General features: G+C 34.4%; 2 protein-coding genes across 2 annotated transcripts; one reads left to right on the top strand and one right to left on the bottom strand.

Moving 5' to 3' along the window:
• Positions 1–32,418: 32,418 nt before the first annotated feature.
• On the top strand, positions 32,419–47,445 carry LOC110740316. Its single transcript, XM_021920804.1, has 22 exons — positions 32,419–32,688; positions 34,265–34,810; positions 34,905–35,164; positions 35,281–35,373; positions 35,608–35,742; positions 35,830–35,951; positions 36,157–36,321; positions 37,757–37,862; positions 38,215–38,320; positions 38,419–38,529; positions 39,349–39,512; positions 40,348–40,465; positions 41,046–41,270; positions 43,203–43,393; positions 43,975–44,142; positions 44,289–44,394; positions 44,618–44,755; positions 44,884–45,042; positions 45,602–45,808; positions 46,374–46,568; positions 46,653–46,724; positions 46,881–47,445. Exons 1-22 carry the CDS (start codon positions 32,641–32,643, stop codon positions 47,037–47,039), a joined length of 3,594 nt encoding a protein of 1,197 aa, XP_021776496.1. The 5' UTR covers positions 32,419–32,640; the 3' UTR covers positions 47,040–47,445.
• An 8,472-nt stretch (positions 47,446–55,917) lies between these two features.
• LOC110740315 (flowering time control protein FPA-like) lies at positions 55,918–69,671 on the bottom strand. The gene is made up of 4 exons (XM_021920803.1): positions 69,116–69,671; positions 68,614–68,979; positions 57,578–58,791; positions 55,918–57,241 (listed from the first exon to the last, which is right to left on the bottom strand). Exons 1-4 carry the CDS (start codon positions 69,116–69,118, stop codon positions 56,131–56,133), a joined length of 2,694 nt encoding a protein of 897 aa, XP_021776495.1. The 5' UTR covers positions 69,119–69,671; the 3' UTR covers positions 55,918–56,130.
• Between the last annotated feature and the right edge of the window lie 2,418 nt (positions 69,672–72,089).

The following is a 72,089-nucleotide window of genomic DNA, read 5'->3' as shown; positions in this document are numbered from 1 at the left end:
AATAAAATAGATGCTAAAGCAAAAGATAAAAGAGAGCTAAAAAAGAGTAGAAACTCAAGCATAAATATAAAGATTCAAAAGCGAGGTTGCACACCTTGGGGGCTTATCTAGGGTCTTGAGCCTTTTTTATCCCCTTCTTCTTCACCTTTAGCCTAACCACGTTACAACCCTTAAAAAGACCTTTTTGAGGTATACACACACTTGTGCGAGGTTTGGCTAGATCTACGTTCGGCCTGATTCCTAACGGATACGTAGGCAACTTCACATCGAGGTGCGGCCGTAATTAAAATGCATTTACATTCACATTCACACACTCACACCATGATCATATCAAGGGATTCCCTATGATCATCCCTATTCACTTAGAGTTAGACTTGGGGGCTTGATCCCTACATCATTAGCTTACCTAGCCTAAGAGTCACCACCATTTGACACTTTTAAAATATATTTCTCCACACACTTAGCCCTTGCGGCCTAGCTTTAGTGTCACTATCACACACTGCACAGATACATGACCAAATATACTTCCCTTAGGAACCCTTTGTCATGAAATCTTAATACAATGCTGAAGCATGCCTTGTCATATCAACATCACTCATCATTGCATCACGAAGCATGAAGTACTTAGCCTCCGTGCCTAAGTTACTCAAATACTTTCATCATTGAGTCAACAGTTGAGATAGCCTAGGATGGGTTAATAATTGCACAACATTTGACTAAGCTCATTCGACATGCACCTTCAAAACTTCGATTCTGTTTCGCGTCTTTCTTTTTTGGGAGAAAGTCGGTACCCTCCACAAAAATTACGGAAATTTTTTGCTTTTTTGCATTTTTGGGTCACATTAAGTCAACACTATGCACACACGGGTCACGAATCACACGTGTCATTTTACTTCGAGTCGAGTCAACCTCGAGTCAATCAATCACAGAGAGTCAAGTTTATACCTTGAGTCGTGTCAAGTCAATGAGTCAAGCAACATTAAACCTTAGGTCAACCCTAAGATGATTAAAAAGAAATTGGCAAAGTTCTATAGTCAAAAATAAATACAGGTGCAGCAGAACAGGGAAGACCCTACTCCAATTCTTGGCGCCAGAAATATTTCAGCAGCGACAGAGCTCGAAGCCTCTCCAAAAGGTGATTTCGACTTCATATAACAATTTCGGGTTCCTTGGTACGCCAGTTAGCCCCTATAAGCAATTTGACATGATTAAGTAGTCAGTTTGATTACAGTCTAAGTGATCGACCTGACGAAAGATCGTCTCACTTAGCTTAAGCGCTTAAGTATTGGCTCATTACAAGCGCCAAAGCATCAGTTCAAAAGCAAGCACTTAAACGACAATGTTTCCAAATATGGATTGTCGCGCATTCTTATTAAACAACAAGGTTTTCCAAAAATTGGATTGTCATCCCCAACTGACAATAATTCCAAAAATGGATTGTCGTGCATCTTCTTCAAACGACAATTTTTCCAAGATTGGATTGTCATCTCTAGCAAGGTTTCCAAGCGTGGATTGTCGTGCTCCTTCTTTGTTGGCAAGTTTTTCCAAGTTCGGATTGTCATAAATTTGTCGGCTCGTAGGCAAGTTTTCCGAGATTGGATTGTCATACACCTAGTTCCCTATGGCAAAATTTCCCAAAGGATTGTCGTAGATCTTTACTCATCATAAATTTTAACAAAAGTTCCTCAACGTGGATTGTCTTCAGCAAATGGAAAATTTTCCCGAAGTGGATTGTCGGTCGACTCTTTTTTTGCAAATGTTCCAAAATGCGGATTGTCAATCGTGGCAATATTTTCCTAAGAGGATTGTTGCATAGCATTTGTCAAATTTCCAAGGTGGATTGCTTTCAAGAGTTATATTCCAAGATGTGGATTGTCGATCGTAGCAAAGTTCTTATGAAAGATTGTTACGAAGCATTGGCAACTTTTTCCAAAATCGGATTTTGGCAAATTTTCCGAGATACGGATTGTCGCTTCATCGTGGCAACATTTACAAGAATGGATTGTTACAAAGCATTGTCAACTTTCCCTAAATCGGATTGTCATACATCATACAAGAGTTGTGTTGGAAACTATTCCCAAAGAAAAGAGGATTGTCATCACAGCAAAAGCACCGACATACTGGTTCACAAACAACTAAGGATTGTTTCAAGAGAAGCAATCTTCGATAATATTCCCTTGGACGTGGAATATTATCAATGCGGATGAGGATTGTTTCGAGAGAAATAATCTTCGATGGTATTCCCTTGGACGTGGAATACTATCATAGCGGAGGAGGATCGTTTCAGGCAAAGCAATCTTCTATATTGGAAGCAGTTACGGGTGTAGCAGTTTTCAAGCAGGATGGCATTCTCTAGCTTGTAGGAGGTCATCAAAATAACAAGGATGCAACAACAATCGGTTACTTTCAGAGACGTGTGCTCGACGGTGAAAGATACGCGTTTCTTAACTCTCTTATCTGTTTAACTAACGCTAGTTTTGCAGGTATCGGCATTACTAGAGTGATTTAGGATCGCAAAACGTTCTGAATCATTCTCCGTCCCTATCGATACTTTGACTTTTGTTTTCAAAACTTGCGTTTCTCAAAACTCAGTCAAAGTAGGGGCTTCTGTAGACACCCATTTGTGTCTCCCCAAAACCAAACCCAGTGATGAGTACCTTTCACGTTGAATCATAATCGAATGAAGCGAAAGTGTGGAAAGGTCTAGTGTTGCGGAAAGTTTTTGTTTCTTTTCTCTTCTCTCTGTTTTTGAAAACTTATTTTAAGAAAACAACCAATCCAGTTTGGTTGGTCCATGATATGGGTCCAATAGTTGTGTAGTTGGATGGGGTTTGCAAAGACCTTTCCAACGATATATTATAAGCACAATTCCGATGAATATTGAGGAAGTTATGGCCAATTTACTAAACTGGGCCCGGTTTGAGCTTTATATACGGCCCAATGATCTAGGGGAGGGCCTAATATGATTTATCATTCCTAATGCAATTAGGAATGATTTTAGTCTTCTAGAAGGTTCTTTTCATTCCTAAATCAATTAGCATTGATAAATTGACTTTTGTTGACTTTTCAGAGTTTTAATCAAAATCGAATAGCATTTTTGAAGAAATTATATTATTTTATCCTCCAGTACGGTAAACTTATCGGATTTTCAAAAACGCGTTAAACTTGAGCTTGGCGTCTGACCCCAGGCCTTGGCGCCTAGAACCAGGCCTGGCGCTAGCCATTGGCGCCTGGCGCTAGTGCTGGTGCCTGGCGCCAGCTAGCCAGGGTTGGCGCCAGCTCTGTTTTCTGAGCGTCAGACTCTGTTTTGTTAAATTATCTTTTTGACTGATTTTCTCTATAAATATCGTATTTAAAACTCCGTCTTCATTCACCAATTGATTTCATTCATAACCGATCACCTATTCTCTCTAATCATTCACCAATTTTCATGATCTACAATCAGTTTTAATTAGCATTCATTCAATTCCTTCTTTCTTTGATTTTCATACAAAATTCCGCATTCGCAAGATCTAGAAACACCTAGCCATATTCGAAGTTGCCTTCGCCCTAGACGTGAAAGGTTTTAATTTCTGAGGGTTTGGTCCCAAATCTCTCTTTCAATTATTTAATTTAATTGTTTGATTTATTATTTTCCTTGAAGTTACTAACGTGTGCATTTTGTTATTAGAAAGAGGTACGAGGCATCAAATTAATTACTTTATTGACTATTGATATTATGATGTAGAAATCATGTTTACATTGTTCTTATGATATTCCTAGTATCATGTCTAGGGTAATTTTAATATTAAATATGGTTGTTACGATGCTTCCTATATTATTCCTAATATTTATGATTGTTAGTATCATGTTAGGGCTAGAGCTTTGATCTTTATTGCTTAGTGACATTCTAGGGTTTGTTATTAATCTTGTTAGTATCATGCCTAGGATCTTGCTATTATTATGCTTTAATATTAACATGAACATGATTATGATTATTATTATGATATGATTATTAATTATTATTATTCATAATTGATTTATTATGTTGCTTGATATTTATTGTTATTGCTTGATCACACCTTTTATGCATGTTTTAAAGGGAATTGGTACTTGTAATCACGCTTAATAAGATAATTAATAATCTTGTTAGGGTTAATGTGATTATAATTCAAGTGATCGCCAATAATAGATTTATTTGTGTATTAATATTCAACCAACATAGATTAAACAGGTTTAGGGGTAATCCTATTGATTGCATGTTAGTCAAGAAGCGCACATGAATAAGATCAGAATAAAGTAGAGGCCTATTATTAGGGCAGGTTCAATCTCTTTTAGGTTGGATTTGTACCTTCATCCCCGAACCCTTATTTGGTTCATGACCTTATGGAGTTGACGATCTCTTGGATCGTTAAGGGGTGTAAATTTCACCTCGTGAATGGTTTACAAGTTCCTAAAAAACTTGTTGGCGACTCTTTTGCTCTATTTTCTTCCCTTTTGGACGCCACCGTACTTTAGTGTATGATCACAGTGGGGTTCAAGCTAGTGGGATTTTAAAGGCTTGAAATTATTCCCTACAGGGAGTATAAGTGATGGTGCATGAGGTTTGGGAAGAATCTTACTACAGGGAGGAAGGTGATGGCAGAAGACAGTGACGTGGAAGAGCTTTTAAAAATTATAGACTAGGAATACACGGTAACTTTATATGTGGTGTTTGAAGTAGACACTTAGGATAAGTTAAATGTGGGGCCTCTAGAATCCAATTCAATATCGGTAGGTGGTAGAGAAAAAGCCAATATAAATGAAAAATCCTTGTCATCACCAGCCAAACAACCTTCTTCGAAAACCCTACTAAAAACCAATCACTCAACCTATCAATCAAAGAAGAAAAGGATTTAGCCTCAGCAAACCCTAAATTCAAGCGTCCTAGACATGATTTCAGGCCAAAATGTCAATTAGAAGAAAACTTATAACTGACTCCTCTAATTCTTTACCAAGTGTTCTAGTGCATATTTTGTATGAGGTGTTCAAGCATGTTGTATGACTAAATGTTTATTGATGAAAGCATGCAATATACGAAATATTATATGTGAGTTATCAAGATTGTATGATTGAACACCGAACTTAATTTTTTGCAAAAAAACTGTATTATATTGTTATGGGAAGGGTTTTCTATTGGTAGTCAAGCTTGTTTTCTTGTAGGATCCCTAAACCCATACATTGTGAGTTTCCATGATGAGAATTTTGAGGAATGTTAAGGATTTTGAGAGTTCAATTGCTTATGTTAGGATTGTTCGCTTTAATGTTCTTATTTGAGATGTATTTTGGAAGAAATATTAGGATGCACATCATCACATGGGTGTGAGTATTGTGTTTTGGTATAGTTGTTGTAACACCTTGTCTAGTTATTAAAAATGAGTACTTGGGTTTTGTGCACTTGTGTATGGAGACACAAAGGTATGAGAATTAAGAGATTGATACTAATGATTAAAGAGCTTGTAATTAGGAGAAATTGTGATTCTATACCCATTCGAGGAATATGTCTTGTCTTTGAACACGAGTTTGAATTGGAATCAAAATTGAACAAGAGCCCAAGAGTGGTGAGCATAGGAATTGATTAGAGATGAGTAATGATGAAAGTTATTATATAAGCCGAGGGATATTCAATTCAAATCAATTGAAGTTTGACATTGTAAGCTTAGTGCCTTATCATTTCTTCTGAATAAAGTTTTTATTATTTTGGGATGGAGAATTAAGCATATATATTTTAATATATGATCGGAGTCTTGAGAAATCATGATTTTGTTGAAATATTAAAGACTTTTGTTTTGTTGAACCTTGAGAACATTTTCCTATGTTCAACCTTGAGAATATTGACATATTATTTAGGAGTTATGAGTATTTATTCTTTAACCTTGGTAATGAGAATGACTATTTTACTTCAAAGAGTCATAGCAATGCTACCACTTTGGAGAGTTCTTCAATTTATTCACCTACTCTTTTAGAGTTGTTCAACAACCTTATGATTTCTATTGTATTTCCAAGAGCTACTTATTCCTTTCTCTCCTTTAATTTTTGAGTAGCAATTCATGGGGATATTTTTATTTTTGATTGTTTGTTTAATTATATGAACTATGGTTGTTTATCAATCATGATTTTATGCATTTGAATTATTGGGAATGAGGACAAAAATATTTTACCTCAAACCTTAATTCGAATTAAATAACAATTGTTTCTTGATTGAAGTTTATTGGTAGGTGTCAGTTGATTAGAATAATAGGAAGCTAAGTGTTTCAACCAAACCTATATAGCAACCAGTTTTATCATCAGGAAAGTATGGTGACAAGAAACAATTCCAGTGATGGAAATGATTTAAGCAAGGTAGTAAGGCAAACTTGATAGATTGCCAAGGATAATATAACCACCAATAATCTCGTAGTGGAAAAGGGTGTAGCAAGATAGTGTTAAAAAGTGAAAACCACCTAAACACCATAGGGAGATCAACTCCCACGGTTTATAAGGGTTGAGTTAAAGAGCTATGCAAGTTGTTTAAAGGAAAAATGTGTCTTGAGAATTTGAGAGTGAATGAAAGTTTGTATGGTAAGTACTAGAGAGAGTTGGTTTTATCATGTCAATGGGAACGAACAAGTTGTGAATACACCCATTCGTATTTGAGGGACATTTGAGATAGCAAACCCGAAATAAGTTATACCAGTCTTTCATGCAGAGAGAAGGACAATATCATGAAGTTTAAGTGGAAATTAAAATATTGCTTGTTTTAGAGTAGTGCTCCAAGTTGTTAAGATCTCTAGGTATTCAAGGAAATGATGTAGCTTTAAATTTGAAGGAATGAGTTAAAGGATGGCGAACTATGATTTTCAATGGTGGTTGTCAAGACATTAAGTTTTTGGGAGTTTAATTGAATCGTATTAAGAATAATCAATTCATGTATTCATTGAAAAGAAGGTGAGACTAAGGATAAAGATAAAGAGTCACAACAAGAAAGAAGGTAGGTGAAAGGCCAAGAAGATAGCTAAAGAAGCTTTAAAGGAATATTTTGGAAATGAGAAGAAGTATGAAGGTTGCTTGAGTAACTCTTGAAAATTAAGGAAATTTGAACTATGAAGACACGGTATACTTGAAAGTATCGAGAATATTGAACTATGGATATGAAAATGTCATAAAAGAGTAGAATTTATGACAAGATTTATGAATTTGATTGAGATGTGTTGATATAATTTGAGTAAGAATTGTTTATGAGGTGATTGAAGTTGAGAATATTTATGGGTCACGAGATTTATTCAAGGGATGCTAGAAAAAAGATTATGGATTTATTAGAGGAGAAATGTAAGTAAGAGAAGTATAAGCAAAGGATATAAATGTTAAGTGAAGTTGGAAGATACTATTAAAGTCATTGAAAGAAGGTTACATCGCCTTTGGGAGCGCATGTAATTGTTAAAGAGGAAGGAGGAAAGTGTCTGTAAAGTGCCTATGGGGGATTGATCAACATGACAATGAAGAATAATTATCTTTGATTTAATGCGACGATTCGTTTGATCAAATAAAAAGAGCAAATATAATTTCGAGGTTAGACTTGAGGATAGGAACTACGAAGAAAGAATATTCGAAAGAGGACATTTCAAAATTGGCATTTATGACGAGATTTGGATGATTTGAATTTTCATTTTTGCCTTTTGGGATAATGAATCACCTATAATTTCTATAGACTTATAGCATCCAGTGTTTATGGACTTATAGAACCCAATGTTTTCATAGAAGGTATTTTGGTGAATTCGAAATATGGAAGTAAAGGGCAATGAAAACACATGTAATGTAGTTTGCTAATGTTAGGATAGAAGCGAATGCACCCAAGATTTTCCTAAGAGTGAGTTGTGATTGAAGAAAGGACCATTTTGGGAGACCTTGTGGTAAAGTATAGAGGTAACTGTTGGTGTAGCAAATATAGAAGCGGTGAATTATGGACTATGTGATAAATAAATTGTTGTTTGAGGTTTTTTTAAGTTGGACAATAGTGTAGAAGATTTTTGATGGATTTGAAAGGATCATTGACAAGTGAATGCCCTGGCGGAGAATAATAGAAAGTTCATGGGGGAATAATAAGTGTGAAATAATTTTGTATTGAAACATGCATATTCGAGTGAAGTTTAAATTTTGAAGTAGACACTCACACATAAGGATTTGAATATGTAACAAGAAACGATTGGAGGTGATAAAGGACCATGGATGGGACATTCAGTATCATTGAAAGGAGAGTAGTGTATTGGATGGATACATTGGTAATAATGATAAAGTTAATGGGGAATAAGGAAATTAACCTCCTTGAAAGTGCTGGAAAAAAAGTAAAGAAAATGTTAGGGTAACTAGAGTATGAGACCAACAATATTCGAGGAAATGAATAAAAATCAAGAAGAGAATGTGAATTGGGTCGAATTCGTAAGAGGATGTGTTATTTTAATATTCATGGAGATAAAAGCTTGAATATACTTTGTAAAAGTAAGAAGTCTAAAGGAAATATAATGGAAGGAAAGTGAAATACACACTGGAAAGGATAAGTTGTAAAAGGATTTGATAAAGATGTATTGATGGTTTACAGTGATTGTTTCATTTAGATTTTGGTGGATAGATTGCCTAAGTCCACGATGTTTAAAACTGATGAAGGAAACTTGGGGGATGGAGCAACTTGCGAAGGCTAACATCAAATTCGCTGTGAGACTACATGGAGTTCCTAAGAATATCATATTAGATAGAGATTTCTAGTTTCTTTCAAGATCCTGGAAGGTATACATGAGAACTTTGGTAATACATTGAGGGCGATAACAACATCCACCAAGTAATAAATGGACAAACATAAGGAATATTTGACTTTGGAGGTCATGTAGAGAGCATGTGTATTCAATTTCAAAAAGGATGTAAAGATAGCATTAGAGTGAAAACAAACACAAGATCACCATACAAGCTACCATTGTCATGGAAAAATTTTAAGTTTTTGCATAGACATAGCCATGAAAGTTCACTATGTCAAGGAATATAAGTGAGATGATCGTTTAAAGAACTAAACATAAAGTGATGTAAGTGAAAAGTATTCACGAATGGATTTGAGTGGTGCTAGTTAAACAAGGGAAAAGTGTTATTGAAAGTATAACCCATAAAACAAAGGATAAACTTTGAAAATAATAAAGAGGATAGTCCAAAGTATATAATAATGCAAGTTTGCGTAAAATTGGTAAAGTGGCGAATAACTTAGCCTTATCATTGGACCTTGGTAAGGTATAAGACATTTTTCATAAGTCATTGTCAAAGAACATTAACTAAATGTATTAGTTGCAAAGGAAACTATGGAGTTGAAAGCTAGACATAATCAAGGTTTTGGATAGAAAAGTGCTTCATACTTTTACTAAAGGATTGGTAAAAGATAGTGTAATTATTATAGTATGATGAATTAAGGATTAACAATATTATTGGTACTCGCAATAAGGAATGATATTAAGAAATATTATGATTTTACCAAGGATGCAATGAGAAAAAGAACAAGATAACTCTAAGTTTGAATTAAGTGGAGTTACGGGGGCGTAACTCGTTTTCTTTAAGGGGGGTAGAGTGTGATATAATTACACGCTTTTCCCTTAATGTTGGCATTTTAAGTGCTTTTTCGATCAGTTTCACACTGATTTTGTTATTTAGTTGATTGTCTTACACACTAGGATATGTAAGTTTATTACCAAAGTTGATTCTTACACTAATGTTAGTGTGAGTTTGTTAGATAGTCTAATAGTTTACACATTATTTTGTGTAAGTTTGTTAGTAAAGTTATTATCTTACACACTAGTTTGTGAATAGATGAGGTAGAAAGTAAGTATCACAAAAGTACAACAACTAAAAATATTCAGGAAATTTTAAGAAATTACAAGCACTTATTTGTTTTCAAGCGAGCTTTTTCTTGTTTTCGTACCTAAGTTTCGGGGACAAAACTTCTTTTAAGGGGGTAGACTGTAATACCCCGTATTTTAATGTATTTTATATATTATTTATTTAATTATAAAATATATTTTGGGTCAAACTATTTTAATTATTGGATTATAAATAAAGCAAGTATTTATATTTGGGTCAATAAGTATTTAATCCAAATGCAGCTTTTTTTCTTAATAAACCAATTCATCCTACTTTTTTATTTGGGTTAACTATTTTATCATGTAAGTCCATGACTTTATAAAGCCTAAACCTACTCTAATTACTCTACACTATATATATCTACTAAATCCCTAAAATTCCCCACACAAAAAGTCAAATGGTCAAAGTGGACTCTTTTTTCTTTTCTTTCTTCTTCCCCTTTTCTAATTCTCACGTGGGATTGCACCATGGGTTCCAAATTCCAAGTGCTGCACTTCCACACCCCACGCTGCTGCAGCCGCCGGGAACGGCCGGTCGGCCACCTACCAGCGACCCCAGCCGGCCAGGGGCTTCCCCTCTCCTCTTCCTTCTCTTCTTTTTTTCTCTTTCCTCTTTATTTCTTGCGTGAGACCACTTCACATGGTGCTCGGGTCTGCGTGGCTGCTCTTCCACCCGTCGGAAATCGGCGCCGACACCCCTCACCACCGTCGTCATCATCATCATCACACCTTTCTGATCTCTCTCCTCGTTTGGTTTAATTTCTTTAATTTGTATAATTATATATTTTAGTAGTGGTTTTGGATTTTTATTATTGAAACTTATTTAATTAGTATCAAATCATGTTTTTAATGATTCAAAACTAATTTTTAGATTATAATTGGTTTTAAAATTTCAGATTTTGGGTTATGGTTCATACATTGGGGTTTTAATTCATCTAGGATGTGATTTTAGGGTTCTATGATAAATTGAATTGGGGTTTTTAATGTGTTTTATGTTTCCAATTATTATTGGGCATAAATTGTATAATGTAATGGAGTTTTAAAGAGGTTTTTGATTAGTTTTAGTGTTGGAAATCGAGCCTAGTGTTGGTTTTGATGATTTTATAAAAAAGGGTTTAATTACCCATTAAAAGAAAAGTTATTTAGGGAGTTTTAGATAATTTCAGATTATTATTAGTTGTTTAAAGTGAATTTTAGTTGCTGTGTATACAAGGAGAAGTAATATAGTGTTATTGTCTCTTAATGTAAGAGACTTGGTTTCAGAATTTATTGTAGTGTATTCGGCTTTTTTAAGGGCTTATTTGAGGTACGTACGCGTACTCATAAATTTATTAAGCGTGTAGAAACATGCTAGGATTTACTTAATTGATTCCAAGTTAGTGTCATGCTAGGAATTGATTGGAATGGTTGAATTGAAATGAGATTTGGTGATTTGAATTGGATTGATCGGATTGAGAATGGTTTTGGTGAATTGTTTGTGAAGCATGATTGTTTTAAATAAATTATTTATTGGAATGGGTGATATTGAAATATTGTCATTAAACCATATTTTTATTATTGGCACGTTTGAAGGTTTATTTAATTAAACAAAATGTTTAATTTGGTTTGGAATATTGAAAAGGAATTTTATTATGGTTTACATAATTTTTATTGATGCTATAAGCATGAGGAAAGATCTATTTAAGTGTCTTTGTACAAGAGGAATAAATTATATTTTGGTGCCTTAGTGCACTTAAGGTGTTACTAACACCGAGGGATAGGATTTGTGGCGCATTATGCGTTTAAGGTATCTTTGACACCGAGGTAGATTTAAAAAGGGTTCAACATTAAATATTATGTGGTTACTAATTATTCAAGAATTAAATTGGTATGTTTGATTGTTTGATTAATTATTATGAACGATTATGGTTTGAGAGTCGTCACCAAGTCTAACAATATGTAAATAACGTAAAGTGAAAGAGATTACGCACCAAAACTCTTGGAACGTATATACCTTGAGTATGAACATATGGGGGGATCGTAGTTATGGGGTTTTATATTTAATCATAACTTCTACTGGGGGTATAGGACGCTGTACTTTCCATTTTATTATGCGCAGGAATTTTGCCGCTTACGAATGGTTCTTTTATACTGGCACGTTTAGCTCCCGTGTTAGTACCCGCTTATTAGGGCAAGTTAGGGGGGAAACCCGTTCAATGCGTAATCAATCTAAATAAATAAATTAGTTATTTATTGGATGGCCATGTCGTATGTTGTGTGTTTGTAAACAGGTGCAACAAGGTAAGTTGTGTGATGATAAGGTGAAAGCATGTTAATGTGTTCTATTTACGCTTATGTACTTAGCATTGATGATTGTGTGTTTGTATGTTTGTTTGGTCTTGTCTTTACTTTGGCCCTACGACGACTCATTTCTAATGGTGAGTAGTGGGGACAAGACAAGAGGAATTTTTCAGGTGATGAATCATATTCATGATGGGCATGAGTGAAGAGCGAAGAGCGAAGCATGCTTAGTTTCCATAAGACTATGATGTGATTCATCTCTTTATTTATTATATTATATTATGCTTTTGAGACAAACACAAAAGTTTTAAGTTTTATTTGGTTTTACTAAGGGCCTACAATGGTTACAAGTTGTAGGTTGACTTCGTTTGACTTTGGTTTGACTTTACTTTCGTCGGGTTGACTTTCTAAGTTAACTTGTTTTGAATGTTTTTAAAGATAGTCTTCCGCTGTGTGTCTTTGATAATTGCTTTAGCCGTTTTCACGGTGGCGGTAATATCTTATATTTTCCTATTTTGAGTTTTAAAAAGAGCAAAACAGGTATTTTAAAGGAAAGGAATTTCTAGGTGTTACATAGAGTTCCTTGATAAAATCGATGTCTTATGGATGGACTTAAAGTTTTCCGCCATATCATGAGGGCTGCATGTCATTCACGAACAATATGGAGCGTGCTTTCTTCCGACGCACCTGCACAGAGTAAACACTTAGGGCCATTAGTTAGCCTACGCTTAAAACGATTTAGATTTCCCAAAATGTGATCATGGCAGGGCAAGCTAGCCATAAAAAGGCTCTAAAGCACTGCTAAACTGAAGTGTTCCAACTACCAAATCACCTCCCAACACTCTTCATCTAAATTATCGGTTTCATTCTTCATTATGCTCAACATTCTTCCAATAAACCAAGTCGCTAATGTTCGGATCAACACCCATCTCATAACTCTATATTTTCTTGAGCACTGTTTGATCCACGTAGGGAAAATATATTCCATCTCCAACCAAATCCCTCTTCCGACATTTTCTCAACGGTTACACTTGGAAGCTCCATAGGAAAGGGTTGTGTAGACATCTACTTTTGGTCACCTATCCCGACCGGAATTGTTGCGACGATAAATAATTCCATCTTTATGCCGGATTAGAGTAAGGAATGTCAATGCACTATTGATTGAAGCCTAAACACATGAAATGAACTAGCTTGACCCAAAACGAAATGAATCAAAACTCAATAAGACTAAGCCCGATCATAAATTAGGCCTAATCTAATTAAACCTAATTTCGAATGGATGTATGATGCCTAGGTTAAAATCTAGATCTGTCGCAGGAAATTACGCATGTAGTTCAAACCAACTCTCAACCATCCTCACCCATCTTGTAACCACCATCTCACCACCACCAAGATCTAAAACCGAATCCACCCAACTTGGATCCACATTGCAAAGCTACTTCGCACCCGCCACCGCTCCTTTTTCCTCCCATATTTCACCATTTTTGCTTTAGATCTAAGTTTTCCAAGCCCAATATCAAATTATCTTTTCTAGGGTTATAATTTCAAGGAGGGAGACAACATTAACAAGGCAAGAGAAGGTTGCGGCGTTTTGAACAAGAGGAAGGAGAAAATGTTGGCAGCTCAAACGAGGAGTAGGGCAACAACTCTAACGAAGAGGGACGGTGAATTTGATGAAAAGGAGAGACAACAAATTGCTTTGGACGGTGGTGGTATGGTAGTTGCAAGAAAAGAGGGAAGAGGGAGAAAAATGGTGGTGGCGAGAGGGAGGAGAGAGAAAATGTGGTGGTGGATGTGGTTGTGAGGGAGGAGAGAGATTGTGGGTTAGGACTGTAATAATGGATGAAATAATTAAGGTTAATTAGTTACATATTATTTAATTTGTGTAGTGATAACATATTTTTTAATTTGTGTAGTGAAGTTAATTTGTGTAATGAAGTTAATTAAGCAAGGGTATGTTGGTATTTTCATACAAAAAAATTTACTAAAAAAATAGTTATAGTTGTAGGTGTAACATCTGTTTTTGGAAAATGTTATGTTGCATAATCGGAAACGGAGGAAGTATACAAATTTAAAAAAAAATGATAAATATCTACTTGAATTTTTCAAAATAATTCAACTTTGACTCCATCCACTCTATATGAGAAACAAATATATTATTGGCTAAAAAAATAAAATAAAATAAAAATAAATAACTACAAGTATATTATGACTTAACCGGTTGTTTGTCGATAATATAGCTAAGCAAGCTAGGTATCAAAATGATTTTAATTTTTTTTTTAATCTTTTATTCACAATTTAAATAAGCTTCAAGTTTTTAAAAAAATGTAAATAACCTTCAAAATATGAAATATTATATATATATACTCCCTCCTTATTTGTAAGTGCCTCAATTTGAGAAACTTTGAACAATGATTATATGTTTGTAATCATCAACAAATGTAAATTACAAACATTCGATATTAGTAGGGTGGCTAACGCGCACGATACACGCGCCATGCTAGCAATATTCGAGAATTTCTTTCAATTTGGCCTTACGTCATAATTTAAGCTGTTGGCAACATTAATGAGAGATAATAAGTAAACAATATTTTTAGGGGTATACATATCCACACACTATTTTTCAGAATTTTGAAAAAAGATTTGATTGACATTGATGGGGGCAATTAAATAAACAAACATTTTAGAGGGTATAATTGTCCAAACACCATTTAAAAGAGTTATCTCATACTTTTTAAAAGGTATGGAAAAAATATATAGATTGAGATAATTTTATAAAGTACACTCAAGAGTGTGTTCAATTTCACAAATTCTTATATGTGGCTAGCCACATGGTGTGGCCATTTCACATAATCACATATAATAAGACAATTAATTAGGTAATAAGGGTCACGGTGATGAGCACATAAGGTTACCTTAAAGTATATGTAGGTCACTTAAAAAAGAAAAATGGATTACTCTGTTTAATAAGTGGAATTATTCTTTTATTTTTAAAACAAAAGAATAGGGGTTACTCAAATGAACAAAAAGGGTTACTTATTTCTAAATTACTTGATTTTACTAGTATAATAAATTTAGGTTACTTTTATGGAGAACATGGGGTTATTCTCATGAAAAAATAAGGTTACTGTAGGCGTCGTTCAAAGCGCGCCTACGTAAAAGCATGTGTGAATATGCTTGGAACTCATAGGAAGTGGGGATTGACATTACGATTAGGGACACGATTAGGGACAAGGAAAGTAGGGAGCCGCCAACAAGTTTTTGAGGAACTTGTAAACTGTTCACGAATCATTATAAGGAAACCACGAAAAGGGACAATGATAGGCAACAACAATTGACCCGTAAAGGTTACACCGCATTCATAATCCATGAGATTACTAACTCCTAATCCATGAGATTACTAACTCCATATGGTTCGGAACCACGAAAGGAGGATCGGGGAGGTACGAAATGAGTCATGGAGTCACATTCGCCCGTATTGGCCTCTACTCAATTCTTATTGTGAAAAGTATTCCTGTAATCTAAAAGGCATACAAACAAAATATTCAATTCGCTCCAAACTATTATTATGCTAAATTGGTTGAATATTAATGCAACACATAATTCTAAAATATTCGTGATCACTTGATTAAATAACAAGATCAAGGGAACCTAAACCGATTGTCCAAATTATCTTATTAGGCGTGATTTTCAATCACATATTCCCTTTAACATGCAATATGGTGATCATAAATAATAATAGAATAAACATTAATATTGGAAGCAATTCAACAATAATATCGTTAGTCAAATCAAATAATAATAAACCTAATCGTGATATTAGCAATATTAAAATAAAATAAGTAATTAAATTAATTAATTACTCACATTCCGCGTTTCCTTGAATTGCTACATCATGAATAAATTGTTAGTAACTTCAATAAATTATAAATTAAATGGAAATTAATTTAGATAAAAAGTAGAGTTGATTTGGTCCAAACCCTCAGTTATTTCTACCTTTCACGCCTTGGTTTAAGGACAAAACCTCGGGTCAAGTATGGACTCCTTGGAGTGCTTAAAGGAAGTATTATGGAAGAATATGGAAGTTAGCAATTAGGTTAAAGAGGGAGAAGAGAATGATTTTTTATGTAGGGAGAGAGAGAATGATTTTTTGGTACCCAGCAATGCGGAAAGGAGGGGAGTATTTATAGGGAAAATGAGAAGAGGGAACACACGAAACCCTAAAAAGATAAAACCTTAAATTTGGGGCGCCGTGACACGCAAGAAGTTGGCGCGACATGCCTGTATCTGGCATGACACGGGAAAATGTGGAGCGACGTGGGGAAATAACAATCCCTAAAATGATTAAACGCGTTTCAGCTTTTACGCGGAGAAAACCCAGGAAATTCTCGTGTCACTGCAGGTGCACCGTGACACGGCAAAATATGGAGTGACGCGGGACTTTTTTTGCGTCCAAGTTCATAAGTGCGTGAGAAAAAGAACGCGGAAAAAACACGGGAAAGCACCGTGACACGTGAAGCATACCGTGTTACAGTACCTGCATTGTGCCACGTCATCAGGCGCCGTGACACGCCAATTTAGCTTTATGCGCGGTAATTCCAGTTTTTAACACCTTTTTAAAACTACGATAACTTTTGATCCGTAACTCGGAATAAGACATATAATATATCATTAGAAATATTATCATGTCTAATTTCCAACACAATTAGAATTAGATCAAAATAATCTGTAGATTTTAAGATATGACCATTTTAGTGAAAGGGTGTCGGTTTTGGGTCGAGTTTAGTGTTTTGCTCATATCTTCTTCGTTTTAAATTGGAATTGGGCTTATGATATACCGTTGGAAATCTTATTGAAAGGCCTATCCAAAAAAATAATAATTGGATTAAAATTATAGGGCCACAAAATCAGGTTCTCTCAGTTTTGTGATGTGGATACGAAAAGAGGAGAATACGTTAGTGTGGGGAAATGGGCTAAGAATTGAGTTGGTTTATGAAATGTATTGGATAGAAATATGGATTTAAGCACTCCTAAGATTAAATACTCAACCCGACCAATAATGGTTGTGAAAGGTTGTTCATTATCGGGTTTGGTTTTAGGGAGACATTTTCGGGTGTCTACAGTTACTCATACATAGATAGAAATGAAGATTACTCTTACAAACTAATGTGGATACACTGTGTGGCTAGCCACATACAAGACTTATCCGTTTAATTTTATGTATAAAACTAAAACATTGATCCAAGTGTTGTTTAATTGTATAGGCAAAATCCAAATGTATTGGAGCACTTAAAATTATATTATAGAGCAATTGAGGGAATATAATTATAATTTTATTTTTTTTATAAGTGCATTACTTTGATTTTTGCAATATACATAAAGTGTAATAGCTTTGACTTATTGAGTATCATTGATAATGATAAATGTGATTTTTATTATGTAGAGGTTGGATTAGACGGTGTATGTTCTCATAATATTTATTTTATCTTTTTTTTTAAGTAATGAATGAACTTGAAAGATACTACTCCAATTGTCAAAGTATTGCATTGACTTATGTGGTGGTCAAAGTGATACACTCTTAAAAAAAATAGAGGGAGTATATGTTATTCAATATTATTGAAATTTTTAACTTTAAAAATAATTGTGCATAACACGGAACCTAAGCTAGTTATTGTATTATTTTATTACCACTCTAAGTGGGCGACTAATGACGTTACTCTTAAAATGGGAAACCAATATTAATGACTTTACTCTTATAATTAGGGGTAGCAATGGATCGAAGGTGGGTTGAGTGATGCTTCATTTGCCTCCATCTACCAGCGATCCATTTGTCACCCGATCCTTTTATCTCCTAATTTACCTCCATCTACGTTCGATCAACCCATTATCCATGGATGAATCTGGTGGATCAAGTGCTAAATCAGGTAAAATAAACTATTTAAATACAATCTTACACTTGCATAATTAAAATCAAGATTTAAAAAATCCTTAATATCCTAACATTGCAAATAACCATTAAATTATTTAATAATAATATACTTAGAGCATCTCCAATGGTTTACAGAAGGACCTGCTTGCAAATTTAGAAAGTATTAAAGCAGTAGATTAACCATTGGAGCAATAATTGTAAACCTGCTTTGTTGAGCAACACTGCTTGAAAAAAATTGAAGCAATTTTTTTTTAAAAAAGTAATAAAATTAGTTACAATCAATTGGATAATTACTATGTGTCTATGTGTGGGTGACGGTTTGGCATGCAAATGCAGGAAAATTGGAGTAGAAGATATATGCTGCTTTGTGGTCATCACTATCTTTCTTAACATTTTAATGTTTTTTTTTAAAATCAAATTCTTTTTTTTTATTAAATAAAAAAAAAAAAAAAAATTGTTTACTAAAGCGTAAAGAGCTTATTTTCATTCAAAAAAAAAATCACAATCTTGTATATATATTTAGCAAAATTATTATATTATCCAAACATTTTATCAGCCATCAAACATAATGAGAAATAATAATAAAAAAATAAACAAATGTTTGATATGACAAGTTACAAAGTGTTGTAGCCAACTAATGGAGAACTTTGTAGCTTAAAACCATTGTAGTTTAAAAATCTGATGTGGCAAAGCAAGCTATAATACCTTGTAGTTTGCCATTGGAGATACTCTTAACAAGTTGATGGGTGAGTTGGATGATAGATCAGATGACGGGTCGGATTTAGTGCACTTTCACTCATGGAGATAGTTTTGCCCATGAGGAGAATTACGTGGAAAAAAGGGTATTTTAGGTTCACATTCACGGGCAATAAAAAAATGACCATAATAAATTGGACAAATGCCCATAAAAATGGCAAATGGAAAAGCTACAATAATGGTGGTCAATCCATGTTAAATTAAACAAAGAGTACTCGCTGACAGGGACCGTCAGCGCGACCAGTTATGAGCTGCCACGTGTCCCTATCAGTCACCAAGGTTGATTACTAATAATTTTTTACCGTTTACAATTTTGCATGAGAATTTTGACTAATTTACCTAAATTAAAAAAAAATTGGGAACGGTTATATTTCTTTTTGCTCGATAAATAAACACAAATTTTCAGTCATTTTTTCCTAGTAAAAAAAACACATTACTCTATTAAATTTCGAATTATCGATATTTATTTCTTAAGTGATTAATAATATCCTTAGCAAATGGATCCTAATTTTCCTAGTTATTCACAATATTTAGGAAATTTTGTAGATTTAGATCCATCCTTCATTAATAACCATTCTTTTCAACAATTTTTACAAAAAATGAGAAGTACTTCTATTAAAAATCCTCCCTAAGAAATTTCTCCAATAACAAAACAATCTTTTGATAACTATGAACAATCTCCTCATGGTAACCAGGCAAGCAATTCTGAGTTTTGGTGAAGACGAAGAAAATATTCCGGAGATCCCGCAGTACCCTCCGGAACCGTTGACGCAACCGTTGCCGATGAATTAACAACAACAACCCTCTCGTATTTGGTATGTAGCAAAAGATGAAGCACTAATTGCTAGCTATTTGGAGAATTGCATCGATAAATTAATTGAATCAAACTAGAAAACATCATTTTGTGGCTAAAGGTTTCTAAATTGTATGATTTGGATCAAGCTCAAAAGCCACATATCCTGCCACCAACGGCCAAAATGTTGGAAAACTGTTGGAGATGAATTGCTCCAGATATTGGTTTGTGGGGAAGTTATTACGAAGAAGCTGGTAAACTTAGGAGTGAGCACAACGAGGATGACCGAATGCAAAATGCACATAAGATATTCTATAACTTTGTATGTCCCAAGCCTAGGAACTTCTTATGTGAGCATGGTTGGAGGATGGTCACCAATTAGAACCAAAGTGGAGGCCGAAACTTCAGTGGGCACTATATAAAGAAGAAAGGAAGACAATGAAATTTAAAGGATATGTAGATGATATTCAATAGGACAATAGTGGAAGTGGGAAGAGACCTAGAGTTAGAGCTGTCAAAATCTGACCCGACCCGAAAAACCGACCTGAACCGACAATGATTTGTATCCGACCCGTACCCGAAGAATAGGTGAAAACAGTGACATGGAACCTGAACCGAACAAACCCAAAATTAATTGATAATTGAATAGACCTGATACTGTATGACCTGAACCCGAACCTGTAATCAACTTGATATTAACCGAAAACCGATTTGACCCGACTTGAATATGATCTGAACCCGATTAGTACTCGACTTGCTTAGAACCTGAAATCGATTACAACTTGTCATAACTTTTTATCAACCCAAATGGATATTGACCGACAACCGATTTGACCCGACCTGACAACCCAACCTGACAACCCAACCTGACAATGATCTAAACCCAAAATAACACTCAACTTGATTAAGTTTTAAATAATAAACACCTAACATAATCTACTACTTACCTAAATCATAGTTACCTAGTGACCCCTAATTGATTAGATATTACAGTTTTGCTCTTAGATTGGAAGCGCTATTCAATCATCTTAAATCTTTAATTAAGGGAATAGTACATTAATAAATCATTTTAGTTCAATTTTAAATGAACGAAAACAAATAAAGAGTTTAATTTCTAATAATACAGTACGATTAAATAAAATTTGAACGATAATGCTCAAATTTAAAACATTATTATAAGTCAATGGATACTCATTTATTTTGTTGTTCTTATAAATGAAGTCATAACAATATATATGATAAATTTAAACGAAAAAGGAGAAAAGTATCAAGATAATTATGAATATCAACACGATGTTGGCAAAATATGGAATAACAACCCAAAAGACACCCTCTTATTAGAGGTACATCACCAATAAAAACATAGAAGTCCAAATAACGTCAAATGTTAAGCACGACATCCTCGATCAACATGCCATCACCCGTTCATCAGATCCTATTTATGAAAAAAATTTAAAGAAAAATAAGATGTAGAAAAAAAATTATTTAAAAAAATTAGCTAAAATAAATAGAAATCTTTACTTACCATAATTAGGAAGAAAATAAAGTTTCGACACTAACTTCATTACCTACAGCCTCTTCTTCTTCATCATAACCATCTAACCAATTTTTAGAAGTAATCAAAACCTCAACATGCGGTGCTAAAAGACAATTTCTCCACTTATTCAAGATTCGACCACCCATACTAAAAGATGATTCGGAAGCAACTGAGGTAATGGGAATGGCTAATATATCTCTTGCCATTCGGGCGAGGATAGGAAAGGAAACTGATTGTTCTTTCCAATAATTGAGTATATCAAAATCTTCATTTGGAACTCGAGGCCTTAGTGGCAAATTCATGTATAAATCAATTTCAGATGCATTACCGCCGATTCTATGCTTAGCGACATTTTCATCAAAATGCTATAAAAATGATAATTAAAATTAGTTTTTAAAGGAACGTAAAAATGTAATTTAAAATATAAAATATAAAAAAATACCTCATAAATATTGCTGATCTTAAATGGTGCACGAAATGCAAGAGGCTGAAGCGATGTTGATGTACTTTGTAAGGATGATGACGAACATGGAGTAGCAAATTTAGCATAGCAATTATACAATGCAACAAATTCCAAATAAATTGCTTGTGCCTTACTTCCAGACCCATCAATACCATCATCAACATATAATATACCATACAAGGTCTTCACAAAATCAAACTTGTGACGAGGGTCCAACATTACAGCAAAAGACAAAATCATGGAATAATCAGTCCAATACTTTTCAAATTTCTTGTGCATCTTCATTGTCATTTCCCTTATCTTAAGATTGTCATGAATATGTGCATAAACTAAAATCTTCTCAATACTAACAATATTGGCAAAATAATGGTTAGAAGTAGGGTAATCTGAACCAGAAAAGAGTTTAGTAATCTCATAAAACGGCTCAAGAAAGTCGCATATTGATTATGGACTGCCAATCACTTAATGAAATATCGAACTCGAAATTATGCTCTCTGGTAACAAACAAGCTCAAAGGGGTTTTAGCTAACAACACTCTTTGAAGCATTAAATAGGTAGAATTCCATCTGGTAGGTGTATCCGTTCTTAACTTCGACTTAAAAAAAGAATTAGATGCTACAACACATTGCTGAAATTTAATATTCCTTCATTCAGAGTATGAAATATACTTAACAAGCTCACGAAGTTTGATCACAGATTCATCAATAACACTCAAAACTTCTTTCACAATCAAATTCAAAATGTGTGCCGAACATCTAATATGAAAGTACTTACCATCCATTGGCAAAGAAGTAAGAGCACCTAAATCATTCCGAAGCTTATCAACCATAGCATTCATACTACTGGCATTATCGACTGTGATTGTAAAAATATTTTTGTCAATACCCCATTCTCTAAGAAAATATTGCACAAGCTCATAAATGTCATAGCCATTGTGAGGCGGAGGAAAATGGCAAAAATTTAGAACTTTTGATTGCAATTTCCAAGTATTATCCACGAAATGGGCAGTAAAAGTAAAATATGCATTTACCGTACATGCTTGCCACAAATCACAAGTTAAGCAAACTCTAGAGGTCAATGCTCCTAATGTGTCAGATAATTGTTTCTTTAAGCTACCATACTCTGACACGCAAATTTTGGTCATGGTGTTTCTAGAAACCGTCCTTAAATCAGGGTTTAGATAAGAAAGCAATTTTCTATGTCTTTCATGCTCAACCATACTCAATGCATATCCATGACCTAGTATAGCTTCAGCAAATAATTTACAAAAGACTTTATGATCATAAACTCGTTTGGCACGAACATCATTACTATTTTCTTTCAAGTAATTTTTATAAGATTCACAACAAAGGTAGTGCCTTTTAGCATTAGAGGTACCAACATGACTCTCATACTTATATGTTTGTATTTTGCAATACTTACATTGCACAAACAAACCTTCTTCCGTTTTAAAGAAGTTGTAATGATTCCAAACTGGTGAAGTACGCTTGCCCTCTTTATTAGATTCTGATTTCTTTCTTTTCAGGGAAGGTTGAGAGTTTTTGTTACCTTCTGCTTGATTGTTAATACAACGAGATGTTTCGTCTTCATTGTCGAGCTCTGCAAAAACAAATATTCATATTAAAAAGAAACAAAACACTTAATTAATATAATTTGAAATATAATTAACCATTATATCATTACCTCTCTCATTTTCATTATCAAGAATTTGCTCTTCATAGTCCATTATAGCATGAAATTAGAAGGGAAAAAAAAAGTTCAACCTACAAACAAAAATACAATACAACATTAGACGATTTTGTTCATTCCGGCATACCCAAAATTAAAGAACCACAATCTGGCGGTCACATCTATACTTAGTATTATATGAGTAAGACTATATGCATTAGCATAATTATTATTTTACATACTTATTCAATACGAGTAATACTTTTTAAATCTGTCTTACTAATTATCGATTGGTGTACTATCCTATGAATAACAACTTCAAAATGTTAATACTTTGCATAACAAAGAAAGAAACAAAAACAAACTAATGATAGTCCTAAACTAATGAACACGTTGATTCTATAAGATGTAAAATTAAGACACCTCATGGGATAACTAATGACAAAAAATTAACCATGTGTTCATACTATTTAATAATTGAATAAACTGCATGCACCAAAAAGAAAACTCTAATAGTAAGCAACGCTAGTTAACTCAAATTTATTCAACCAACAAAAACTACCCATGTTGGCAGGAAAGGGAATTTTGCTGCTCATACTTTAACCTCAATTAAGTAAAAATTACGTAGAATAGCATGTGTGGCTTGAAGAAGCACCCAACCACCCACTGATGTAAACGCTGCTCTTGCAGCTGATATTGCTTTGGCTCAATAATATTTCAAGCTTTTTTCGTCAAAAAATAAAAAACAAAACAAAAACAAAATACCCAAATACTCTGTAAACTTTCAATACTCTGTATTTCTTAGATCTATCAATTTTTTTTATTAATTTTTTATTTTTATGTCAATTTTTTTTTACTTTTTTTTTGGTAATTACAACCCCACTTTTGCTAATATAGTAATATCGATGAACATTGCATATGAATAAATTGATGATCAATCCCTTAACTTACCCAACTCACTTGATACATGCAAAATTCATATGGACTACTGATTTAGTGCAATTTGACATATTGATAATTCATCAAACACATACTCAGATTCACAATTAAATTAAGAAATTTAACAAAAAAAAAAAAAAACTAAATTTAACAAGCACGATAAGCACAAATAGATAAATTAGAGAAGAAACAATGAAACTCTTACCAAGAATTGGAAGAACCACGACTTGAAGCTTGAAGGGGCGCTTAATTGGAGTGGAGCTTGAAGTACAGTAGAAATCCAATGAAAAAATTGACATTAGTTTTAGGTTTTACTGGGAGACTGGATTTAATATTTTTGCGGTGCTTTTAGGAGTAATTAGTATTGATTTGGCGCCAAGCCCAATTCCCCTCAAGGCCTCAAGTCTAACCAATTAATTAAGCGCCAAACTAAATTATTTTATGCTTAATTTATTTCACTTTTTTTCTCTTAAATTTAATTAATCATAAAGCTCTTTTTTGCTTATAGATTTTCTTACATATGAAAATCAGATAATATATACTTGTAATAATGAATGAAAAATATATATTCTCTATCTTAAAAAATAATTGCAACAATTTGATCTCAACCAAATTTTGTCATGCATTATGTTGTTTAATTAGTTACCGTGTAAAATATTAATATTTTATAACTTATACATTTAAAAAATTAAAGACATTACTGCCTTCGTCAAACTGTACATCATTTCTAGTCGTCAAAATATTGCAATAGACATATCAAAAACTTAATTTATATATAAAATGTTAAACTTAATGTACAACATTACAATATGTTGTCTTCTTATAATAGAAAATTTTGAATCAAACTTTGACTCAATCGAATTGTGATATGATCCGATTCAAAATTAATTGGCCTTGAATCATTTTAACCTAAACAAGACTTGAACCAAGAATTGACTTAGTATGATCTAATTGTGGTTAATTTATCAAAATTTGTTCACATTCGTGATTTAGTTTATCAAACCTTGGTTTGACCCGATCTAGCTTAAGGTGTTATCGTTTTGTTATTGCGTTCCAGCCAACCAAACTTGACTCATATTTCACACGAGGCTATAGATGTCAAAACCTAACCCGACTGAGCCGATCTGAAATTGACCCGAAAAAATTATCCTATTCATATTGTGACTCGCATGGACCTAATAATTTAGCATGACTCAAGTTTGAAATTAAACCCGACTTAACTTTACCCAACCTGACTAAAATTTGACCCGAGTTGAAGAATGACCCGACCTGAATTTCATCCGACCGAAATTTACCTGCTGCAAACTTGTTTGTAACTCGACTTGACACAAACCGAACCCAAAACATTACCCGACCCAAAATTGACTCGAATCGAATCGAAGTGCAACTGAAAAGATATAAAGCCTGTCATAATCCGAATCGAACTTGACCCAACCCGACCTGAACTCGACTTGTAAGTAAAAATAACCAACATGATCCGACTTGAATTTGACCTGAAACCTGACATGACCTGACCTGACCTGAACCCGACTTGAATACCCGATTTGACAGTTCTACCTAGAGTAGATGGAGATAACCCGATCGACTCATCTGGTGGTGGATATTTCTCTGGAGGACTCCCTCGACCTGATGATGTTAAGACAACTAAGGCAAAGGAGTTGCAATGGAGGGGGAAATTCTTAGTTTTACCAAGGAAATGCATGCAAAAAACGAGGTTAGAGTTCATGAGGCCAGTATGCACCAACAAAGATTAGAGATGGAAAGGGCAAAGGAACAAAGGAGGCAAAGACAAATGGAATTAACTGGGCAACAATTGCAATTTGAACAAATGAAGATGAAGTTTGATATGCTACAAACTTTAATGTCCAAGACAACACTTACGAATGGTGAAGAAACATTTAGGGACAAATTGATGCAAGAACTGTATGGTGTTAAGTAAAGTTTAGTTCAATCTTGATTATGTATTTTTATGCTTTATCCCCTGGGATGTGTTTTGTTACTAGCTTTTTTTAATCATGTACTTTTGTTTTTAATCAACTATTATTTATGTGATATTTTAATCATGTAGTTTTGTTTTTTGAATCATATATATTTTATGTTTTATCCCCTAGGATGTGTAATTCTTATCCTATGTAATTTTAATCAATAGTCATTTTTGTGTAGTATTAATGTAACTTATTATTGTCTTTGTATGTCATTTAATTATCATTGTATGTAAATTTAATTATTGTCTTTGTATGTAATTTTAATTATTGTCTTTGTATGTCATTTAATTATCACTCAATTCTCTATAAAGTTTGTTGTCTTACACAATTCTTTTGCAGTAAGTTTTATAGCTAGTGTAATTTCCTACACATCTTTTAGAAGATAGTTTTTAACATGCATAGCTTGTCATTGTCTAAGCGATCGAATTCTCAAAATCATCACATGAATGGCAATACTACCACTGCCATAAAAATAGTCTATATAAAGAACTCCGAAACCCTTGATGAAAACCATTCACAAATTAAACCACATCCATTGACCAACAAATGTATTTTAGCAAAAGCTCTAGCTCAAGTTCTTCTAATGAATATGGTGATCATTATGAAGAACGTGATAATATAGTACTCCCTTCGTCCCATACTACATGACACGGTCAAACATTGCACACATGCCAATGCATTATTTTGACTATATTTTTACATAATTAAATATTAATGAAAATTATTTTTAAAATTATATTATTAAACTTTATATTAAAACCTATCTAACAACATATTTTATAACACTAACGTCTCATGTATTATGGGACGGAGGGAGTAGATGAATTTACGGGAAATTTTTTACTGCTATATAACACTACAACCCTTAAATTAAAATGTAAATGACGGTGTCAAGGAAGCTGTTAGGGGAGATAAAAAGAGGGAGGAGGGCCATAATCTATTGTACAACGATTACTTCGCATTGAATTGTGTTTACAATGACAAACAATTTCGTTGAAGGTTTCGAATGAATAGACCGTTGTTCAATCACATTATGAACACGGTGGTTGAAACCGATGAGTTTTTCAAGAAGCAAAGAGATGCCACGGGAAGACTTGGATTATCACCTTTACAGAAATGCACAGCTACAATAAGAATGTTGACATATGGTTTGGCACAAGATGTTGTCGATGAATACGTACGCATGGGTCAAACTACCGCATGCCGATTATTGCACCATTTTTGTGAAGGGATAAAAATTAAGAATTTTTAGGGTGAGTATCTCAAAATTCCAATGGATGATGACCTAAGAAGGATCTTTCACCAAAATGAAAGCAGGAGATTTCCAAGAATGATTGGCAGCATCGATTGGATGCATTAGGTGTGGAGGAACTGTCTTATGGCATGGAAAGCCCAGTATTCTGGACGAAATAAGAAGGCAACCCTAGTTTTGGAAGCCGTTGCAGATCAAGACTTACAAATATGGCATGCTTTCTTTGGAATTCCCGGCTCATGTAATGATCTTAATATTTTGTATAGATCTCCTGTATTTGATGATGTTTTGCAGGGTCAGGCACCGCCAATAAAATTTTTCGGTGAACGGTCACGAATAAAACTAAAGGGAACTATTTAACATATGGTATCTACCCAAATCGGGCTACATTCATCCAAGGATTTATCCATCCACAAATACAGAAACATAAGTTGTTTGCTGATAAACAAGCAGCAGCTCGAAAGGATGTTAGTTGAACGTGCATTCGGAGTTTTGCAAGCAAGATTTGCAATACTACGACAACTTCACTTGCTTACAATGAAGATATTTTGTCTGAAATTATGAAAGCTTGCATCATAATACACAACATGATAGTCGAGGATGAACGACATAACAGAGATGAGGTTTTGAGAAAATTCTATGAAGAAGATCGACCACAACGTAGAAGCACCGGAGCTAGAACAAGCAAAAGTGCACCGTCGAACAACAATGAAGAAACTTTTTCTGTTCAATACTGGACAGCTAGAAAACATTGATATTGACACTTATTTGGGAAGAAGGAATGCTTTACGTGATAAGGGCACGCATGAATTGCTTAAATATAACCTTATCGAGCATATTTGGCAAAAATTTGGTCCCGACAATCAATAAGCTTGTGTTTAATTATCAGAAGAAAGAAAAAAAAAATGATATTTATTAAAAAAAAATTAAAAAAAAAATATGTAATTGTAGGCACCTAAAAATGTCTCCCCAAAATCAAACCCGATGATGAAGAACCTTTCACCACCATTATTGGTCGGTTGAGTATGTAATTTTTGGAGTGCTTAAATACATGTTCATTACCAATACATTTCATAAACCAATCCAATTCCTAGCCCATTTTCCCAAACCATAACTTATTTTCCTCTTTTCGTGCCTTTAAAACCCAAAATAATTCATTTCGTGTCCTTTAAATCATTCATTTAGTGTCCTTTTTATAAAAAAGTTTATACCAGTTTATTTTGGTCCATAATCTGGGTCAAATTATTGAATATTTGGATGGGTTTTGAAAAGATCGTTCCAACGATATACTATAATCCCAAATCCGAGTTATAACGAATAAGTTATGGTCAAAATACTAAACTAAGTCTAAACCGAACCTAAGCCCACCTTACCTACGAGGCTACAACCCAATGATCATGTGGAGGGTCCAAAGGATTTAATCCCATTCCTAAACCAATTAGGATTAATTAGAAGATTCTATAAGTTTCTAAAATCTCTTAATTATCCTTTTTGAAAAGATAAGATTAAAGAGTTTAAAATTGAATAAAACTTTTCTTTTTGAAAGTCCAAATTCTATTCGAATTGAAAGACGTTCAAAGATAGTCAGATATTATTTTCGTGCTTCGTATTTTTTATCTTAATCTTATATGGTTGGGTATCCCTTGAAATTATCTTTCCAATGATATATTATGATATTAATTCCGAGCTATAACGAAAAAGATATAAAAGAAACACGAAACTCTATCCAAAACTGACACCGTCCCACTATTTCGGCTATATATTTTATTCTATAAAATATTTTAATCTGATTCCAATTGGATTAGAAATAAGACTTCAAGAGCTTTCCAACGATATATTATTTATCTTATTCCAATTTCTGGATCAAAAGATATGATAAAAAAAAACCGCAAAATCTGTTGTCTACGAGTTTTATTCCGATTTAATTCGGATCTTTTCTTGATTCTTCGACCCTTCTTTTTTCCCTATAAATAGATGTCATATCTCCCCTTTTTCAATCATCAACAAGCTTGATCACCAAATCATTCTCTCTTCCTCTCTTTTACACTAAAAATCATTTCTCTTCTCTTTCTCTCATATTCTAAGCCTTAAACCTATATTTCTAATTGCATCAATTCTTCCCTTAAGCACTCCAAGGAGTCCATACTTAACCCGAGGTTCTGTCCTTAAACCAAGGCGTGAAAGGTATAATTAACCGAGGGTTTGGACCAAATAAACTCTACTTTTTATCTAAATTAATTTCCATTTAATTTATTTTTATTGAAGTTACTATACAGTTTATTCATCAACGCGTGAATTGTGAGTAATTAATTAATTTAATAACTTATTATATTTTATATTTCTAGTATCATGATGATAATTATTATTTGATTTGACTAACGCTATTATGGATAAATTGCTTCCAATATTAATGTATATTCTATTATATTTATTGATCACCATATTGCATGTTTAAAGGGAATATGTAATTGAATATCACGCATAATAAGATAATTTGGACAACCGGTTTAGTTCCTATTCAATCTTGCTATTTAATCAAGTGATCACGATATAATTAGAATTATATGTTGCATTAATATTCAACAAATTTAGCATAATAATAGTTTGGAGCAAATTGAATTTTTGTTGGCATGCCTTTGAGATCGCAGGAATACTTTTCACAATAAGAATCGAGTAGAGGCCAATACGGGCGAATGTGACTCCATGACTCACTTCGTACCATCATCCCCGATCCTCCTTTCGTGGTTCCGAACCATATGGAGTTAGTAATCTCATGGATTATGAATGGGGTGTAACCTTCACGGGTCAATCGTTGTTGCCTATCGTTGTCCCTTTTCGTGGCTGCCTTATAATAATCCGTGAACGATTACAAGTTCCTTAAGAACTTGTTGGGGGCACCCTACTTTCCTTGTCCCTAATCGTTGTCCCTATCGTATATGTCAATTCCCACTTCCTATGAGTGGCAAGCATATTCACACATGCTTAACGTAGGCGCGCTTCGAACGATGCCTACAGTATTGTTAATGCTTTATTGTTTGATATGAAAAAATTGATTAATTGAATTAGATAATTAACGTCATTTGCATACACAATGTACAATTTATTGTTAGCATTCATAGTCATATAAATAGTTAGATGATGATGATAATGGGTAGGAGAGAGAAAAGATAGAGAAAGAGTACGCGGTGATGGGTTTTATATTAGCCCATGAATGTGTAAAAAGTTACTTTACCTGTCCCTATTTGTTTACTCCACTTTTCTTTTTAAGGTGTCCCCAAAAGATTTCCCCATACTACTTTTGGTATGTTTTCCCACTTGCACTCTCTTTATCTCTCTTCTCATTGATATTTGTGTTAACCCCATGTGCACCATTTTTTACCCAAAAGCCTTAATAAAGTGAATTTATGATTTAGGACAAACAATTGAGGATAGAGGGAGTATAAAAATAAGCGTAATGATATATGTAGCCCTTAGGTATATATATAAGCAATATACTTTCTAAATGGAATTAGGGATTTCATGACAAAATCATGCCTAGATCGGTGTAATAAATGTTAATTTATTCTTAATTTTTTTTTAACTTCTTATACATAGCTCTAAGGACCATGTTTATCATTTTCCTAAAAATAAAATGCCCATGAGGAAAAGTGAGAAAGAATAGTGAGAAAGTGGGTAGAAAGATAATGACATTCATTTCCACCCCTTGAATATGAGTGGTCTTAGAGCACTCTCACTCATGGACATATTTTTTCCCATGAGGAGAATTTTATGAAAAAATGGAATTTTGGCTTTCCACTCATGAGCATTAAAAAAAATGTCCATGAGGAAATCCTCAAATGGCCATAGCAATGGCAAAAATTAATTGGTATAGTAGTGTGGGCCATAGAACCAAATCAACATTAAAAAAAAAAGCGACATATATTAAAAAATAATACTTGTATGATGATGGTAATGTTTAGGAGAGAGATGATGTGTGGTTTTTATTTTAGCCCATGAGTGTATGAGAAGTTGTAAAAAAAAATGCCCATGAAAAAAATGAAAAAGAGGAGTGAGAAAGTGGGTAGAGAGAGAATTTTTTTTATTTGCCTATGAGTGAGAGTGATCCTAACACCACTAGAATCCGATCTGATTTGTCACCCGTTTAAATTCGAGTTTTTATTCATATTTTAGATTCAAATAAATGACTTTTTTTTATATAAGACAAATGAATGGTTATTTGTTGAGTTCGGATGATATTGTCATCTCTAATCATAATGACATACGACCTTGAGTCGTAACTAGACCTGTCAATCCTGATCTAGACTCGTTGACCCGACCCAAATGAACCGAAATTGACCCAAAATTTTTGATCCAAAAATGACCCGAAATCCGAAATTGACCCGACCCGACACATACCTGACCCAAAAATGAAGTTGATCCGATCCTAACCCAACACCTGAACTGACCCGACCTGAAGTTGACCCGACCCGAAATTGACCCAAAGTGTTTAACCCGAATAGACTGATACCCAAAATTGACCCGAACAAACCCGATATTGACCCGAACAGACCAATACCAAAATTGCCTTAAACTAAAATTATCTTATAATTGAACAAAAAATGTCTTGTGCCAAAAATAACTCAAACTGTTCATTTTCAATCGTAGCTAAGCTCATAAACTGTAATATACTCTCTAAAAAATTATTGATTTGAGTTTGATCCACAAATAAAACAACCCGAACATGACCCGAATATACTTGACCCAAAATTGACCCGACTCGAACATACTCGACCCGAAAGTTGACCTGACCCGGACTCGACCCGATACCCAATCCCATACCCAACTCGACCCAAATATTAACTGACCCAAAATGACCAGATTTGAAAGTGACCAACGACACATTTGCCCGGTCTAGTCGTTACTAACACTTGAGTCCAAGGTCAAATTGTCAATGCATAGAGGTTCGCGGAGAAAGATTAACGACCCCCATATTTTTTAATTGGAAAAACAAATTCAAGATTGAAGAAATAAATACACCCACAAATTTTCTTTAAACTAGCCGTTACCCTCAAGCGCTCCTCTCCATCATTCTACTGGTTTGTTCTTTCAACCAGCAATTCCACGAAACTAGTCAAATTCATTTTCTCTGAACTCAAATCTCTGAAATTCAAAATGTTTGCTCAAGGTTTGGATCAAACTGCTATCAATTGGATTAAACAGGTAAACTTTCACTCATTTTCACCTCTTGTTTTTGGGTGTTTTCTTGTAGTTGCTTTGGTTTGGATCAAACTGTTTTCTTGTAATTGCTTTGATTTTTATAGAAATTTAAATGTCAAAATTTATCATAAATAATTGTTAATTTTTTTTAAGGAAAAAGGGTAATAAATGCTTAATTTCAGTACCAAAATTCTAACAATTTAGTTTTTTTTTTTGTTTTGTTTTGTTTTTTCCTCTTCGATTTTAATTTATAGTTTATTTCAGAATTTTGGGATTTTTAATTGTAATTTGAAGGAGAACGCAAATTTATTCAATGAATGATTAAAAAAATGAACAACTTCATTTACTGACGGTAGTGATTAAGGGTCGTCGGAAAAACGCCGAAGAAAATTGCCCAGATGAATATAGTTGCATATTGATTAAACAAGAACACAACAAGAAATGGTGGGAAAAGAAATGATTTTGAGTAAAAAAATAAATTAATTTCATGTTAAATTTATTCAAAGTATAATCTGGGAATGAATTGGGAGTATAAAAAATTAATTAACTAATATTTTAAAAGACCCAGAAAATTTAGAGAGAGTAAGTGAAAGGTTTGGAAAGTGGAAAGGAGGAAGATCAAGAAAATTAGCTAGGGAGAAAACTAGGGTTTTCACTTTCTAGACAGAAAAAATCATATTTGATTTGATTGTTAATGATCTAATTTGGTATTATAATCAGTTTTTGTGATTAGAAACTGACTATATCATTTGAAAATGGCCTAAATCTCTTGACTGTTATGTGAATCCAGAAATTAAATAGAGATAAGTGGAAAACGAGAGTTAAAGTCCGGTTTTGTTTGTTCACCTCGTTTTAGGAAAAATAAGCTCAGTTAAGTTCAAAATATAAAAGTCCAAGATACAATAATTTCAAATAGGTTACGATTAAGGTAAGGGCTAAGCGCTACCAAGTATAAAATATTCTAATTTGGTCTAATAGATTTACATGAGTTAGTACGGATAATTTCAGATAACTAAAAATTAAATGAATAGTACACACAACTACACAAGGTTTTGAGTACTAGAAAATTTGGATTTGTTTTGATTGTATTATGATTTGATTTAATTTATAAATGTGGTTGGAAATTATTACAGCTTTTGAATGTTAAGCTAAAAAAATTCGAATTTCATGGCAAGATATAAGGAGGAAGAAATTTGGTGAGATGTTTCATTGGAAATTTGATTTGTTTTTCCCATCAACTTGGTTCATTTAATTAACCACTAGCGTGCCCACAAAAAAAAAAAAAAAAAAAAAAAAAAAAAAAAAAAAAGCCACTTGCGTAATTTAGTCATCTTTGGGGTTTTAGCATGAATGCAAGATTTCTATAATTATTGAGCTACCGAAACAACCTGTCATTCAAACTATATTGTAAAATAGGCCATGCATGTGTGATTACAGAAATTACTGAGTAGCTGGAACTAGCATCATTCAAATTATACTTTAGTTGGAAACTTGCATCTGTGGTGGCTATTTTTGTTGGAGTATTTATTAATGCTGCATTTGTTGATATGATCAAATCTGTAATTTTGTAAAATACTAGGGCAAAGAGGATGTGATGGAGGCTGGACCTTCCTCAGTGGATAATTTTGAGTATGGGACAGTTTTTAAATCATCTCCACTTCTTCGCAGTGGAAGCAATTATATGTCACCCAAAACATTACCCCCTTTGAAGTTCCATTCTGGTTTGCTTGGCAAACATAGTACGTCAACTTTTGATCTATGTGAATCCGACGAACAGACTGTCAGTAATGACAGCGATGAAGAAAGTGTTGCATCAGCCCCATATGATATGGATGGTTATTTTTCTGAGAATTTCGACCAAGAGTTTTCGAGTTGCAACGGTATCAAAGATTTTGAGAAGCCCATTCTTCATGACAATGATGAAGAGACCACTGATTTACAAGCTAGCACAAATTTGAGAAGCAAACAGCCAGTGCCTTTGATTAATAGAGGATCATCTAACATTGATCTTAGAGTTGAGTTGCCAAAGACTACCAAGAGATTCAGTGATATGGTGCTTGAAAAACAGGAGGAGCACTACATGACTCCAGATAGTTGTCATCATCCTCGCAATAATGTTTACCCGGTAAGTGTACAGGTCAGATGAAATCTGAAGTTTTATGGAGCTCTTGGTAACACAAATTTTGACAAATTTTTTTTTGCCGATTTTCTCATTGTAGGATACGTCCTTTAATTTTAATAGACATAATGATGTAGGAGACTTGGGTACCCCGAGTGCTCCTCCGGTCAATGCTGTTGGAGAGGAGGTACATGAGCCTAAAGATGAAAAGAAATACATGACTGTAATGGATGGTACAATGGATGGATTTACCAGCAATGGACTATACATGCCTGGAGTTGGAGACTGTTATGATGAGTCTAAGCCAATTATATCAGAAGTAACATCAGAAACTTTGGAATACAATGGTTTAACAGAAAAGTATGCTAAAAGCTAAAGTATTGGTTCTTTGACTAACTGCCTTGTTTAATACTAATGTGGTTTATTGGTCACATCTATTTAGTTTGGTAAATAAATTTCTGTTTTGATCTCTACAGAGTGAATCATTCAACCACTTCTGTGAAAGAAGAAATGCTCACACCCCACTTTCTGCCAGAGATTATGGATCCACCTCCTTGTTATGATACTAGGTGCCTTGTCTTTTCTTTTTGCTAACTCATATATAATTCCAATTTTCCATATTTAAGCTAGCATGTATTATCAATTGGTGATTGAGAAATTAATTACTGTACTCTTATGTATTTTCAGTTGGTTATTTAGAAGTTCATTCTGCAGTTTCTATCTTAACATTATAAGCAGCAAAGCGGAATTATTTTCTGATATTTAATCATTTGTTATCTTGTCTAACTTGCAAAATGCTGCAGTGGCCAACATGCCTTCCAAACCCTTGTAGCATATGATGCCTGCATTCGACTATGCTTGCACGCATGGGCAAAAGGCTGTCCAGATGCACCCGAGTTTCTACGTGATGAATGCCTTATCCTTCGGACAGCTTTTGGGTATGCCACCTTTTGGATGTTTGAATTGTGAAGTGTAGAATAAGTGGTTGTCACGTTAAACTCTTTAATTCATGTGGGTAATTGTAGGCTGAACAAGATCCTGCTACATCCTCTTGGTATGCAGACAGAAAAAGGTGGAGACTGTAAGACTGCAGAAGAAACATGCAGTAGGAAGCCAAATAAAGTACTCCGCAAGATTAGAGTGGAAGGTAGGTTCATGCTTCACTTACATTTATTTCTGTTTTTGCAAGTGTGATCTATTTGAATCTCTTTACTTTAAAATAAATAGCTCCACCTCTGATATTCTGCTATGAAATATTGTGAGTGAGGTTGGAGTCTGCTTATGTCTTCACAATGTCCTAATTTCATTCTGAAAATTTTTGAATGGTCATGTGACTCTTGTTAATGTGGCAGTGAAAAAGCTACGCATTATACCAAGAAAAAAACTTAAGAGCACATTCTCTCAGCGAGGTGCATTATACATGCAAACGGGAACAGAATATGTGCGGCATGTTTCATCACTTGTGAAAACCAGCATCAACTCAGTTATGAACTCGTCATTATCACTTACACGTGAAGGTCTGTATTTTTTGACAATTGACAGCTTATTTTTCATGCATACATTTTAGGTTAGAAGAAATTTGACATAATTTGCTCTCAAAAAATAAATATAAGATTGACATAATTTTACTGCTTAGGAGACATTCACCCTGAATTTCATACAAAATTATTGAGACGATGATAAGTCCTTTTAATGTAGCTCAACTATTGATTCTAAAGATGTGTCATATGTATATAAGATTGACATAATTTTACTGCTTAGGAGACATTCACCCTGAATTTCATACAAAATTATTGAGACGATGATAAGTCCTTTTAATGTAGCTCAACTATTGATTCTAAAGATGTGTCATTATGTATATAAGATTGACATAATTTTACTGCTTAGGAGAATTCACCCTGAATTTCATACAAAATTATTGAGACGATGATAAGTCCTTTTAATGTAGCTCAACTATTGATTCTAAAGATGTGTCATTATGTATATGTGAATAAAAGGATATAAAGTGAAAATAAGATAAGAGTGTATTGTATGGGGCCTCTGGGCACTTTACTACCTTAAGACTTCACATAGGATGCATTATTTGACATCTTAAGTAATGTCTTTCCTTTTAATGTAGCTCAACTATTGATTCTAAAGATGTGTCATTATGTATATGTGAATAAAAGGATATAAAGTGAAAATAAGATAAGAGTGTATTGTATGGGGCCTCTGGGCACTTTACTACCTTAAGACTTCACATAGGATGCATTATTTGACATCTTAAGTAATGTCTTTCCTTACTTCTTCTATGGTTTAAGAATTTACTGGATTGAGGTTTTTCTAATTGAGTAAATTTGGGAGACACTTTAGGAATTAAATAGAGCTGTTTGGAGAATTTATTTAAAGTCTTAAGTAATGCCTTAGCTTCTTCTATGGCTTTAGAATCTACTTGATTGAGGTTTGTCTGATTGAGCTTAATTTAGGAGACACCTTGGGAATTATATAGAGCTGTTTGAAGATTTTCATTTCAGTAAGATCTTCTGTAAGGAATTTAAAACTCTTCTCTAAAGTATTCAAACCATTACAGAAAGTGCTGGTTCATTCTCTCAGAAAATCTGCTAACGTCACCGTAGGTTCCCCAATCTTTTTGCTACCTTTAAGGTCTAAATGCGTTTATAACTTACATAATGCATGCAGAACATTGTTAACTTGAAGGCATCAATGGTACTTTTTCATGTGCATAGTGGCAAAAGAACTAATTATTTGAAGGACCTTATTTGGAGGTCTCTTGCGAACATTTCATGCCATATTACACTTTAGGTGGGGGCCTTAGCCTTGTGCCTTAATTGTGCTCTTTAAGGAAAGAGTAAATATCATCTGTGGGCCTCTCATCTATATTATGATTCATTTAAGTTGCATGCTTCTAATCTGTGTTACTTCCATGTCAATGATGTCTTACCATGTTTTCAGAGCCTCTGTCATGCATATTCTTTCTAAAGAGCTCTGTAGAAGATGCTCAAATTGATTCTGGCTCTGCAGTATGCTTACATTCAGGAACTGGCGAGTACCATGACTTGTAAGTTTGGTTGTTTTATTTTGACCCCTTTTTAGGTTACAATGCTATTTGTTGTAAAATGTATTGCAAAAAACTTTTAGCAATATAATTAAGCTGTTGAGATTTAATGAAGTAATAAGTCATACTAAACCCATGTACAAAGTATAACTGTAAATTATAAATGTCACTAATATATGCAGCTTCTAAATTTTCTTTCATAGTCCCATTATGGTTTGTTTTAAAATTTGTTTACCTGTATACTGTCAATAATTTGTACTTCTAAAGTCTATCACGGAAACATAATTAATGCAACTAGGAATGTTAAAGATATTATTCGAAAAGATGTGAAAACTTATGTGTTCCTGTATTTCAGCTTTCCAGAAAGTCAAGGGGATGTACTTCATATTGAAGTTAGAGATACAAAACAAATGACCCTTGGTCATGCTTCCATTCCACTTTCAGTGTTAGCTGAGAACCCTGTATGTATCCTTTTCAAGATATACATTATTCTTTTTACAGGATGCTCAATCTCTCCACATGTGGCATACTGACTTTTGTACATGTTCATATCAAACAGAGTGACAAAGTTCGATGGTGGCCTATCTACCATGATGACCATGAATGTATTGGAAAGATCCAACTTTTTATGGCTAATTTAATTACAGATGAAGAAGGTAGACATACAAAGGTCTGGTTCTCTTACTCGCATCCTGATTAATATCATGTGTTTAGATAATGCTGTACCTTTTCTATATGGGAAATGCACACATGGATTTTTTTTTTTTTTCTTTTTTCTTTCTTTCTTCTGTTTTTACTATTACTAATTACTAGTGTCTAGTCACTAGAACACTGTTATATTTTCCCATACCTCTTCTTACATCCCTTGCACCTCTTTGAGAACGTACTTCGTAACAAGAACTGAGGGCCTATATTATTTGTTTATAGTGAACCTCAGAGAAAAGTATGGTTCAGATCAATTTGGAAGACATGTCTTAGTTTACCTCCTTTCCTTTCCCCCATACCAAGGAAAAGAATTGCGTAGTTTACCTCGCAAGCTAGCTAAATAGAGTATCTCCGTTGTAAATGTCTCAGGTGAAGAACTCTAAAGCCATCAGAAAATATAGATTTAACAAGGGCAATCTTCACTCTTTGAAAGATACTCCATCCATGCTAATTCTTTTCATGATAGGGGTTTGACACCAAAATTAATGCTAAATTGGTGGGGGGTATTGGGGCTTGGCATTTGATATTTGGAATACTCCCTTCGATCAACGATGCTTTTCATAATAGGGACATGACACTATTGTCAAAGGTAAAATATTGGTGGGGTACAAAATGTTATAGATATTATGGAATAAAACATACGAAGTATAAAATTAAACTTATGATTCGGATAGTTTCAGCTAATCATACTGTATATTCTAAGGCATTCAGCTGCATACTTTTATGTTAGTTATACTAATGCATGCTTGCGTTCTTATATGTCTCTGTTATTTACATGTTACAGAGTAGTGCTGTCGTTGAAATTCTTGCATATGATATGTTGCTGGAAGCTGCAATGCCTGCACAACACTTCCATTCACGTAATTTGTGTTTAAATGGTCCTTGGAAATGGTTGTTAAATGAGTTTGCAGACTATTACGGGGTACCAGATTCGTACACAAAGTTAAGGTACTAATATGCTTTCATTTTTCACCTCATTATAATTAAAAGTATTATACAAGTATAGGTTTATTAATTTATAGTAATCAAAGCGTCCTGAGTCATGAGCTCTCATTCTAATTACCCCATACATGATTAAAAACTATATAAGAAAACTTTTTTAAAAAGGTGAACCAATCTCCTATTCATTCAGACCTACAGTTGAGTTAAGAGAGAAATGAAGAAATTAAAAGAAAGGGACCAAGAGGGCTTGAAAAAAGAAAGGAGAATATAAAGCAATAGGTTCAGAAGCTTGCAACTAAATGGTTACCTGAGTAAGATATATAGAGAGTGGTTTAAGGGGGAATGGACGTCCAGATGCGTACTGCTTATTACTTGCGGTTTTTCCTTGATGGAAGCCAAGACTCGGATTAAGTGGGCATTGCCGCATTGGTAAGAGACATATATAAACCAACTCCAAAGCTTTCACTGGAAGGTTATTTACTAAAATTAGTCATCAATAACAGATAACTGTAGGCATTAGATGATCTAGATCTCAATCTTAAGTTGTAAAGGATTTCCCTCTGCTTTAATTTTGAGGATGAAGCATGGACTCGATTTCTGAGAGAAAAGAGGAATAAGTCAATTGGAAAGATTGTAATAGAGGATACTTTTTATTTATATCCTTTCAGATCTTTATATAAATAATTGATGATGAGTCTCAGACTCTCAGGTATTAATAAGATAGATGCTAGATCACAATTGTTAATTGAATCAGAGTTTTTGTAGAAACTTGCTCTTGTTTTACATATCCTTGTGAAAATTCCCTTTCTAAAGTCTTTTATTAACTGTAATGTGCTATTAGGTATCTATTGTATGTTATGAAAGTGGCTACTCCAACGAAAGAATGCTTGGAGCTTGTACTGGATTTGCTTATGCCTGTTATCAAAGCTAGAGGTGAAAAAAGATTAAATAGACAAGAGGTAAATTCCCTATAACAAAATCTTTATTTGGAATTTCGTTTTTAAAAGAAGTATCTCATTATGTGAGAGATTAAGCGGTATGCCAATCAGATATCACATTGCATCAGGTATTTCATGAATTATAGTTTCAGAATCGTGTATACAACACTTCAGGATATGAATCCAAATGTTATCTTGTCACCATCTTTCATTGTATTCTTATTATTAGTCAATAATTCCAAGACAAGTCTTTTATTAATAGACACAAGTTTTGCACCAAAACTTAAATGACATAGCTCCATTTTTGTATTGCATGATTTGCATCATCTAATAGTAGGACATATTGGAAACACTTTACCCAACTTTTGATTTTGCTATCTTTGGCTCTTTGCTCCTTTTGACCTAATTTACCATTTTGATGCCTACTTCCTTTATATGCTTGTAAAGAGCTATCTATATTATGTCATGTAACTAGAATAATATTCTTGGGGCCTGGGCCAAAGTTCACCCATTAGAAATTTGTGACTTGTTAGATTATGTAAATTGCATTGTGGAGGTGTATTATCCATTCTTATGGATTGTTGGCCTGCCCTTCATGCAGAAAACCATTTTCTTGGAATGTGAAACACAAGTTGAGAGTCTCTTGGCAACTGTTTTTGAAAATTACAAGTCATTGGATGAACAATCAGCCACAGGTTTGACAGATTCACTAACTCCGGTACCAGAGACAGCGTCACCAGCTTTGGCTCCAGCAGTGCAAGTTTACTCCCTTCTTCATGATATTCTTTCCCAAGATGCACAGGCAGTATTACAGAGGCATTTGCAGGTGATAGCAATAGTTTTTATAGCTAAATTCATTATCCTTTTATTATGTGGATTACATGGATGCACTTAGTAACTAGCACTGTTACTGAATTCTAAAATGTGATTCTCCATGCACGTGCTCCAATCCTCCTTGTGATTATATGTTCTTTTATTTTACTTATAATCTCCACATAATTTCGTCATAATGTTGCAAATTGTTGCTATTCACTACTGAGATAAATGCTATACATTTCTTTTTTGCCAAAAAAGCATCAGTACATGAGTACATCGCCTATTGTCAATGTTGAACAAATTTGGTTTAAAGCTTTGGTGTTTCTCCTTTCTGACTCTATAATGCCTTTTTTCATGCTTCAAGTCAGTCCTAAAGAACTTTCACCTCTTTAATTGTGGCAAATGTAGTTTTGTTGACTGTTCTCATGCTTCTTTCAAGGTTTTGTTTAAATTTCTTGTCATGCGATATCTTGCTACTGTTTTGAGGTAAAGGGAGTATCTATGCTTGAACCACCAGAACATGTACATGATGTGACAATAAACCCTAAGGATTGAAGTTGGAGCAAGCACTTGTTAGTGTCTTTTTAGGCTAACATGCTTTAAATATATGTAAGCAAATACACACAATTATTTAACAATTTATTTAAGATCTTATTGTGTTAGTGTGTTACACTGGATTTATATATACTTGAGTTTTGTAATCGGGAATGTATAAAAAGCATTCAGAACTTAGAGCTTTAAAAGTGACAGACTTTATGTTAAATACCCAATGAAAATGTTATTAGATAAATTAAATACTCCGTTAAAAGTAACGGAGGGTGTGAAATAAGACATCGATTGTAAATTAAAAGTAACGGGAATGTATAAAAAGCATTCAGAACTTAGAGCTTTAAAAGTGACAGACTTTATGTTAAATACCCAATGAAAATGTTATTAGATAAATTAAATACTCCGTTAAAAGTAACGGAGGGTGTGAAATAAGACATCGATTGTATTTTTATTTTTTTAAGAATGTATGACAATATATGACCCAACCTGATTAATTCTGAAACCAAACTGATTCCTTAAAAAAAGCTGACTTTTTTTCAAATAGTGAGGTTATTTCTTGATCTTTTGCCACCATTTGCCATCCCTCTTTAAGACTATTTAAAGATGTGTAAGGTATTTGATGTTGGAATTAAGAATCTGATTATGAAGCATGAGGCAAATATGTGGTTCTTACGATGCTGCTTAATTGGTGTATTGTTGGACATGTATAGACATCTAGCTAGGTATCTATGGCAGCCCTTTATGTGAAAACTTTGGAGGCTCTTTATGAAATGTTGGGCTGGTGTCACTATCTCACAATCACCATGAAGGGATTTTGATGGAGTATATCTTTATTTTAGAGGAATTCTTTCCAGTTTGGTAGTAGTATGTAACAGCAGGGCCATGTACAAAAGGTCAACTTTGTTTTTCAGTAGTTTTACAGTTAATGCCTTGGCAAAATAACTGAATACGTACCAGCCGAAACTATTCTGATATCATTCTCTGCAATCAGGCTGTTTAAATCAGATTTGGCCATTTGGGTCATGTTATGGTGATGAGTCATTCAATTTGGTTTCAGAGTTAACCAGAATGGAACAGATTTAGGTCCGTTGTCAATTAACTTATTATGATTACTCGATATTAGACACTCATGACTTTTCTGCTTGGGTTGATTTTGGTACAGCTTATTATTGGCTTGTGTAAATTTGGATTTAGATCAGGGGTAATGTCGTAAGGGTCAATAATGCTACAGATCAGTCCATAAAAGTATATGACAATCTCCTGTTGGGAGAATAAAGGCCATCTCTGTCTTCTCTCTTTGCATGCAAAATTTACTGAAGACCTAGAAACATTCTTACATCAGTTACAAAGCTAATGGCTGAATTAATCTCTGGACTCCTTGCTAAACTGTCAGACTGCGGCTCAGAAAAGGTGTCGAAGGCATATGTTAGAGGCAGATGAATTCATGTCAAGCAACTCTGAGAATATCCTGACAGACCCAATATCTATCTCCACAGCATATATGAAGATAAAGAACCTTTGCATTAACATAGGTAAAGAAATTTTAGCAGACATCAAGATCCACAATCAGCATATACTTCCTAGGTATTGTTCTCTATCTCTGTACATCTCGATTAGATGATAATCAGCAATGCTTTCTGCTATTCTTCTATAAATTTATGATAAGCAAATTACCAAGGCCTTTTAATTATGGAAAATGATATATTTAGCCATAAAGGCTGCATATAAGGAGCTTTAGGTGGAAAATGATTAATGAAATATAAAATTCATTATACCAAAGTACGTGTGATGTCTCGCACTCCTAAATTGATACCAAATAAGGAAAGATATCAAATTCTTATTTTCTGCCCTAAGGGCTGCATATGTCATTACCCTTAAATTATACTAAGTATGTTAGTTGTGAATAAGGAGCTTTAAGTGGAAAATGATAAATGAAATATAAAATTCATTATACCAAAGTATGTGTGATGTCTCGCACTCCTGAATTGATACCAAATAAGGAAAGATATCAAATTCTTATTTTCTGCCCTAAGGGCTGCATATGTCATTACCCTTAAATTATACTAAGTATGTTATTTGTGAAATCTGCTTTCCTTTTTTTTCTTTAATCTTCTTTCCAGAAGGGTCCTTCAAATGCCTGATACCTCTTTTGCTCATGTGATCAGTTCCATTGACCTTTCAAACATTACTGCTACCGTTTATACCTCTGAAATGTCGAAGAGGCTTAAAGGGTTCCTTGCAGCATGTCCTCCATCAGGTCCTTTGCCACATGTGAATGAACTTCTGGCAGCAATTTCTGATTTTGAGAGGGATCTGGAAACATGGAAAGTAAGGTACATAAAAAGAGTTTCCAGTCCTGAAAGCATGCTATACTAAATTAAGAGGCCATACAATGTTGCCTGATTTATGTCCTGCTCCTTGTTGTAGCTTATCTACTTCCGCTACTATAACTTGTCTAACTGTAACGTAATTTTTACAGTCCTATCCAAGGTGGTGTAGACTGCAAGGATCTATTCCACAATTATATAATGGTGTGGGTACAAGAGATGCAACTTGAAATGCTAGATCTCTGCAAGGCAGAAAAGGTATGCTCGCCTGCTACATGTTTTGAATATTTAGAGTAATCTCAAACTCTGCTTACCATCCCTTATGGAGCAGCATGCACCATTGTCTGTCAATCTTCCTTCGGAAAACATAATTAATTTTGGATGGGAAGCTGCTTCAAAGCAACTCGAATTTATTTTTTCTTGAAATGCTGTAGCCTAGCAATTTAATTAATATGTATTTCAATTTACTTGCCTCATGCAGACACCATGGTCTGGGGTAGCAACCCACCTCTCCACCTCACCATTTACAGAGGGTATGTATTCAAGGATAAAGAATGCCTTAACACAGTATGAAATGGTTATCAGCCGGTGGCCTCAGTACTCGTTAGTTTTGGAAAATGTAAGCTCAGTACACAAACTGTGAGATACGTATGCCAACCAAAAACAAAGACCTTTCATCAGATTATATGCATCTGTGAAACTTTACAGTTCTCGTTTCAGTAATTCTAACAACTTTCATTCTTGAAGGCTGTTGCTGATATCGAGAGAGCAATCTTAAAATCACTGGAAAAGCAGTGTAGTGACACTTTGGCTCCTTTAAAAGATAGCATTCCGAAGAAGCTTGGTATGCAAGTTCATAAACTGGCTAGACGACAGTCAGTAATAATCTACGTGGTCCCAAATCAAGTGAGTTAATAGGCTTATTTTTCTAGTGCATGCATTAGAATAGTGTCCATAGCATTAGCAGTGCTCATTCAACATCATTTTGACGTTAAATAATAGTTCAAATGCAGCAATTATGTGCACCTTACTAACATTAAGAATACTGCAACTGCTTGCTACTCTTCTCAAAAATTTAATGCTTATATTAGAACTGCTTATGGATCCATTGTTGTGCGAACAATATAGATTATAGAATTTGGAGGTTATTATTGATTTTTAAAATTTGGCTCTCATTCATCGATTTTTCATCAGAAATGTCTTTTTGTTAGGGATATATTGAATTTGATGTAGTATTAAACATTGAACTTCATGCTAACATTGCACCATTCAATTGTGAAGGTGACAATTTTTTGAAGAGGGGATAAACATTCCATAGAAAAAAAATTCATATATTTAGCTTCTTCCTACTTACCTTTCCCCTTTCTCTGTTATGGAAAATAGAGTATTTCCTATTTTCATTCAGCCAAATGTCCTGATATAAATTGCAGATTATTAAGTGTTTGTCCATTTCAAAACATTGCAGCTGGGTACTTTTATAAACACCGTTAAGAGAATGGTTGAAGTTCTACATTCTCAAGTTGAGGATATATTGAAATTCTGGGCTTCATGTTTGCCAACAATTGGCGGTGAAAAGTTGTCCTATGGGGAGCAGATGAATGGTATAATTGTTTTGCTGAAGACAAAGTACAAAAACTACATGCAGGCTTTAGTGACCAAACTTTATAGCAATGTAAGTCCTTTTTTATGTATTTATTCTCTCACTCTAATTTGTACTATAAAAGAACAATTCAGCAGAAGCCTCTGCATTGTTTACTTGGTGTCTTTCTGGGGTGTTTGGGGGGGGGGGGGTTTGGTTTGCTAGTTACGATTGCTATCATTTATGACATAAATACCACTAGTTGTTGATGCAGAGAATGTTTAAATGGTTGAAACTTTGTTTTTTTTTTTTTTAAATATTTTTTTATATTTATATAACTATAACTCCTAGTATTTATTTGATTGCCGGATTTAGAACCATCACACTTGCTTTCTGTCTGATCCAGCATTGGAGAAAATGTTTTATGTAGCTACTTAAGTTTGTTTGAGATGCATTTGATTTATAGGACAATATTTGGTACTGAATTTTATCTATGATAGTAACAAAACTACATATCAATGGAAATCATCTTTGTAGATCTGTTTTTCCATTGGTTCCTTGCTAGTGGAAGATGAGATAAAGAAAGTTGCCAACTGCTTGCAAATAAGTGTCAAAAAAGAAATGAAACATTATGTTGCCGTATTTTTTTTTGCTGCAGATGCAAGCTAATCGAAACACACAGCTTAAGAGAATCCTGGAAGTGACAGCAGACTCAGACAGTGAGCCTGAAGTTCGTGAGAGAATGTTGATGCTGAACTCCCAACTGATTGATTCAATAGCCAATTTACATGACGTTTTCCCAAGTCAAATATTTGTGGCACTTTGTCGTGGATTGTGGGATAGAATGGGGCAGGTATGAAAGGGAAGAAAATTTCATTTTAACTAACTATGCCATCACTGGTGGGTCTTATGTATATTTGCTCGTAATTTCCTTCAGAGTGTGTTAAGGTTCCTCGAAGGAAGGAAAGAGAACCGCGTTTGGTACAAAGGATCATATTACGCCCTTGGGGTAAGTAAATTATTTGCTTTGCATTTGATGTTTTTAGTGATGTTTGGTTGGATGTATGAGCAGACAACAGCATATAAATCTATTTCCCTTTAAGTTCAGCTTTCCAATGTATATGTACTAGTTGTGGAATGCCTGAATTGGTGTTCTGTTTTGTAGATATTAGACGATGTATTTGCTTCCCAGATGCAACGATTGCAAGGCAATTGCCTACAGGAGAAAGATCTAGAACCGCCCAGGTCGGTTGTGGAGGCTCGCTCCATGCTTTGTAGTGATGGAACAAACGGAACAAATCAATCAAATTATTTCTATATCTAGTATGCCACTTTGCCTCTCCCCCCTACATTTGGTGCAATCAATTATCTGTCTATTCTTTTTAATTCTGTTGTATTATGTATAGTCATGTATTTTTCCCTTTATTTTTTATTCTTTGTGTACATAAAACACCTTATTCTTCATGTAGAAGTCACATTATGATGATTTACATGATACTTCAATTGAAAATAATTACATTCATTTTTAAAAAAAGAATGTCTCAATGTTCTTGCTTGGATTATTAGCCGCCATGCAATCATGAATCTATAAAAAATTACACATTAAAATAAAATAATATAACAATCTTCCTAAAAGATACCATAACCATAGAGCCTAAAGAAATATTCAGTAAATAATATTTTGACATAAATAACCTTGATTATGTTATTATCTTAATAATATTAATATGGAAAATATATCACGCATACATATTCTAATATTGATTATATCTCATATCTCTAAAACCGTCAAATCTCATAACGACAGTAACACAAATGTTGTGATTAGAAATTCTTGTCTTGATTGATGCGAGATGCATTATTTTGGCGATGTTGCCTTCAATTTTTATTAACAAAAAGAAAAAATGAGAACATTCAGCTTTTTGAACTTCTCAATCAAATATGAACATCATTCTTTTCGAACCTGCAAATATATCATTATAACAACAAGAATACCTTTTCTTTTTCGAACTCGTCATATTTATTTATTATTAATTTTCCAATTCAAAACCGTCAAATCTCTTATTAGTTTTATTTTAGAGCAAAATAAAACACAACCAAGAGAGCAAAATCATATCAAAACACTTATCTTAAAGCACAAGGAGAATCATTCAACCTAGTTTCCGCCTCTCTCTCTCTCTCTCTCTCTCTCTCTCTCTCTCTCTCTCTCTCTCTATATATATATATATATATATATATATATATATATATATATATATATATATATATATATATATATTTCTTGTTATAAATATTTAAAAGAGGAAGAAATAAAGATTTCCTTAACATTGAATTATTTAATATAAGAATATAATATGAAAATTGTGAGTATTCTATCAATATACTATTTATCCTTTCTCCGTTTTCTTTTAAATACAACATTTCCCATAAATGGAAATGTCATATTAAATGCAACATACTCTATATAATAAGTTTATTTTAAGGGAAAAATAGAAATTAATAACCTCACCTTTGTTCGGTTTTTCAAAAACAATCTCACCTTTCGATTATTCCAAAACAATCTCACCTTTAATAAAGATCTTTTAACGATCCCTGACTTGTTTGATTGTTTTGGTAATCTATTTTCTTATATTAGTGCCACTTGTCGCCATTTAATAGGTCTATTTCATTTTTTAAAATTTAAAAAAACAAACACATTCCTAGTCGGCCCACTGTGCCCCACCTAAGGCCTAAACGGCCGATCAACCACCCCACCTCGAGATGAACAACCATTTCCTTCCCCTCCTTATCCCCGCCTCGCCTTCGCCGGCAACCTAACCCCATTCAAATTAGAGCTTCTACTAATTCCATTAATGACGTCCAAACCACCACAGTCGATCAAAGGGCAACAAAAAATCCACCGCTCTCTCTCCTAAGAAAACACATAAAATACATTGTGACTAGTTTCATTTATGTGGTTGCAATGGTAGCTTGTTTTTGGAAGGTTGAAAATGAGCTTAGTGATGAACTCATATTAGAGCTTCTACTAATTCATATTAGAGCTTCTACCATCTCCTTCCCCTCCCTATCCCCACCTCGCCTTCGCCGACAACCTAACCCCATCCAAATAAGAGCTTCTACTAATTCATATGTTTTGTGCATGAACTCATTGAATTCTTTCCTTAGAAGTTGAACACTTGTAGCTTTTAAGTGTATTAATTAGCCACCCTACCTCTTGTATCACTAACAATCTTATCCTCCTTAACCTAAAAGAATAATTCATACAATTTGCATTTGTAGTAGGGTTTTTTAGGGTTTGAAACAGAGGTTGAGAATCTTATATCTACATATCTTGAGGGCTCACAGTTGCAATTAACACATTTGAACCACAGACTCCTTCCATTCCTGTTGCTTGAAGAACCCATACTAGAAGAAGACATTGAGAAGCTATAAAAAAATAATGAAAAGAAGAAGAATAATAAGCTACATAAACCAGAGCAAAAGAGGGGAAGCGTTTATATATTAATGCTACAGTGGGTCGGTAAGTTTAAATAAAGGAGGAAAATAAAAGAGGGTAAAAAAAAGGGAGTTTTTTAAGTCAAAAATCGGTTTAATAACCCAGGATTAACGTTTGTTTAACATAATAGTTACTGTAGTTAAGTACATGAAACCATGAGTGTACCGATGGTAACCAAAAGTTAAGTAAGTGTATCATTGATTAAAGTCCAAACCAGGGGTCAGGGGTGTACCAATGATAATTTCCGTAAATTAAAATTTAAAATTTTCATCCAAAAAATAAAAAAATACTCATTCCGGTCCGGATTGGAATATTCCGATTTTAACCTGGACTGGACCAAAAACACCAATTTATGAGGACCGAAGAGCAACCCGGAATCTAACGGTCTGGTCCGGTTTCCGGTCTCAATCCTTTTTTGCACACCCCTAGCTCAAATTATATTTCAATCATAATGTTGTGTTGAATTTTAATATTTGGTATAGAAGGTCTTGACATGTCATTGTTGTTCATGTGGCGCCAATTTTATTAAATGAATGATGACACATGACAATACCATGTTATCCCATTGTGTTTTAATAATATTATAGAGTATAGATCATAGATTGTATCTAATAGTCATATTTATTATTAAACTAGTTTATTACTCCCTCCGTTTTTAAATACTTGCTCCACTTTCCTTTTCCGACCGTTTTTAAATACTTGCTCCATTTCCTTTTTTTGAAAAGCTTTTACAATATTTAATTCATTTATCACACTTAGTGGATCCAACAGAATACTCTCTCTCCTCCTATTCTTCCACTACTTTTGTTTTTTACATTTTTTTTTATTTTCTCAATTACCCCACTACCTCCATATTTTATTACTTTCTCTCATTTCTCTTAAAACTCCGCGCATGGAGAAATGGAGCAATTATTTAAAAACGGAGGGAGTATTATTCAATCTAATACTACCTCTATTACTATTTAGTTGACACCTTTCTTTTATCATGCTTGCCAACACACTATTTTAACGATTCATATCTCTAATTCTCAACATTGTAAATTATACTTCCTCAGTTTTTTTTAGTTGACACATATTCCTTTTTGAGAAGTTTATATTTAGTTAACACACTTCCTTTTTTAGTAAGTTTTTTAGGATGAATTTCCTATTTTACCCTTAATAAAAAAATAGATCATATCCTAAACATCCTTTGTTTAAACATATAACTGTTAATTATAACTAGGAAAATTTCACATTTGCTACCAGCAAAAGTACCCTATTTCACATTTGCTACCCCTTTAATTTTTTATTGTATATTACTACCACCCAAACACACTAACTGTTATAATCACTACCACTTGACTTACACCGTTAGTATTTCCGTTACCACCACCCAACCACCGTCCAGCCACCACTCCTTCCCACCCACCAGCTGCCAATCCGCCGCAACCACCACTCACCGTCCAGCCCAGCCACCAAGCCACTGCCATAGTTGCCTAAGCCCAATCCCCTGCTGCCCGCGACTCCAACCACCCTGATTGTCGGCGCCGGCGTCGCATTCCCAGCCCCTCGAAAACCCGATCAGCCCTCTCCCCTCGAAACCCACCTCAATCTCAGCCCCTCTCCCCTCGAAAAAAAAAAAAAGAAAAACCTAAACTACCCAGCCACCACCCCCGCCCCCCCCCCCCCCAACTCACCGCACCCCTCCCCGAAACCACCACCCGCGTCGCACCACCAGCCCCAACCCACCTGAACCCTCCCCCTCCCTTTCCCGCAACCGTGTCGCCCCCAAAAACCCAAAACCCTCGTCCCAAAAAAAGGCCAAGAATCTGGCCTTAAAAGGCCGAAATCGGCCGGTTAAGGCCACTGAGCCCCAAAACCGGCCGATTTCGGCCATTTGTGGCCAGATTCGTGGCCGTGGTGGGATCTAGGTTTTAGTTTTGGTGGTTTTTGGGGGCGACGCGGTTGCGGGAAAGAGAGGGGGAGGGTTCGGGTGGGTTGGGGCTGGTGGTGCGACGCGGGTGGTGGTTTCGGGGAGGGGTGCGGTGAGTTGCGGGGAAGGGGGGTGGTGGCGCGGGGGTGGTGGCTGGGTAGTTTAGGTTTTTTTTAAAAAAATAAAAATTTTAATTTATTTTTTTAAATTTTTTGGCCAATAATAACACGACACGTGTCGTTATGGACCCACTTAACGGAAAATCTAACGGATTCCGTTAAGTGGTAGTGATTATGAAAGTTAGTGTGTTTCGGTGGTAGTAAAATAAAATAAAATTTTAAAGGGATAGCAAATGTGATATAGGGTCCTTTTGCTGGTAGCAAATGTGAAATTTTCCTTATAACTAATCACCCCCTACTCTTTTATGACATCCTACCCACCCAACTACTCCACTTTAATTGCAGAAAATAAACCCACGTCTTCCTACCAGAAAAATCAAATGACCATAATATCTTAATTGTGTTCTTCAAGTTCTTCATCTAGAAAATTTTACCACTTTCTCTCTCCTCAAATATCTATGAAAACCCACAAATTTATCTGAAAATCTTACTCTCTTCAATTATCTTTCATCAATTTGAGGTAATCTAACTCAAATTTTTCCTCCTTTAAAAAAAAAAAAAAAACCAAATTTTCTCTGTAATGGAAAAGGGGAAGGCGATTGTTCTTTCAAAGAAGGAAAAGGAGTATACTCTTACAAAGGAGCAGAAGAAGATAATTGCGGCTTCTTCACTAGCAGAATTTCTGCCTGAGACTTATCCTTGGGAGAATGAAACCTCTTACCAAAATATTTGGATCCAACCTTTTTTTTCGAGGTTCCTTGATTCAGAGTATATCAATAATCTAATGAGTTTTGAGTCACCTAAAACCCCAATTAAGGGACAGTGAAACTACGAAATATTTTAGCTCTTTCCTCAAAATGCAGTACAAGTGCCAGATTTAGTAAAAAGGAAACCCACTCATCACTTTTTTAATTAGCATAAAAAGACCTGCAATACCCCTATCTTTTTGCACTCTCTCCTTGTCTTAAATTGTGTGCCCAACCCAATGGTATCAACTAAAAAAAAGGAGGAAGTAAAAAAAAGTGGCTATTAATAAAATATACATAGAGACGATTTAAACAAGATCCCACTTGACTATGTTTCACCATAGCTATATATCACAAAAGCTAGTCAAAGTGTAGTTTGTGAATAGTGTAAAAGTCAAATGGTGTCATCTAAAAACAACGGAGGAAGTAACATAGTAAGAGGTTTGTCACTTAGATTGTTAGATTATGTAAATTGCATAATATACAATTTAAAACTCATTTTTTATTACATGGTTTGTCACTTGTTAGACCATAAAAACTATAGGAAGACCATCTAGGAGCAAAAGAAAAAGTGCAAAGGTAAAGGAAGGAAAATTTCAACTGTCAAATGCTAAAAGTGCAAGCAATTTGGCCATACTCTCTTACATGCAAGGGAGGGGCAACTACGAAAGAGTTAATGGAACAACAAAGGAAATCAGCCTCTACCCTGCTAAAAGAAAAAGGTCAACAGGGCATCAAGCTTCAAAGTTAGCACACTAAAAGCAACTTGATTGATTTGATGATAAATGGTTGCACTTCATCCCAGCCACTTTCCACCAAAAGATCAAGCTAAGCCAGCCACTTCCCATAGCTAGTTCAAGTCAGCCAATTTTTAGAGCAAGTTTCAGCCAGCCACTTCCAAGACATATCCACTACTAATAAAAGTGGATCCACTTAACCTCCACCAACCACTTCATCCTAGCCACTTCCCACTAAGAGATCAAACTAAGCCAGCCACCTCCCATAGCTGGTTCAAGTCAGCTACTTCAATTCCCAAAGCAAGTTCCAGCTAACCACTGCCTAGACATAGCATTAGGTCCATTGCTAATAAAGGTGGATCCACTCAAATGTACAATAGAGTATTAGCCCTAAGAGACAAATAAATATGCACATGCTCGATCTCAATGTTGTAAAATGAGTTTGTTACATTCCTTTTACCATTAATTTTACACAACTAACTTTAGTTTGATTAGTTGCAACTGTAATTGTGATGCTTTTTTCTAACTACGAACTATTTAACTTATGTATTAAACATTGATTTGATTTGATTTTTTTTTTCCAAACCAATTCATGTGCAATTAACTATATGGTATTTTAATTGCAAATATATGCTACACGAAAATAAAGTTAAATAACGTTCAAATTTTTTCATCTAGTATTTAATCTTTGTTACATCAAGCTAAGCCAAGATTTTGGCAATAAGAATCAATTTTCATGATGTTTTAAATCAAATTCACCACAAAAACAACATACGTAAATACTCCAACTTTGACTATTTCCCTTAAGTAAAACATCAAATCTGTCAACTTCAGCATCACAAAATTCATGTCATAATTTTGTTCTTCACTGCATCAAGCCCTTCAATATCACTTTCGTGTAGCCACAAGAAGAAGCCCATTGTTGTTGCACTTGAAGAAAACTTTTCTTGATTGGGTTGTAATTTGTGGTTGAAACCTTCAACTTCGCAAGTTTGGGTGGCTTGCACCAACATCGTGGGCTCAAAAACTCCAATGCACAAGTCGAATTTGAGGGAAAGGAGCAGCAAGAGCTTGTTGATGACATGTCTTGGTATGGACGATAACAACAATGGACCCTTAAAATTAAAATAAGAAGGAAAAGGGGGGCTAAATTGAGGGAAGGTAGAACTACTCATTTGGAGGGAAAATTTCCACCAAATCTAACAACCCACCCAAAACATTGCTACATTAAGATGACAGACCCTATTTAACGAGGACTTAACGACAAGAGTACGGTTGAGTTACTAACTGTACTAGGGGGTATAGTGTGCAAATTTTTTAAAAAAAAAATCCAAAAAAAGAAAGTCGACACAACGTAGAAAAGCCAACACTATATGGTTACTACGTAGAATTTCCCTGTAAAATATCTAGAGTATTAGATTGGATGCTTAGGTGTGACGACGAAAGGTTTTAACAAGAAATACCCCTACTAAATCAACACCTCTTACCGGTTAGCATGTATAGTTAGTGGAGCTCGGACTTAAAGTCACAAAGTGTGTTCCTTAGCAAGTTAGCAACTCCTATTAGAGCATCAACAATGGACAGGATTACTCTCCTTTTAATGTTTAACATGTTAAAAGGATCCGTTTAGCAAAAGGAATGGGTGTTTGACTACAGTTGGTATTGGAAGCAAGTCTGTGAAGTAAAGGAAAAAAATGAAGAGAGCCTATACTCCTGCCTTGATTGGTAGTAAATATAACATCAAGAAGAGTTATGATTTGCTCACTATTGGAAAGCCAAGATGCCGATGGGATTCTTTGGTCTGATCTGGGAAAATAAAGTCATTACTAAGCATCAATTTATTGCTTGGATGGCTATTTAGAAGAGACTAAAAACTCGAGACAATTTACATATGAGCATGCTGCAGAATGAGAAGATGTGTTTACTATGTGCTGATGTGCAAGCTCATGAGCATATATTCTGTCAATGCTAATCAATAGCATTCTATGGGCTGATTCTTGAAATTGGCTTGTTTTAGACTTAAAAGTAGACCTGATCAAGTTAAGCCCACCCTGGTGGCTCAACCCGATTTTGGGTGGGTTTTGGGCAGTTCGGGTTTAGGAAATCAAATTTTTTTTGCAATTTTAGTTACTATTTTTTTCCCTGTTCGAAAAGCCCGCTCGACCCAGCTAGATTGGGCAAGTTTGGGCACATATATTCCGGCTACAAGCTTGGCCCGACCCAGTCCAATGAATGGGCTAATTTTTTTTACCTTGGTTAATAGTTATACTACCCTTATAATTTGTTATAACTCTTTGACCTACTTTGACTAGTGTGTGATTTATATATAAGAAAAAAAAAATCATATAAGTACTTTTTTTTTTTTTTTTTTTGAAAGGGAGTACTTATTTGAATAGTCTCAAATTCTCAATGAAATAATTATTAATTTTTAATTATTATGATGTATACTTAGGGTTTGTTCTATTCACCTTACAAAAATAAGTTTTAGGTCTAATAAGTTCAAATCAGTTCAGATATAATAAGGTCTAATAAGTTAAATAAAGTCTAATAAGTTCAAATCAGTTCAGATAATTCCAATAAGTTTAATAAGGTCTAATAAGTTAAATAAAGTCTAATAAGTTCAATAAAATTTAATAAGTTTCAATAAGTTAAATAAGGTCTCATAAGTTCCAATAAGTTAAACAAGATCTAATAAACTCCTATAAGTTCTTATCAAGTCTAATAATAAGGTCTACTAAGGTCCAATAAGTTTTGATAAGATTCAAAAAGTTCTAATAAGTTCAATGAGGTCTAATAAATTTGAATAAGTTCAACAAGATCTAATAAGTTCAACAAGGTTGAATAAGTTTAATAAAGTATAATAAGCTCAGATAAGTTCAAATAAGTTAGTTCAGGTATAATAAGGTGAAAAAAAATACCCTTATTGATTATTAAAGATGTTATTGATCAAAGAAAAATAAATGTGAGGTAGATGTAAGTAAAAAAGAGAATAGGAAAGAATATGTTGGAAAAAAAAATGTGAAAAAGATTTGAGATAGTGAATAGTGATGTGGAGGAGAGTTAGTATGATATGTCAAATGGAGGAAAGGAGATAAAAAAATGGAAAGGATATATCTATACTTTCCATTGTTCATGCTTTAGGGCTTAAAGGTAGATTATTTGGTGATTAAATATTTTTATGTTAGTTAAGAGTGAAAGTAAATCCCTCATTTAAAGGTAAATTTTAATTGAAAACCTCATTTAGTACAGTGCATCATCATGTTCACCTGCTTGGTGCAACCAGAACTTCCCTTCCAAAATTATCAGAAATTTTTTTAAAAAAATTCTAAGTTTATCGTTTTCACTATTTTGGGGTAGAAGGGAGAGTGGAGGATTCTGAAATTCAACTCCTAACATCTCAACCAATTAAGGTGCCTTTCCTTGTTGGATTTGCTGAAGCAAAGCTGCAGCAAGTTGCAAAGTTGCTTGCAGTCGTTTCTGAGGATCAGCTTCACCATCATCTTGTGCATTACCTGTGTTCACAATCTCTTGATTCCCCTGTGTTGCCACGGGACCAGCATGAGTGAATGCCCGCACGGTCTCTGCTTGCACTGGTTGCTGCTGCAGCTGACTAAACGGAGATGGTGACATGTCAGGAGAGACCTGATTTGCTGTTTGTGAAGCATTATATCTTGGGGGAACTCTTGACAGACTTTCATGTTGATTCCCAAAGCCAGATGATCTATAAACATCAGCAGCTGGAGGAGAGCGGTTTGTAGTTTGCCTTTGTAGCTGCCCCCGCAGAGAGACATCAGCATGCTGCTCTTGTTGAAAACCACCCAGAGGCAAAGAAGGTACAGATGATGGAAATTTTTGTTCATGAAGAGACGACCTGCTACCATCAGAATATTCGGTACCAGCATCATAAATAACCCTGCTAAACTCTGTACCACCCCTACCAGAATTGGAATTATTATATCCTTCAGAAACAGGAATGGTGTAACCAGGTTGGAAGTTGTGTCTGCTTTCCATGTGATAAGGGATGCTTCCGCTTCCATGATCATAAGATGGGAATGGTGATGGAGCTGAAGCTTTGCTATTTCCTTGTAAAGATGCACGATCAACGTCTGAAGGTATAAGAGAGGGACCTGACAATTGCAATTTGCTGTATGATGTATCAGCATGTGAATAAACGGCATCTCTATTTTTCATCTCATTCTCTAGAGGATGAGAAGCCAAGGTAGGACTAGATGGTTCTAAACTTAAAACGACACCAGATATACTTAGCTTCCCAGGTATTTTTAATACGTTCTCAGAGAAATCTGAAGGGGGGACAAGAAACAAGGTGTTCCTATCATCCAACTTAGCAACTGCTGCCCGTTGCTTCTCTTCCAGATAATGCATAAATTCATTATAATATACCATATCTCCATCACTGGCAGGGACGAAAAAGACAACCCAGGAGCAGGCAGCCTGATAATAATGCTTAGAAAGCATATCAAGTCCAGTCCGTGCAGTGCAATCTAGGAACTCTGGCCTGCAAAAGAAGAGTTGTCACTGAGTTACCAAGAAAATGAAGGTGCATGGAGAGGAAATAACATGTAATGAACATAAAACCTTTTCACGCTTTTAATTTTTATTCGTGCTAATGGTGTGCTGTAATATGCATTGTGCTATTATTGTATAATCATACTGCTAATCTAATTGAACCAGTGAGAAATCCCACATTTTAGTGATACTTCACCCCCTTTGGCCCCTCCCCCTCCCATTTACTTTTCTTATTATTTTTTTAAATAAAAATGGAAGTGATCAAAGCACAGTACTAGCTTAAACAGGTAACTTTAGGAAGTCATGAGGAAAGGTTTGTACTAACAAGAAGAAATCCATGATTTTTCCTACTGGAAAGCAACGAGCTTGGCAGACAGGAGTTCCACCCTTTGCTATAGTACCCTCCCATTTCCATTCCTTCGTTCCTCGCTGATGCAACTCAGAGGTGGTTCTTTTCCACTCAGCTGGAACTGATGATGAATTTGGAGGAAGTGACCGGAAAGTATCATGAGATGATCCCCAATTGTCACGCTTATCCCCTAAAGATCGATTTACGTTTGGAGGATTCTCTGGCAGTCTTCTATACGGAATAGGATGCCCGGACTCGTCTGACAAAGAAAATTCAGGAACTAATCCAGGGAAAACATGCTTATCCTGGCTTACATTATGCAAAGGATATTCAGGAAGCTCCTCGTGCGGAAAGGAATCAATTTTCAATTTCTTTCCTCTGTGATAGTTATAAGTATCCTCTGGCAAGTCCCTTGGATCTTCTGGAAATTGACTTTTTCTTCTCAGGTTTCGCGGAGAAAAGTCATGATATTGATCACTTCCATCTCTAAAAGGACTCCTACCATATTCCTGCCGCCCTTGTGGTGGACCTATATCTGGTCCAAGTTCATGAAATCTTCTGTCTTCATACGAACCACCAGTATGAGCCCATGGAGACTCCAGCCTCCTGAAGCGATCTTCATATTCCATGTTCGGGTGATGGGGGACCCTAATGCTTGGATCTTCAGGTTCTCTGACATTTCTATTAGTGCGTAAGTTATCAGAAGATCCAATCTGATTAAAGGACTTAGAATGTGGAGGAGGAACATTAGGCCCCAGACTTCGCCTCCCACCAGCAGAAGAAGAATGATCTTTCCTAGCAAAAGATATATGCACACGTGGATTTCCAAACAATTTTCCTTGGAGAGTTTCTTTAGCCCTGCAAGCTGATGCTAGATTCCTGAACTGGACAAATGCATATGTACGACCTGGGAATGCAGTTATCTTGTCAATATCTCCAAATGGAGAAAAGGCCTTCCTTAATATCGCTTCATCCACTTTCAAGCATGATGGAAAGCCTATCCATAAAATTTCAGTTGGATGGTCTGAGCCACGTTCATTTCTCCTTGGACTATCTGGATAGTATGCATCAGGACTAGCAGGACGCTTTCTGGATTCCCTTGGTGAGAATGCTGAACTTCTGTTTCGAGGTTGCAGCTCATCTCGATGTTGCAAGTACAACTCATCACGTGGAGGAGCAGATGACTTGTCCTGGGATTCAGAATCTATAAATTAAATTGTATGCAAGAAACATTGCAATAAGCTAACAATCAGCAATCTGGAACAAGTTACAATAACAGGATTGCATGATTGAACAGCCTCAAAGGAGATTTCCAATAATTTCAACAAAATATTATCTTTCACCACATTTATATAAGTTAAACAAGTTGCATCTGTCTTAGACACTAACAAAGGAATTGACAAAGAATCACCCTCCCAATGTTCATTATTCATGTCTCCAAATATCCAGTCAATCATAGAATGTTCATATTCTTACTTAGAAACCCAATAAATCTTAGAAACAATTGCTCACTTTCTTACAAAAATATATCCAGAAAATCATCTAGCACACAAAGATTGTATGCACCATGACTCTATGGTTAGTTATCTTACCAGTTGCAAAGAAATCAACCTAATCACGCACCTAAGAAAATCAACTAGAATACAGACCTAAATCATCCAAGACATATAATCGTAGATGCCCATATAGGTACATAAACAGACAGCACCTTTACACAGGCACATAAAGATAAAGCCACACAACTAACACAAGTACACATGTACTTATGTCCATACACAGAATTTCCTCCACGTATAGCATTAGATATCCAAAATTATTGTCAGGATGTGCGTTCTCCAGACATTATAGGTACACAGATTTTAGGTAAATTATTACACCATTAAAAAAACTAAGATACATCATTTACAGAATTGTAAAAAGAACCATACACTGCAAAGACATCCAGATGTTAGCAAAAGAACACAGCAAATACCGAAAACACTTCGCATCACAAGTTTGGTTTTGGATGAGATGCAAAAAAAAAAAGAAAAAAAGAAAAAAGAAATAGATGTATGCTTAGGTGTGGTAACAGGCCCTATTTTTTTTTCTTTTTCTATTTCTATTTTTGAAATGTTACATATTAGTAAATCAAAGCGATATCTACCAAAGAAATATACTTTGAGGCAAATTTTCAGTAAATACAATCTCATTTCCAACATTCACAACCCTTTAAGCAACATAATGCACAACCATTATTCCCACCCCTTTTAACTTGACCAATATCAAAAGAAGATAACCAAGAACCAAGATGAATAACTTGACAATGATTATCCATAAGCAACAACTTACGGATAAATATTAGCATGTTACTAAGCAGTATCCTATGCTTTTTGAGCAAGGCTTCAGAAGCCATTCTATGCAAATAGCCCAGTTGAAAGCTTGATGTTTTTATGAAATAATGCTTACATCAAATCAGGAAAAAAGTCCATGAGTGTAAAATAAATTTGCAGCAAGAATCACCTTTATCTTTACAACTTTCACAATGTACTCAATAACTGAATTCAGCTGATGCAGCTTCTAAACTTCCTTCACTACATCTATAAATTTTTATCAACAAACTAAATGCACATAGTGTCTCACAGTTGACAGTATATTACACCCTTGACGAAACATCCAATAATCATTGCATGAAAGTCAATGACAACGGTTGAACACACAATATTCAAGACACGTGAAGTCAAAGGATAAGCATGCAAAAGTGCCAACAAACAAAGACATTCACTATTTACCCCAAACAGATTTAATAAAAGATAACAAATTATGCCTCCACCACTACTCCTTGTCTAACATTAATATTATTCATTCAGTGTAGTTATTACCTTGAAAAATAAGTTAAAGTATTTTCAGATAAATTGATTTCAAATGAAAAGAGCACACCCTCAGTGAAGATCTAGGCAAGAGAAATATAATACTACCTCCGTTAACATTTACTTGCAACTTTGGAATATTTTATGTCTCTCAAATAATACCCCAAAGTTGCAAGTAAATGTTAATAGAGGTAATATGAGGATATATAAATCAATCAAGCTGGGACAGATCGATATGCAACCCCGTTCTTCAGCCCTTTGCTATAGGCACCAAAAGTTCTTCATATGATATCTTTAAGATAAAGTGATTAATCCAGACAACGAATTTTAATCTAATCATAAAACATTTGAGCAGCTACATATTGCCAACCCAAAGAAACAAATAAACAAATCAAAACAGGGAAGACCTGATAAAAGAGAAACAGAAGGGTCTTCACCCTTATGAAATAAAATGAATATAGAGAAATAAGTAATTCAAGCATTCCAAGCCCCACTCCCACTAGCAAAATACTCCACCCCAACATCTAACATAAATATAAACACTAAAAAATAAAACATATAAAACAAATAAAAAAAAGAGAGAAAAACAGGGGAAAAAATTCATGAGTAAAAGTCTCAATACTTGTGGCAACAAAATCTTTCACTTAACTTTCAGCATGCCAAATACAAAATTTGTCCATTTCACATCAAAAAGACCCTTATTTTTCTATTCCAATACTCCACAAGGGCATAAGGAACTAGTGTAAGTAAGTTTCTACCAAAGCAAGCTTCAACAATTAAATGACACGGCAACATTAGGTGGTCTAATGTTCAAACTAATATAAGATAAAAGAATAACAAGTGTCATCATCAAACAAATATGAGATAAAAGAATATCAAGTATTATCTAACTCCTAATGAGCAATGCTAGTATTAAAGAAACTAGAACAAGGAATTCGGCACTGTTTGCCAATGATAAACTACAATGTAAGCGAGTTACAAAAAAGGTCTTACAAAGTTGCAATGTATATTAACATTACCACACTAATTCAGATCACATAACTGCCAATCTGCCATACATCATAAAATAAGAAAAGTCATTCAAAAACAGTAACATGATACAAGATTCTTCATTTCAAGTACCTGAACTAGCCTTGACACTAAAAAATATAGGTATGAAATTCATATCTAGCAATTGAATTACCAGTCAGGCATGTCACCATATAATCATAAAGTTAAAACCATAAACCCATAGATAAAGAGATAAAAAGCATATGCTTGTATCTAGACTTATAATTAAATTTATAAAAATACTAAAAATAGGGAAAATTTGTCAAAACAAACCTATCAAAAATAACCTTTTGTGAGAAAAACCTTTGTTAAAATTTTCTGACAACTTCTGACCTTCAACTTTTTTTTTTTTTAATTTTTTTTTTTAATTTTTCGCAAAATACAACATTACAAGTTTACAACCTTACCTTACTTTCCGATACTAACCGGCCAATTTCAGACATTGGCCCGCACGTGCAAGTCACATGACCTTCAAAAATTCTATTTCCACCCTATCTTTCTTCTATTTCCACTCTATCTTGTTCATCCATTACTCCATTAATTGCCAATACAACAATTCTTCAACTAAAGTATGAATTCGATTCTTATTTATAATATCAATCAATCAATCAAAGCCTTAATCCCATAAGTGGGGTCGGCTAACATGAACCAAATTTGATTATTTCGTGTAGTTATCGACATAAATCTTCCTCCTCCATCTCTTACGGTCCGATACTTCATCCTCATGCAAATATATAAACCTCATATCCTTCCTAACTCCTTCCAACCAAGTCATTTTCAGTCTCCCTCTCCCTCATTTAAGCCCTCCATGGTCCCACTCTTAAACTCTTCTAACCGAGGCACCCTCGGGTCTCCGTCTTACATGCCCAAACCAACGTAGACGGTTTTCTCTTAGTTTATCTGCAATGCTTGCCAGACCTACTTTCTTGCGAATAACCTCATTTCTGATTCTATCTATTAGAGTGTTCCCTCCCACACATCTATCTTAACATGCGCATTTCCGTAACCTTCATCTTTATAATGTGCTCCTTCTTAGAAACCCAACATTCTGTACCATAGAGCAACACTGGTCTTATGACAGTCCTATAGAATTTTCCCTTGAACTGTATGCTTCGGTCACATAACACTCCCGTGGCCGCTCTCCACTTAAGCCACCCTAACTTAATCCTATTGGCCAAGTCTTGATCAATGTCACCATTCTTGTGGATGATCGACCCAAGATACTTAAGACATTCACTCATAGTCAAATCCTTTCCATCCAAACTCACCACTTCATTGTTTGTCCCCCACTGAGTACCAAAATGACAAACTAAATATTCAGTTTTACTCCGACTTAGCTTAAACCCTCTAGATTCCAACCATTGTCTCCATTGCTCCAACTTGGCATTAACCCCATATCATTAGTTTCTTCCACCAATACGATATCATCCGCGAACAACATACACCATTGAACCTCGTCTTGAATTGGTCTAGTTTTTTATCTTAATGAAATTCTTCAATTGAAGTATTAGCTTTAATCTCCTCTTAAAATTATCAGAAAAAACATCTTCTTTGCTTCCTCTTTTCAAATTCACATTATCCTCCATCAATTCTCAATTGGATAATTTTTTTTTATCAAAAAACATATCAAATTGGAAAACAAATCCAAATCAAGTAAAATAAAATACAACCGATAAAAAAAAGGGCAGGGGGGTGTTTAGGGGTATGTATCCCATTTTGTGGACAAAGACAAGTATGTTTCAAACAAAGACAGGGGGTGTTTGGGGGTATGTATCCCATTTTGTGGGCAAAGACAAGTATGTTTCAAACAAAGACATTTGAAAATGCTAGGATTTAAGCAACTTTTCATCTACTCATTGCTTCCCCTTCTTTCATTAAAAAAATTTAGAGACATGAACCCTGATTCTCATACAATTGCAAAAATTTAAGAGGTGGAAACATGCATTACCTTGGACAATATGGGTTCAATTAAGATGGGCAACATTCAAATTGAAAGATCAATGGAGAATTCAAGTGAATTTAGGACTTCCAAGTCTCTATTGAAGAGAGACATAGAATCAATCAAAGTTGGGAGGGAAAGGGGTGCAAGTAAAAGAAATAAGGCTCATGTGAATGGCACATGCTGGTCAACACTTGAAATTCGTCGGTAAACATCGAAAAGTAAGGTAAGGTTGTAGTTTGAGAAAAAAAATGGAATAAGGTCTGAACTTGCCAGAAAATTTTTATAAGGTTGTTTCTCGTCAAAAGTGTTATCTAAAAGGTCTTTTTGACATATCCTCTTAATACAAAATAAATAATAAAAAATAAAAAAATAAATCTTGAAGAGAGCTTCTCCAAACAAAATAATGCCTAAGTTATGTGGACATGTGTTTTAGAATAGAGAAACCATAAATGCTTTGTTCCAACACCCATCTCTAATTTCAAGACAAAATTACTTTTTTCTTCCAAAGAAAGACTATCAAAAATCAAACTACAATTCAATGAAGACAAGGTAACATTCAGTCAATATATATGCCAGAACTTTTGTGCACAAGTAACACATACACAGTTGTGGAATAATGATAACATAAGAGTGGCTTCAAGTTCAAATGGCAGCTCATAATCACACTATAACGCACAGCAATATCACAGGTTATACAGATATAACACCTACAAGAAAGATGCTGAGTTGATTAAGGTAAGAGACATTATAGTTGCAAAATTCTTTTCAAGACATCACCTGATATATTTGGTTAAATAAAAATCTCAAGTGGTTGTTTGGTTTACAAAAGAAGTGGAAGTTCCCATAAGTTTAAATTGATGGGAATTAAACTTCATAACCATTTTCATAGGAATTTTCTAAAGTTGTTTGATGAGAAATGGGGAACTTCCCATAGAAATTTCTACTTACCTAGGGGAGACTAGGTTAGCAAATTCCTACATTTTGTGGAAAGTGGAAATTATTAGGAATACTCTCCCATTTCACAATTTTTTTGCCAACCAAACAACTCACCTACCTTGCATTTCCTAGGAAGTCCCACTTTCCATGTTCAGTTTTGTTAACCAAACAATCACTTAGAGTCTCTAAAATAAGTTTGCCAGTGTAGGTGTAGTTTGTTCCTGTGACTATATGATCTACTATTCACCTTTATTGCCATAGGTAGGGGGTTCTACCAATAAAACTTCTCATATAAATATTCAGCAGAATAGGGGAAACCATAAATGGTTTTGTACACTAAACCTTTCTCGTATAAGGCAGATCTCTTTAATCTAAAGAAAAAAAAAATAGACAGAAGCTAAACTGCAACCGACTTCCCTTTATGTGAGGATGAATCAAGCAGAGTTTTCTTCCATTTGCTTTCTCAGATATTGATCTGAGAAAAGAAAATATGATATGTATGCATTGACCAGTATCCTAGATATAACATCTGTAGCCCTGCTTATTTTCATTTGTGTTCCTTTGCCTATTTAGTAAGATGATAGTATGATACTATATCTCTGATAACTTCCTTCTTGCAGTTTGTATTTACAATGTGATCTACTATACCCTTCATGGAAACAGGCAGGAGATGCATTTACATAATTCCTCAAGCCCAAATTCAGCAGAGTTGTTGACTGGGGGTAACATGTAGTGGTATTCAAGAGCTCCTTAAGAGTTCCAATTCATCAAATTCTGCTCTCTTACACTCTATATCTGTCTCTCTAGTATTAATTTCATTTTCTTCAGAAATTAAAAGATGCACAGTAGCTATGAGGTGCACCCAGCGTTCCAGTGTAAATTGGGGAAAGGATGAATATTATAGCGTTCTTTTTCATCAGATTACTCAGCTATCCATCTCTTGGGAAATGTAAAATGGTACCAGCATGTTATGTAGTTTTGAGAACAAAGGCAAAGCCCCTAAATATTACGTGGCAAAATAAAGTGGCTGACACTGATATTCATTTCAAATGCTCATACCAAACCCTTGACAGCATTACTAGACCTCCTTAATAAAAGGGCATGGTACATGCTCATCAATGTGTAATCATGGGTGTATTGGGATTACACAATATGAGAATGCTACATCTTAAAAGTGGATGATAAAACTCATCCTATTGAACACCTAACGTTTGATGTAAGTCCTTTAACAATATAGATTTGAGGCTTAATAGCTGAATTCCGAAGACATCCATGGCTATCAAATCAAGCTCACAATATTATGACTCAAACTTAACAGGGCAGCTAGTCAAATCAGTCATTCAGCAAGTGTTGACCCCTATCAACAGGTTATATGAAGGCATAGGAATTTTGCTCAAGGGAAAAGCTTTACTAAATGGGTCTTCACAGTTCATACACTGATTCCCAGATATTAGTCAATGCTTTAAACATCTTTTCTCTTTAGGTTGCAACTGAAGAGATGACACATGACCCCGGAAACTATGCTTCATACATATTGATGCTGAAAAATATGCTACTGTGAGCCTGTAAGTACAGATTTTATGTCTTAGTTTCCAAATAAAATTCTCTTGTTATTGTGTTACTGATCAAAAATTGTGCACTACAGTCAGAAAAATGAGTGAGGCAATCATTTATTTCTGTTGCAGTGCCATTCTAGTACTTCAGCATTCCCAATAGAAATTATTGAGACGTTTTAGCATTACGCATTTATGCCTGCCTTTTGGGAATGTACTCACAACCAGAACGTATGACATAACTAACACACTTTGGGAGTTTGGATTGTAAAGGAAAGTCACAACACTAGTTTTTATGCAAAGCAATGCATAGCTTTAACGTAGAAGGTGCATAGTGGAAACTGGAAAGAAGCCATTGTAATGACTAGTAGGATACTAGGAAACAGCATATTAGATACACCTTAACTTGATTAATGTTGGAATAGCAGCTGCATGGTTTTATATTATCAAGTTAATACCTTCTTAATTTAAGGAACTGACACCACAGATTGACAGCAGAAGTGCTATTTCATTTCAGTATTTTATATTGCACTGCATATTAGTTGTCTCAATTTCTTCAAATAAGTCCACTATTTAACTCTTTTTAGTATGTGGTAACATTTGGTTATAGTAAATCAAACCAAATGTTATTTGGAAGCTACCCCTCTGCAATTAGTAAAAGAAGTAAACATAGTCATACAACTCACTCATGGTGAATGTTCTTTTGAGGCGCTTGGAAAGTGTTTGATGTTAGTGTAGTGTCATTTCATTCTTGGTGATGATGAATTAGATTCTGCAATTAATTAATTGATACCATTGGATATTTAACTATTAACCAATAAAACCTAATTTGTTTGGATAATGCATCAAATTGTTCGTTTAGCGTCTCTTTGGCACAAATTGGCTATTGCGAATGTTTATAAGAGAATTGTAATAAGATTCAGTCATAATGAGGCACTAGTAACAGTCAGATTACTTGAGCATATCTTGTCTTATATCATCAGACCTTCCCACTTTATATACTAATAACGTTTTTTTTTCCAAGAGAGAATGAGAGATGTAAGACAGCAGCAGTTCCACCAAGTATGATTTGAGTAAGAGCTGTATCATTTGTGAACCACTAAAGCACTGTACAATCATGACTCATGAAATTTGTTCCAGATAATTCCTGTTTTCACTCAAGAATCCCTTCAAGTTTTTCTTTCTTACAAAGAGCTTGGGCTCATTTATAGACCTAGGGTTTTCATTTCCATCATTGCTCCTCCCTTTGAGAGGCCAATTTTCCATCAATATAATTTTCCTCACACGAACTTTCAACCAGCAATCAAAATTTTATTGCAATGTTGTTTATAGTTATTTCTGATATGCACTGTTTTTGAATCTTGCTGGGGGTTTTGAATCTAGTTTCTAGAATAGTTTTTCCTGCTGCCTTGAGAGTTTGTATTTTCAAGTGCTTCTGTGCTGTGCCGGAATTTTTTATCATTTTGCTGAAATCCTCTTCAGATTTTTGTTAAGACTCTGCTGCTGATTTCTAAGTCCTGTTTGTAGTCTTCTCTATTCTATCTCTTTGTATATACAAATTCTCTTGTTTGTCTTTTGCTGAATATATTCATAGTATTTAAGTCATTTTTTAAAATTTAGATCCTAGTAAAGCCCTTTCCTTTTTTCCTGTTTTTGTAGTTACCAGTTAGATTGAGTTCAAGAAGATGTCTCCTCTGTTTATGCTCTTAGAATTACTTCAGATATTGAAGCTATAGCATGATTATCTGGTTCTCATTAAGGGTTATGGAAATTCTTTTCGGCTGAAGCTGAAGATAGGTCATAGTTGACGCAGTAAAATTAAAGATAGGGTTTCCGTGTGTGTCAATATCTACTTACTATCGTTGCACATCAGAAACTGCCTCCGATATAAGGATTTGTTTTCTTCCAACCGGATTGCGATAACTTTGCATATTAAAAGTAAAGCATAAAATCTAAGGCGTTTATTATTGATATACGTCATTAGCCCTAGGGATCTCCTCAATCTGTTACACCCTCTAATAATTGATGGTGCATATGCCACACTTTATTCCATGTGGAAACAGCTGATTTTGAAAACTGATACAACCTAGTTGTTTCCATGTTTATAGCCTAGTTGTATCCATGTTTCAATGGACATTGAATTTTCCTAATATTTACGAAGGGAAGTCCAGAAAGGCAGCCACAAGCAAGCACTTTTGGCTGTACATGTAAAAGAATCCTGAGATCCACTTATGATTATGACGTCTCCTATGTGCATCTTTTTCGTGCTAATAATCAAATATATTTCCATGATTGAGCGTCAATGATAACCCTATGTTTTTTATAGCTTTCGCGCTTAAATTTAAAGTCATTTCCATATTTGATAACCAGTGATAACCCTATGATTTTTACAACCTGCAAATCCATCTGGCATGCCTGGTTTTCGTAATGAGCTTATAATTCTTAGTGAATACTTCAATTGCTGATCATATTCATATTAAGTATCCTTTTCATTCCGAGGCAAAAGAAACAAGCCACTTTCATAAGCAGCATTTCAAATGTACTAAACTTTTTCAACTTGAAAAACTCCATACATTCAATTCCAAAATGAAGTACATAAGCATAATGTATGACACAGATATGTTGGCATAGAATCACCAAGATTACGACGAAAACGATAAAGGGTAGACAAAAGAAGAAACTAACCGACTTGGCAAACTCAATCCTAAGAGGCATGCCTGCAAGACTAAACCCCTGAAGCGAATTCAAAGCCGCAATTGCATCATCTTCCCTCACATAATTGACAAAGGCGTAGCTCCGACCGGGATGACAGGCAATGTTTTCGAGGTCTCCGAACCTAATGAAGTGATCAGCAAGAGTTGATTGGCTAATGTGGTGAGACAAATTCCCAACCCATAAATGCCGGGAAGGAGGATTATTCTTGCCACGAGAAGGCTTGCTTTCGTCGAAACGAGAAGAAGACGATGAATGATGATTATGGTGTCGCTGACTATGGTACTGCTGTGTATGATGATCCCTCCTTGAATGATATTCCCTTCCAACTCTCCCACTCTATAAAACAACAAGTTCACAATCAAATCAATAAGTTTAACAATCAAATCAAAAAACCCCACAAAATATAATCATTAAAATGGTAATCAAACAAATGGGTATGAACTAGATTAAAGAGAAGAAGAGAGAGAATCACCATTGTTTTGCAGGAAAGATGAAGGCTTGTTCCAGAATTGCAGTGAATTTGAAGAGTTGAAGAAGACGAATTTGATTGAAATGAATGAATGAGAGAATTGAAATGGATGAATGAGAGAATTGAAATGAAGATGAGATTAATCGAAGTGAAGTTTGCGGTGAAAAAGAGGGGTTTTAGGGTTTGCCTACTAAGAAAAAATGAATGATATTTCTACCCCAATTTCTTTGTAGCGCATTTGAGTCAGTCTCTTTAAATAAAAATAAAAATAAAAATAAAAAAAGCAAATTTTCAAAGTTGTAAAAAATAGGGCACTTTTGCTTAAAATAAGTCAACTTTTTTAATCAACTTAAAATAAATTAATCTTTATGAACTAATTTTTTGAGTCAATTTACTGGTAACTGGCTAAAAAAATGAGGTCATTAATTTGGAAAGTCAATTCATTTCCCTCCCAAGCATTTAATTCCCTTAAAAAAAAAGGATGTGATTAATCTCGAAAGTCATTTCATTTCCGTCCCAAACATTTAATTCCCTCGACTACCCCCTTCCTGCTCTATGTCACCCCCCATTACTCCATAGCTCGGCTTCAACCATAATTGTAAGAACTAGCTTATTGAAAGAGGAAAAAAGCCTCTTTTGCAAACAAAGAAGACGACGTGTTTCTATGCAGCAAGTAGAGTTGTACAGAGTGCGGTTTAGACGCACCAAATTGCAAACCAAACCGCAATTTTGCGGCTTGGTGCGGTTTGCGTTTTGAAAATTGCGGTGCGGTTTGCGGTTTGGTGCGGTTTTCAAAAATATTTAGACCAAACCGCACCGCAAACCACACTTTAATGTAGTTTGCGGTTTTTATACTACATTTTATTAAAAATTTATAAAAGAACTAAAGTATATGAGCTTGTTATAAAATTAAAGAGAAAGAGGAGAAATTAGGGAGAGAATAGATCAGTCTATTTTATTCCATAGAGTGGGGATATATCTATACATACAATATAACTAGGGTTTGCTTTGATAACAATAAACCCTAGTTCTAGAACATTCCAAAATGATAAAGGAGGATAATGGATATCCATACACTATTTCATAACACTCCCCCTTGGATGTCCATTATCAAAGAGTGTGCCTCGTTAAAACCTTATTAAGAAAAACCCTATGGGATAAAAACCTAATGAAGGAAAAAGAGTACAACATTCTTCGTAATACACTCGAGATGCTGCCTCATTAAAAACCTTACCAGGAAAACCCAATGTGGGACAAAACCATGGTCAAGGGAAAAAGAGTGCAGCGTGTTTTTCTCCCCCTGATGAATACATAGCTTGAGATCTTCTAGTGTCGTTGCAATGAATCCAATATGTTAAATATCTTCTCATATGTAGTATAATATCACTCGTTGATCTTCGATACTCCTAAACTGAAATTGCATCTTCAAGTCTTCACATAAACATGTGAAGTGTCTTCATTTCACCATACATGTGTTTATCTCTAATATCATTATTTCAAATATCTGTTTAATAGTTGATTCAAAGGTTAAACTTATACGGTCATGACTTCTTCTGGAAGTCGTTGATAATAAATATTGCTGATCATTATTTGATCAAATATTCATTAATACGAGTAATAATTTGATGACAAAACTTGATATTATTAATATCATTCTTCTCATATGAATTATAATATAACACACGTAATTATATACGCTAATCATGGTTCTTCTGGACCATAAGAAAACATTGTCATGCATAAGTGATCCATTGATATTCTTTAGACGTTTTATAATTGACACGATAACTCTCTTGCAAATACAAATAGTAAATCTCATTAACCCTCATATGCTCAAACTTCAGGTTGAGATGTCAATAATGTTGTTACGTCCATATATTTTCAAGAGTTTGATAATAATTGCCAATTCAAGATATAAACTTTGTAGGGCTGGATATTACAATAGGTCGTATATAAGTTCTTCAGGAACTCTTCTTAATTCATAATGTGAAATTAAATCGGTGTCATCAATAATTTCATCACAATTATAAGCCCATTGGAATATTAATATCTCTTTTTAATTTTTCATCAAAGTTGTAAACATATCTTACTATCATTTGAATGAACATTTACATACACCACAGTTATTGTAAGAAATTAATGCATGCAATATGAGATATAGAAAATATGATAACATATTAACAAATATACAATGAGTAATGCATCTAAAAACTTCCTATATATGCAATAAATATCCATTAACTTATGACTCACACATGCACATGAATATAAGACTCAAAATGATGCAAGACACTGTACAGTGTGAATTTAAAAATCTCTATTTCATTGGACTTCTGGTCCATAATAAACTTTTGATCATTATCATTATGTTGACAATAAAATGAACATATATTTCAGATCCCTTATTCACTAGTCCATTCTATCATGCGTATGCATATTATTCATCAGTTCCATTGTGTACCGGTATCATAAAATTCCTATAACGTATATTTCGCATGCTATTTTACTATGATATCTGAATGCATTTCTCATTGGTACCTTAATAACTTTTCTTACATAATAGGCCATCTTTTATAATATTTCAGATATCTATACTACATATTAAGGGTATTTCTCACAATATGGTATTAATATACTATTATTATACTTTAAAATATCAATTGCACTATCTTGCCGTACACCGCATATTTATATTGTTGGAACCGATCATACAAACTACACTTCAGGTGTAGTGATTTAAAGTAAATTGGCAAGATCTATCTTAATGTATGCACATAATATCATTATCACCATAATAAAAATATATCTCTCTATTCCTCTAGATGGGTCATAACGGTATACATATCAAATCATAGAAATGCAACATATGTTGATACAAAAGTTGGCATGTAACTTTACAAAGTATCATTAGAGGGATCAACTATTTATAGTATTATAATTATTCCAACTTACTTCAATTATCCCCCTAAGCTGGTAA

Source organism: Chenopodium quinoa, unplaced genomic scaffold, assembly GCF_001683475.1.
Source record: "Chenopodium quinoa cultivar QQ74 unplaced genomic scaffold, ASM168347v1, whole genome shotgun sequence".
Taxonomy (NCBI): domain Eukaryota; kingdom Viridiplantae; phylum Streptophyta; class Magnoliopsida; order Caryophyllales; family Amaranthaceae; genus Chenopodium; species Chenopodium quinoa.
The sequence above is the reverse complement of the archived record's forward strand: the minus strand, read 5'-3'. Positions and strand labels throughout refer to the sequence as shown.

What these genes read in the sequence shown, in the direction of transcription:
- LOC110740316 (XM_021920804.1), top strand. Translation starts at nt 32,641, where the DNA reads ATGTTTGCTCAAGGTTTGGATCAAACTGCTATCAATTGGATTAAACAG. An exon ending in AATCAGCATATACTTCCTAG is followed by an intron (nt 43,394 to 43,974) that starts GTATTGTTCTCT and finishes TCATGTGATCAG; the next exon opens with TTCCATTGACCTTTCAAACA. An exon ending in CTGGAAACATGGAAAGTAAG is followed by an intron (nt 44,143 to 44,288) that starts GTACATAAAAAG and finishes TAATTTTTACAG; the next exon opens with TCCTATCCAAGGTGGTGTAG.
- LOC110740315 (XM_021920803.1), bottom strand. An exon ending in GGATTGAGTTTGCCAAGTCG is followed by an intron (nt 58,792 to 68,613) that starts GTTAGTTTCTTC and finishes TCTGAATCCCAG; the next exon opens with GACAAGTCATCTGCTCCTCC. An exon ending in AAAATCATGGATTTCTTCTT is followed by an intron (nt 57,242 to 57,577) that starts GTTAGTACAAAC and finishes CTTCTTTTGCAG; the next exon opens with GCCAGAGTTCCTAGATTGCA.